The sequence below is a fragment of the Oncorhynchus kisutch genome, linkage group LG9 (genome assembly GCF_002021735.2).
Source record: "Oncorhynchus kisutch isolate 150728-3 linkage group LG9, Okis_V2, whole genome shotgun sequence".
In the NCBI taxonomy this organism is placed as follows: Eukaryota; Metazoa; Chordata; class Actinopteri; order Salmoniformes; family Salmonidae; genus Oncorhynchus; species Oncorhynchus kisutch.
Window position 1 is genome coordinate 7,145,464 of NC_034182.2, and position 67,381 is coordinate 7,212,844.

The window sequence follows — 67,381 nt, forward strand, 5'->3', positions numbered from 1 at the left end:
GAGAAGTTGTGAATGACAAGCCATAGCAACAGTGGTAGCCAAGGTGACCGTATGGGCTTCCAGATCAGCCTATCATAAATTGTTACACTGTAAATGTACAAAACAATGTTTCAACAGTGCTGACGAATGTATCTATTTTCAATGACGTGTTGCAATGTATCCGACATGAGTTTATCGCTTTTTATGATAACAAAATCATTGTTTAACGTGTAATTCGGCCAATGGAAACTAGCCACGCTTTGAACATGTACAATCGGACATGTAATACTACGATTGGAAGATTGAAGCGGCGAAAGCTTCCGCCATTGGTTATTGTTGTGCGTGGGGAGCAGGTATAGGTCCACTTCATCAACCCACCGCCTCTAAAAGGTGCATCAGATAAAGGAGTCTACAACCACGGACGCACACCGTTTCAAACCTATGCCGGGGTGTAGGAATAAAGTACAAGATAGTGAAATACGGGACTAGGACTATAGTGATATTTTTTTTCTATTAAAATGAACCGAATGTGGACAATAGGCCTCTTTTGTGCTCTTCTAGCTTTCAGTAAGTATGAGTTATAAATTGCATAATATAATTTCAACTTCTTTGCTGTTACTTGACATTTCATGACGTTTTCTTATGATTGCAGTATGATCAGCAGTAAATGTGTTAAAATGCCATTTTGATTGCAGTGCATTGTTTGTTGACAGATGAGTGTGTCAAATGGGGTAACAGTGTATAAGACGGCACTGATTTGCAGCTTCTGGTACTTTCCCCTCATCTGAATCCCGAGGAGCCAGACTGTAACATTGATATGTCTAATGCTTCTCTTTTTTTATTCATCATATCTGGACGTTATGGATGTTTTGCTTTATGAGCACGTTATTCAGATGTTTACTTTACATGTTTGTCCATCTTGACACTGTCATACCTAACACCTCTGCTTCCACAACCACACTGACCAAACAGAAGCAGGATTCTAAACACCCTGATCCCACACAGTTATACTGCAATTGTACCAGTTATCAACAATTAACTACAAGTGGGGGAAAAAGTACAAAATTGTCAACTTGAGTTTAAGTAAAGGTACCTTAATAGAAAATGACTCAGGAAAAAGTGAACGTCACCCAGTAAAATCCTACTTTGAGGATGAGTTTTAAAGTATTTGGGTTTTAAATAAACTTAAGTATCAAAAGTGTCAAATTCCTTATATTAAGCAAACCAGACGGCACCATTTAAAAATATTTTTTTATTTATTTACTGCTTTCCAGGTGAACAATCCAACCCATAATTTACAAACTAAGCATGTGTTTAGTGAGTCCGCCAGATCAGAGGCAGAAGGGATGATCAGGGATGTTTTTAAATTGTGTGAATTAGACCATTTTCCTCTCCTGCTAAAATGTAACGAGTACTTTTGGGTGAAGGGGGAAAATGTATGGAGTAAAAAGTACAATTTCTTTAGGGAAGTATGAAGTTACCCCAAAAACTACTTAAGAACTATTTTTACTTAAGTACTTTACATCACTGCCAACTACCCATACAATAGTTTGTTTGCTTTGGGTATAGAGATGGAAACAGCAAAGGTATCAAATCTTAATCAGCCGTGAAGGTGAACTTTTTCTGGGAGCTTATCAGTTTTATTACAGTACTGTTCTGAGACGGAGAAGTGACCTCTATGGAAGGAGTCAATGAGATGTAGTATTGTGACTGTTATGCTTCCAGATAGAGGGGAAGACTAGCTACCAGATGAACTTAGACCCTCCGTAGTGAATTTATGGGCCCAGTGGTTTCTCTGTCACATGACATGGGTCAATTTAAGTTAATATTAAGGAGTTGTATTTTTACTGGGTACAAGTTCTTGTATAAACTCTCAGCTCTGTTTAATTTTATCTACAGGTTCTGTCAGAGCGGAGGATGAGGTTGACATTGATGGGACAGTGGAGGAGGACTTGGGCAAAAGCAGAGACGGCTCCCGGACAGATGATGAGGTCGTCCAGAGGTAAGTGTGTTTAAATATTTCAGTAAAGAAGAGTGTTCTGTCATGCAGTAAGTCTTGAGACTAACTAGTGACAAGAGAATCCCATTATAGGCTTCTACTTCCTCCCTCTTCTCCAAAACACAACCCTTTATACTGACATGAACCATGGAAACCACTTTTACCCCCTCTCCTTTCGGCCTGTTTTTTTCAGTTAAAGATAAAAACCCCTATTAAGATTTGTTGATATACTATTTCATTTGTCTTGACACCCGTTCCTATTAAGCCTGTAGAAGTACACCTGATCATTCTTCAGTTCATTAGAGAGCAACACACAACATTTATAAGGGTTTTTCCCTATTACCAGTCACACGGATGAGGCCTCTATAAATATTCCCTTTGGGGAAATCTTGAGTCGATCTACCTTGTTTGTGCTGATCTCTGACTACTCTTCTGTTTTTCAAGGGAAGAGGAGGCTATCCAGCTTGATGGCCTGAACGCAGCGCAGATAAAGGAAATTCGGGAAAAATCAGAAAAGCATGTCTTCAAGGCCGAGGTGAACAGAATGATGAAGCTCATCATCAACTCCCTGTACAAGAACAAAGAGGTTAGTCTACACAGAGCACTAGAGCAGACAATGGAGCTTTGAACTTTTATACTTACAGAAATAATAGGACAATACATTTTGTTTTTTTAGCAATATTTAGTCATTTGTTTAATTAGAAATTAGTTCACAATGAGTCCTTCTGGCTATCTATCATTTTATAAACCTGATAGAGGTTCAGTGAGGTAACTTAAAATAATTGAATAAGGGTCGAGACAGTTAGGAATGTAATTTGGGGATGGGGCTTCGCCCTGCCTGTGTCTGGGTGGGTGGGGGCGAGCACACCCGCTGACTAGAGCACCCGCTGACTAGAGCACCTGCTGATGGGAGCGGCCATTCGTGTATTGTTGTTTTAATAAAAATAAATACAATCTTATCATTTGTTTTCTTTTTGTCTGTGTCCAGATCTTCCTGAGGGAACTGATCTCCAACGCTTCCGATGCTCTGGATAAGATCCGGTTGCTGTCCCTGACCAATGACGAGGCACTTACTGGTAACGAGGAGCTGACAGTGAAAATCAAGGTAGGTTAAGTTACCTTAAAAAAAAAAAAAAGCGTTAGCTTTCTGTGTGACTTTCCCTTTCATGTCCTCTGACTGTAGGCTAATTAGCAACCCTTCACTGGGCTATCTAGAGTGAAACCTGAGACCGAGAGAGTTAAGATAACAGCTCTAAATTTACATCTCAGTTTTTGCATGGCAAAACGGGACATCAAGACTTTCAACACCTGCTGCAGGACATTGTGTGCTTTCCCTTTGACTACATGCAAATGAATAAACACTGTACACACTTGGTTTGCTTTTCTTTTATTCTAAATGTGCATAGATAGTTTGAGAGTTTAATAGTAAATCCAAAACCCAATATAACATTTCACGGTTTGTTTCTCACCTCCAGTCTGACAAGGAGAAGAACATGCTTCACATTACCGACACCGGCATCGGCATGACCAAAGAAGACCTGGTCAGGAACCTCGGCACCATCGCCAAATCCGGCACCAGCGAGTTCCTCAACAAGATGACAGAGATGCAGACCGAGGGCCAGTCAACCTCTGAGCTGATTGGTCAGTTTGGTGTGGGCTTCTACTCTGCGTTCTTGGTGGCTGACAAGGTGATCGTAACCACGAAGCACAACAACGGCACGCAGCACATATGGGAGTCTGACTCCAATGAGTTCTCCATCATAGAGGACCCCCGCGGGGACACCCTCGGCAGGGGCACCACCATCACGTGAGTCAGCAAGGCAACTGTCAGCAAGTAGCAACCATTCAGAGTCAATCTAGCATTAGTGTAGGTGGATGATTTGTACTAACTATGGCAATTTTAGGGTGGATATGGACCGCTCTGTTAGTCTATGATGAAGTAGAATATGGTTAGTTGTTTAGTAACGTAAACCCTCGTAACAATAATACATTATGATGTAGTTATTGCCTCATTTGTTCACACTTTTTTGGCATTACTTGCTGTGGAAAATTCAGTCAAAATACTGTCTAAATTAAGCAGAGTCACAAATGTCAAACCAAAGCTGAACTAATAAGTGCTTCAACTTGGATTTCACTGTACTGCAAATGTGTTTAATTACTGTGCCTTTTTTAAGGCCAAGAAGCCCGTAGTCTTGCTCAGGCAGTGCAGCCAGAGGAATCTAGTTTGAAAGGTTCACAACTGTAATGACTAACATTAAGCTCTGACTGGCTCTTCACTGTAGTGCATTATTTTTCTCCCCTAGTTTGGTGATGAAGGAGGAGGCAACAGACTACTTGGAGCTGGAGACCATCAAGAACCTTGTGAGGAAATACTCCCAGTTCATCAACTTCCCCATCTACGTATGGAGTAGCAAGACTGAGACTGTAGAGGAGCCTATTGATGAGACAGACGCAGATAAGGATGAAGACCACGATGAGGTTGAGGTGGAGGAAGAGGAGGACAAGCCAAAGACGAAGAAGGTAAAACATTGTTTCAAAGACTAACTACTGTCTATAGCAGCAACAGATCCCATCGAAGCAAATCTCAATGGAAGTGCATCTTTCAGTTTTAAAGACTGTCCTTTGTCCTTTAATTTCCCCCCACCTCAGGTGGAGAAGACTGTGTGGGACTGGGAGCTGATGAATGACATCAAGCCCATCTGGCAGAGGCCTGCCAAGGAGGTGGAGGAGGACGAGTACAAGGCCTTCTACAAGACCTTCTCCAGGGTGGGTGTCTGTCTACAGTTTATTCAGACTCGCTCTCCTAGCAGACACTAATCCATTTAGTGGTTACACGGTCTATATTTCCACTTAGATTTAGCTGACACCGGTTCTCAATGGGTGATCTTAGGTCAGATATGACTCATCTGACTGGACATGAACTGCAGTTGTCTTGTCAGGCAAAGGTTCAGTTGCGTAACTGGTTTAATGACCGATGGAGGTTGTCTATGTAAATAACCTCCCACTCTATTCTGTTCTTGCAGGACACAGACGAGCCCATCTCCCACATCCACTTCACAGCAGAGGGGGAGGTCACCTTCAAGTCCATCCTCTTTGTGCCTGCCGCAGCTCCCCGGGGACTCTTCGACGAGTACGGTTCTAAGAAGAACGACTTCATTAAGGTACCACAGCAGTGATTGGTTACAAAGCAACTATGGATTGGCATACAAGCGGTTCTCAGTGCAGTATTGATGTGTCGTAAGTTTTCTGTCAGTAACAAATCTTCCATCTCTCTCAGCTCTTTGTGCGTAGAGTTTACATCACTGATGACTTCCATGACATGATGCCTAAGTACTTGAACTTTGTGAAAGGAATGGTAAGTATTATTCCTTAGGGTTAAGTCTGGATACCAGTATGTTTAGCTATCATTCCACTCCTGTCATGCTAAACATTGGCATATGACTGGGGGTACAAGGAGGAAAATGTTAGCTAATCAGACTGGTACCTAGGCTATTTAAGTGCACCCACTGAGGATTGATTGAATGCTGAAGCTGCAATTTGTACAAATTCACCTAGAAAAGTGAGTTATAGATCTATAATTCTCATTGAAAGCAAGTGTAAGAAGCAGTAGATCTGGTTTGTGTGCTATTTCTATGCTTCCCGTTAAGTTTTGTTTTTAAGTCTTTCGGTTTTGTATGCCAGCTTCAAACAGCTGAAATTACAATATTTTTGGTTATGGAAAATATATTTCAAATAAGTTTGCATGGTACTTTAATTCTCTACACAATATTTAGAATTTTAGCAACCAGGAAATGGCAAAGCGATTTTTGCATATTGCATCTTTAAATTTCTTCTGTTCCATCAGGTTGACTCCGATGACCTTCCTCTGAACGTCTCAAGAGAAACTCTCCAGCAACACAAACTTCTCAAGGTGAGGCTTGCTTTCAATTCACTCTATAAAACAAGGAAACCCACCTGGGCCAACACTCTTCACGCAACCACTCTGCTAACAGCCTACTTAAACATACCTCTTCGGCCAGGTCATTCGCAAGAAGCTGGTACGCAAGACCCTGGACATGATCAAGAAGATTGCAGAGGAGCAGTACAACGAGAAGTTCTGGAAGGCGTTTGGCACTAACATCAAGCTGGGTGTGATCGAGGACCACTCCAACCGGACCCGTCTGGCCAAGCTGCTGCGTTTCCAGACCTCCAACAGCGACACGGTGCTGGCCAGCCTGGAACAGTACGTAGAGAGGATGAAGGAGAAGCAGGACAAGATCTACTTCATGGCCGGGACCAGCAGACAAGAGGTGAGGGTCTGGATGAGAGCACTGTTTTGTGATCGAAAATTGTGACCTTTGAGTAGAATGAGCATGTTTGTAAATGTAGAGCATAATAGCAGAGTTTCTATTTTTAATTGAACCTTTTATTTAACTAGGCAAGTCAGTTAAGAACAAGATCTTATTTACAATGACGGCCTACCTCGTCAGCTCGGGGATTCGATCCAGCAACCTTTCTGTTACTGGCCCAACGTTCTAACCACTAGGCTATCTGCCGCCCCAAAAGTTATAAACCTTGTAATGAAGAGTCAGGATCTGTAAAATATTATAATAGCCTCCTTCCTACATCGAATGTTTGCTGCATCGTGCCCTGAGCTTAATTTCCCCTCCATCTTTTCCGTCAGGCCGAGTCGTCTCCCTTCGTGGAGAAGCTGTTGAAAAGGGGTTATGAAGTCATCTACCTGACAGAGCCCGTGGATGAGTACTGTATCCAGGCCCTACCAGAGTTTGACGGCAAGCGCTTCCAGAACGTGGCCAAGGAGGGCGTCAAGTTTGACGAGAGTGACAAGGCCAAGGAGAAGAGGGAGGGACTGGAGAAGGAGTATGAACCTCTCACCACCTGGATGAAGGACAGCGCCCTGAAGGACAAGGTTAGGGGTCTCCTCAATGGGAATGTGCATTGTTATTAGATAGACAATAGTCAGATGGCATCTCCTCTGTTTGAAAATGTTTGCTCATGTGTCAAAAAAGCTTTGAAAAGCTGAATCTTTCATCTGTCTGTAGATCGAGAAGGCTGTGCTGTCCCAGAGGCTGACCAACTCTCCCTGTGCCCTGGTAGCCAGCCAGTACGGCTGGTCCGGTAACATGGAAAGGATCATGAAGGCACAGGCCTACCAGACCGGAAAAGACATATCCACAAAGTGAGCCATGTGAAACCATTTTGACCTAATGTACAGTATATGTTCTGTGGGATAAGACATCACTCACAAGAACTCGTAGTGGCTAAAGTCCTAGAGGGTGTTGACATAGTTTCTGCTTATTACCATGTTTTGACCCCTTTTATTTCTGTTGTCCAGTTATTATGCAAGCCAGAAGAAAACACTCGAGATCAACCCCAAACACCCTCTGATTAAAGAAATGTTGAAGAGAATAAATGTGAGTACCATTTAGAATTCAACACAAATTACTTTCCCGGGCTTACGCCCGACCATTTCAAATTTATGCAAATGAATCATAGGTTCCGAACCGTATCAAATTCTCCTCCTGACCTCAGGATAATGCAGAGGACCAGACTGCCTCGGACCTGGCTGTAGTGCTGTTTGAGACGGCCACACTACGGTCAGGCTACCAGCTGGCTGACACCAAAGCCTATGGAGACAGAATAGAACGCATGCTCCGACTCAGCATGAACGTGGACCTCAATGAAGAGGTACGCTCAATATAACTACCACGTGCAAAAATGATCTGAATACATACTGCTACTTTACCAATATAATAAACACTGACAATGCAAAGTGTGTTATAATGCAGTACATTATGGCTGGATTCTGTATATAAGAATTTACTAGTTAACATAGCAGAGCAGATTTTGGGATGAGGCGAATGGGCACAGATGCTAAGGTATATCTGCGTCTTTTTCCGGTATATCTTTGCTTATCTTAACTTCCTTACCTGTCACAGCCAGAGGAGGAGCCAGAGGAGGAGCCAGAGGAGGAGCCAGAGGAGGAGGTTAAAGCGGATGAGGAAGATGAAGATTCGGTAAGATGGGAGTCGAGCACAGAACTGGGGAAAGTAGTGTTAGTAAGACAATGGATAGTGATGGTCCTTTTTGCATCATGTACGGATGTGTTTTTCACTTTGCTCTTTCCAGGGAGCCACAGGAAGAGATGAGCTGTGAGACTGCCTGAGCGAGGGGGTGGGAGGGAAGGGTGAGGGAGTGAACTGGGGGGGGCAGAGCTTTGACTGGGTCCATCTTCTCTGCTGAAAAGGAGCGGGTGGGTGTTTGCATTTTAGAATCTTCTGATTTTGTTTTTGTTTATTTTCTACATTCCTACATGATTGTAAATGTGTTAATATTTAACCGAGCTGGTTATGGAGTGCTGTCTTCCTGTCACGAGAACATTAAATGTTGCCGGAAAGGGCATCTCTCAACTGTGGTGTCTTCTTTAAACCTGTCATTTCTGTTCTTTATTAGCCAGTAGTCAGCCAATTCAGACTTTCCACAGTCAAATCTCCAGCTTTTTATTCAGGAACAAGCTTTAAAGAGATCACTTTGTTGCGTTTCAATACAATTTGCCCACTCGTCTCACAACAACCACATTTTTTTTTTATACAGCTTGGAGTTCTTGAAGCTGTTTTGATAGGAACCTTCAAAGAAACACCATCTCAAAAGCTGTGAAAACAGCAATAAGACTTATTATCAGAAAGAGGCCTCCACAATATTTACTGTTCACAGCTTCCATTCAGTCTGAAATGCCAGACATCCCCGACACAACCATCTGTTAAACACCCCTCAGATTTTGCCCTCGGGCCGTACCAACAAGAATTTCCCGGTGGGATCTGGGATGAACCACTTCTCCCACAGGTCCAGGTGGACACAAGGGTAGTCCCAGGGCTTGAAGCGCCCGTTCCAGTGCAGCAGGTGTGCCCCCTGGAGGAAGGTCTCAGGGTAGCGGGCGTCTGGGCTCCAGCCTGTAGGAAAGGAAAGGAAAACAGAATACACAGTAAATCAGCCTCCAGAAGTGGCTGTATCCTACATTACTTGTCACTCTACATTAAACCTAGGCCTGTGTACCAGAGCCATACAGCTCAATACATGGTTCTGCTGTGCTATATGAGGTGTGGTGATGTCATCAAGATGAGGTGATCTCACCCAGGTGTCGGACGTGCCACAGAGGATCGATGATTGTGTATTTGTCATGGAACACGATCAGCATAGGAGGAGTCGCCACGCCCCCTGCCATGGCACTGCTGTATATATTGTTCCTAGTGGAAGAGAGGAGAGAATCTCAAAGTAGAACATTTTTATTTAATTTCTCTAATCATGATATTCAAATGAAATAATAAGCTTTCATAGGCATATTTATTATTATAATAGACAGCAGGGTTAATTTCTTCTGGGTTTAGGGGTTATGTGGAAAGATCTGATCACAGGTCAAACATTCTTCTCTACTCACTTTAAGTTCTCCTGCATCCAGTTCTCCAGCTGTTTGGTGATCTTCTGTTTCTTCCACTCTCCAATGTCGGCCACAAACACCCCAGGGTTGAAGGAGCAGTCGCTGGGGTTGATCCCCAGGTCTCTCACTTCCTGTTTCCTGTAGTCCAGGAAGCCCATGTACGTTGTCTGGGAGACAGGGTCAATGGGGAAGGATTTGGATTCAGAATCGGAGACAAACTGAAAGTTTACTCAGCATTGAGATCTATGAGACCGCTTGTCAAGTTATTTCACAAGAGCATTAGAGCGTATCTTCTAGGCTAGGTGTAGGGTAAAATAGATTGTCCTTTACCAGGATTGACTGTAACAGAGGTGCCTCTGCTCTTATTTTGGCAAACCATACCCTCTCATGGCAAGAAAATGACACTGACCTGCATGCCCACGCTGCGCACCATCTCGTGGGTGGAGGGCAGGTCACAGTCTGTGGCGAAGGCGGCAGCATGGCCTTTCTCCAGCTTGGTATGGTACAGGTCCTTGATGTCACCTGTCATTAGTGAATGTAAATACTGAAGGCAGGTACCCATTTTATCTCAACTCCAGCTCAAAACTGGACTGAATGGCAAAGGACACATTTCTGTACCTTGTACAATGACATCGTCGTCTAAGTAGATCACCCTCTGGTGGCTGATATCAAGGAGCGGCAAGTAAAAGCGTACAAAGTTCAGCTGCAAAACAATCAAAACAGGGACTTTAGGGACAGTGACTGTGGCTAGGTTCTAATTAGTTCCTATGTGGGTGCTTGTGTGAGTATGTTACTCACTGGATGCAGCAGGTCTGGTCGGGAGGAGTCTGGTTTCACCTTCCCTTTCAGGACCATGGGGTTGAACTCTAGAATCTTATACTTGATTCCCTTCAGCTTGGTCTTCTCTATGTACTGTCTATGAAGACAAAGGAATATAATGACCGTTCAACTGAAAGATATTTCTCAGTTATCCTTTTCTAAGCCTTTTATTGAAACAATTCAGATAATCAATTAAAACATCCTGGGTTGGAACTAGGAACTGAAATTGCTACATATCAAGCAGTGACACAGTGGAAGGGGAGGGATTAGTGTGAAACACCTTGTCAGCTTGATGGCATCACGAAGAGTGACAATATAGAAGAACACGCTGGCATCTGTGTTGCTATAGATGCTGTTGATGGTTGCCATGGCACCGCCCATTCGTTCCTCCGCAGCACAGATGACCACTGGGATGTCATCCCCTCCCTCCGCTGCCTTCTCTACAGGAACTTTGGGCGCACGCTCTGGGTCCTTCCTGCTTTCTGTGAGGGAAGTTCAACCAGTTTGAGCTTGGTCAAGTTTGACCTAGATAGTTTGTGTATTGCATTGATATGTAGGCTATGTGTGCCTTAAATTTGTTTTATGTAGTTCTGTTCTTGTCTAATGATGTTCTGAGACTTGTGTTGTGTTGAGTATTGTGTTTCATGTTTTGTGTGGACCCAAGGAAGACTAGCTGCTGCTTTTGTAACAGCTAATGGGGATCCTAATAAAATACCAAAATTAGTCATCTATTTTTTATATCTATTCAACTATTTCAATTTCAAAGTAATTTGCCCCCTACAAGCTATACCTTAAGTGGCAAAGGAAATGCTTATTTTTCAATCAACAGGCCTTCATAGCCTCGTGCCAACTGTTATTCTTGGCAGTCCTGCCAAGTCCTAGTTTCCTTCTCTTGCCGTGGCATGCACCTGGCTCTCAGGTCAGCGTGTCTTTAGAGTGGGACCTGTTAAAGAAGCTGGGGGGAATTACCTGTGCGTTTGAGTTTGGGCCGAGGCGGGCCTCTGAACAGCTTACTGTGCAGGAGTAGACACACTATGAGAACCAGCATCATGAGCAGGATATGGTTTACTGTGACACAGCAGAGAGAGAAAGGGACCATTCAATAAAGTCAGATGCAGGGGAACTGAAGCAGAAGTCCTTCCAAACTGGATCAGTTCAACTTAAGCACAGTTTCCACTATAATGCTGTCACCTCGTATCCAATCATGGCAGATCACATAGTACTGAAATACTCAAACATGGCTCTCATCTGTACCCTATCAAAACCTCTAATTTTTTACGACTTATCCTATAGGTGGTACAACTAATTCTAACGAATAAAATAGTTGCACTTATCCTTCTCTTCCTATCCACACACCTCAACCATGTGTCAGCTGTAGTCAACCTGAGTGGCATCAATATTGTGCTGACACATTCACCCCTGGATGACCTAAACTGTCTGCCTCAACAATAACAACTAAATAGTCATTAAAATATTGCTTCACTTCTGGAAAATGTAAAGAACCAGGCTGCCAGCTGAACTCTGTGCCAAATATCAACTGTTTGTGTTGTTTGAGTAAAGGCATCTGTTAACTTTATAAGTAAAGTTTAGACTGTAGAAAATAAGGGTGTAGAACAAGGCACAACTGTTGTGCACACTAATTAAACATCCTTTAATGGTTGCATCATGCATTGAATGTGAACAACAGAGGACTGAGATGATGAAATGGGACTCTTTTACAGGCTCACTTTCCTGGTTACCTCATCAGTGTTGAGGAACAGTTTGGGATTGGCAACACACACACACACACACACAGAGAGAGAGTCTCAAACATCATTTATGGAGGTGTTGGAAGCGTTCCATCTCAGCTGAGGCAAAGTATTCTCCAGAGAAATCTGGGGGGGGTTGTGCTTTACCATGGCTACACTGATCCCTGCTTACAGCCACCACGATTACAAGTGTGGAGCAAAACCCCTTATTTACATGCAACAATGTTTTATTACTCATTTAATATATATGAAAAAAGGAATGATGTCAAAACGTGTATTACAACATCCTGTTGTCACTCACTTTTCCTCAAAAGAGCCATTGTTCATGTTTCTTCCAGCCACATCTGAAAAGACAGAGAGAAGCAGAAAGCAGTGAGATTCAAAGGCAGACAGACACGAAGACAAATAGACTAAGAGTAAGCGAGGGGGAGGGACTGCCGTATTCCTTGGCATTGGTGCACAGTTGAGGATCCAGAAGGGTGTCTTCACAGACATAAATCCTTCCCAGAGGTGCTCCCGAACAAGATCTGGCAGTCCTCTCAGATAGACACAGTCCTCAATACAGCTGTTAAAAACAGGAAAACCCCTCTGACAAACATACCTCCAAATCAAGATTAATAGTTTAATATTGGGCTTCACATGAGCCTGAGTTGTTTACCATTACCCCTCAGGGTACCTGGCCTATCCACAGGAGGTACTTAGGAAGAGTCATAAGAACATAGGCCTAATGATTGGTTGCAGATGAGGAGGCAAAAGACGGAGTACTTCGGGCAGAGTGAAATGTGATTGGGGGTACCGTTAAGAAAAAGAAATGTTGAGACCAACTGATTTATAATATAAAATGTCCTATTTCACACATGTAAAAGTGTGTTTTATACACGTGTGAATGGGAGAAGTGTTTCTTTGGCATATCCCAACTCCCCCTGAGACACCCTTGAAGAGTGAGGTCACAGCCAGGGTCACCATTGTTCAGCGCCCCTGGAGCAATTAGGGTTAAGTGCCTTGCTCAACGGCACATGGACCAATTTTTCACCTTGTCGGCTCAGGGATTTGAACTAGCAACCTTTCATTTACTGGCTCAGGCTCAGGCTCAATGCTCTAATCGCTAGCCTACCTACCTGCACCCTAGCCTGTTTCCACTGAAACATTTGCTGATGCAAATAAAGATCCTGCAACGTTATCATGTTTATGTCATGATGATCACATACGCTACACGGTATGATAGTCCACACACTGCAACTGCAGAACAGTACAGACATGATAATTGTATGTCGTGACTTTTGTAACTGGTCACTCTCTATATCACTTTATCAGTATGGTAAATGTATACCATACTGTAGCCCAAGGTGTTGGCTAATACAGTTATATCTAATGTAGTATACAGTTCATACTGTACTGTTTCTCTCTGTGACATACATGGCTCAGCACGCATGTGGATCTGGTTTTGAAAAGACTCTTGGTGCTTCCTTCCTAGTGGCATTTTTCAGTAAGCTTTTGCCTGTCTCTCCCTAGAGGCTATCTTTCTATCCCTCTATTTCTTTTGCTTAAATTCTAACTCTCTCGACACTGATGTCTCTCCCTCATCCTCTGTCTCTTTTAGATGTAATGTGTAAGTAAACAGTAGAGAGTTGAGATGTAAACTACTCTATAAACAATCAATAAAAGTGACATCACAAGCTGTGTTCTGTTTGGCGCTGGATAATCAACCAAAAACTAGTTCAGCTAGTTTCGTACTGTACTCTTCTGCCCATTTTCAGAGAAGATACTGCCACTCCATTGATGTCAGATGGCAATACTAGTATCTGTATTAGTTCAGACTTTTCACATATGGTGCAGACAGATTTTCTGGGCAAGTTATCCTCTGTAGAAAGCATCACTATCCAAGCCTGAGCCAGTATAAATGACTTGGTAATGTTTTTTAGTGGTTGTAAAATACCCATTAGGTGAAGTGTTTTGTGTCCTTGTCCAATTTCCTCTCTTATACAACATTAACATAAAAATGGTGACAGAGTTTGGATTGTGTTCATTTTTTTAGGGGTTCCAGACTCTTTTCAGTGTTATACACACACATTTTAATGCTCTTTGAGACAACTTTCTCTAAATGAATCCAAACTAATCTAAAAAAGAATGAAATGTACACAGACGGATAGTCAGATATGGCTTAATCAGGAGTTTACAAGATTACTTTGTTCTTAGTAGCCTACTGTATGTGAGATTTAAAACATATAGAAGAACTAGGGAATCCTCATTAGACAAAAGTTCTTCACAAAAGTGAACCGTCAATCAAGGTGTCAAAGAAGTCCGTGCCAACTGTTATTTTTACACTCAGCCTCTGCTACCGCCACATGAAGAAAACCATACAACCATAGTCTGGCTTCATAACCACACAGGCTACCTGAACTATGATAATGGAACACCAAGTAGGCTCCTAAGTAGTCTAGTTGCTGCCATGTGGCACACCTTCTACATGGAAATCATATGTTTTTTTTTTTTCATTATGGGCAACTACATTTGGGATATCCAACCTAGGAAATACAGTAGCCTTACATTGGTTTATGTAAAAATTGCACAAATTAAATGAATAAACATTTCAGATGAACCTATAGCAATCTACTCAATGCATCACACATAGATTATGATAATGATTTTTAAAACATTTATGAATATTACGTTCTTAAAAAGGTGTGTGTCTCCTATTCTAGCTTTAGAGCAATGCAAGCTATGCACAACAACGCACACTGTCAAAGCAAAACTCTTCATTCAACAATGTGTCATAAAATAAATTAACTTACCAGGAAAAAGTGCCACAATTATTCTCACCGGTTAAGTATCCACCGGTCTCTGCACATGGTCTTGAATAACTGCTACAAAGAGAAGCTCCTTCACCCACTCAATTTTACAAAAAAAAAAAAATTCAGGAAGTTCTTTCCAGATGTGCCTCATCTTGTTCACCCATGGAAAGCTCCGCGGGGTCCACATGCCTTCTTGTAGATAATTACAGAGATTGCATTACACTCCACAATAACAACTGTGTTTCCTAAATTATTTCTCATAGGATGCATGTTTTAAAAATATATATTTTTACCTTTACATGTTTTAGCCTATTGTAAAAAGAAAAGTAGATCTATAAGCCTACAACTGAATAACTTTACTATATAGGCCTATATAATTTGAAGAAGAAGTTATTATTTACAAAGTCTAAATCAATAAAATGTAATAAACCCAATCTATGCATTATCATTCAATAGAAGTTATTTTGAGAGTAATGACTATCAAAAACTACAAGCCCCAGTGCACAATTCTGCTACAGCCTACTGGACGATCAGAGTATTACCTAATTTCTTGCTGAACATGCTACAAGCTGTTTTAGCCCATAGCCTATGGTAGAACCGTGTTGTGCATTTCTTTTACGTATTAATGTCAGGTATTAAGTTCAGATTTTCTATCTTTGGCGTTTTTAACGTAAAAAGTAGCGTAGAACTCAATTGAAATATGTAGACTTTTGGTCGACCAACAATTTAACCAACTTGTCACCACGCAATCCCTAGCTTCTGATCAGATACAGCATCAAGCTATTTTAGCAGTTTAAACGGTGTCAAATACTGAACTTTATATGTTCAATGGATGATGAGAAGACATTGACATATTTAATCAAGCTTGCCCAGAATGGCGAATTGTGCACGCTTAAAAATATAACTTGGTGGCAACATTGTTGCACAATTTGTCAACAAAAAACATTTCGGGAAATCAGGTGATAAATTGTTGCATTATGCTGCCCGTCATGGCCACTTGGACTGCAATTTTAGTAAAAGAGATTGGGATGGACATAGAGCTGTACAATACCCGACAACAAAAGAGCTCTGCATATGAAGCTGCGTCCATGGGACAGGGGTGTTTGAGGTATCTGCTCACTGAAATAGACAAAGTAGACTGCTTAAAAAAGGCTGATTGGTGAGACATACATCAAAACGCATGCCATGTGCAAACATTAAGACAACATTATTCCTTATATATATTTTTTTTAATCAAATAGCAAAAAAGTTGTAGATTTTCAAGTCTATTATGAAAAGATGTATTGAAAAACACGTTTTTTCCGAAGTGATTTAACCCCCTTCGATAGCTCAGTTGGTAGAGCGGAGGACTGTAGAGGCTAAATGCTGAAATCCTTAGGTCGCTGGTTCAAATCCGGCTCGAAGGAAATCTTTTTCGTCGGCCCATGTCATATGCATAAACGCTGAATCGCAAACTCGCCTTAACAATGCAGTACAGTATCAATTAAGAATCAAATGCCATGTCCAAAAATAACAAAAAGTAGGAGACAAAAGTGAGAAGTAACTTGGTTTAGCAGCTTAAGTATATAGTAATAATAAATAGTAACAGCAGTGGTGACCGTGTGTGTGTGTGTGTGTTTGTCATAAATAACAAATACGTTGTTCTAAGATTCAATTAAAGTTCTGGTTTCAATTTATCATATTTATGAATTGAATGACCAGAGTCATATTCATTAGAGAGCAAATGGACGCAAACGGCCGAAACGGGGAAGGACCACCATAATTTGTCAAATGAGAGAGGTTTATTTTTTTTGTTACTAAACGTTTTGCTACCTTGTTTCCGAACGAATTACCGGCCTGCTTTTTCTTAAAGCCTTCGTGTCCCTTCGATAGCTCAGTTGGTAGAGCGGAGGACTGTAGAGGCTAACTGCTGAGATCCTTAGGTCGCTGGTTCAAATCCGGCTCGAAGGAATTATTTTAATAGTTTAATATCACCGTGCCTGCATTGTATACCATTATCACACACTACTATGAACATAACTAATCATTAAATACTGCACAAAATTGGCGTGGGAGGGTTAGTCAAAAATATATATATAGATATTTATTGTATTGCACAATAAAAACAATTATGTGCAACTGATCCACCATTGTGGCCCACCTCTACTTTCAGGACCCCTCTGATGATGGCCTGCACCCGGAGGAACCTGGGTATGATCCAGGAACTACTGTCCCACGAGGCTGACCCCATGCTGAAGAACAAGGACGGCTGGAACTCCTTCCACATCGCCTGCAGGAAGGGAGACCCAGCGGTCATACAGCACCTCCTACTGGCCAACCCGGAAGTCTGGAGGACAGAGAGCAAGACGCTGAGGACTCCTCTGCACACTGCAGGTAATCTCTGTGCTAACAAATCAGACATGTAATCTCTGTGCTAACAAATCAGACATGTCACAGGTCTAAACATATTCCCAGGTATTTTGAACAATATGCATAAAATAACACTTTTTTCTGGTTCATTAACCCTTCTCTGTCTATTCTCTGTTCCTACAGCAATGCACGGCTGTGAAGAAGTGGTCAGCATCTTGGCACAGAGGTGTGTTTGTTTATGTTTGTGTGTGTGTGTGAGAGGAGGTATGAATTAGGATATGTCTCAGAGGATTTGCATAATTGTGAGAAGTCATGTTCGAGTGTCAGTGTTGAGGCTCTGTGTGTTAATGTGATCATGTGTAAGTGTGTGTGGGTGTAGTGCTAACTGACCCTCACTTCTCTGTTTGCAGGTGTGGTTATGTTCCGGATGGCAGGGACAGCTGTGGGGTCACTCCCTTTATGGACGCAGTGAGGAACGGACACATATCTGTGGCCAAACTACTGCTGGAGAAGCATCAGGTATACTGGAGACTCTGGGGGAAAATACAAATTTCCATCTATCAAAACATTTCTGAGATAAATCAACTAGTCTGTATCTCACTTTATTCCACCATAGTCCCCTTGGGAAAATTAATCCACCTCAACCACTCCAGTACCCCTGGACATTGAATAAGATACTGACTGGTATATACTTGCATTCTCGTGTGTCACACAGGCCACTCCGACTGCAGCAGACATCCCGGGGGCCCAGTCGGTGCACCATGTTGCTGTCACAGCCCAGGAGGAGGCGCTAGAGTTCCTAGTGAGGGACCTCGGAGTGGACGTGAACCAGACAGCCACTGACATGCAGCTCACTTCCCTGCACTACGCTGCCAAGGTTAGCTCAATTCTGTAAACATCTGTTATCAGGCCTATCCTGTACATAAAGGCAAATTTTGTGCATAATATTATATCATGCCTGATATTTTATATTTTCAGGAGGGTCACACAGGCACAATCAAAGCACTCCTCACATTAGGAGCAGGTACTGAACAGGTACTGTAGAGAAGTGGTTCCCAAACTGTGGGGCGAAGGGTTGGCAGGGGGGCACCCCCCCAAAAAAAGTATATTATTATTATTATTTTTAAACATTTTTAAAGGAGCTCAATCTGGCTTTAAACTTGAAAGTTGTAATAGTAGAATGAACAAGATGTAATTACGAAATTGTGTAGTGCATCATCAGTTCCTCTTGTCATGTTAGTCTTCGCATACCTTAGAGAGCTATTTATAACTTGTCAGAAATGTTCAGATCAACTAGCCCATGTCAGCTCACATTTTTTTATTTAGGTTTTTTAGCCCATAGATATGTTTGCATTTTTTATTCACTGAAATGTCACATGAATACACATTAGACATGGGAAAATGTATAGAATTACAAGAAAATTAGCTTTAAGACTGCTAAGTTTTCTTTGCGCCCCTTGACAACATGTGTAGAATTGCACGAAATAAGCTTTAAACCTGCCAAATTCTCTATACCAACAAGAGGGGTGTGAACAGTTTGTATCATAAACAGTGCTTGTGTCCACAGAAATAGACATGGCGTGTGCACACAGGGGAGGCGCGGGATGTTTCCCAATGCTGGAAGAGTGAAAAAGTTAGGGAACCCCAGCTGTAGAGGCTAAATGCTATATAATCATACATTATGATAATTGCACTTTGCTTGTAGCAATACACTTTAATCAAAACAACTGCTTGGAGGCCAAATCTGAATTTGTGCAACAAGAAAAACAGGAAATGTAAGTTGACATAATACAGAGAACAGGATGTGTTCTAATTACATAACTTCTGTCTAGCGTATGCAAGTAGTTCTGGCACTAGATCCAATTCTCAAACCACAAACCAATCAAACACTCTGTAGTCACAGGTACAGTTGATCTTGAATGCAGGTAATTGAATCCTGTCCTCAGGCACCCTGTGTTAGGGGTAATCACAGGTCCAGAAAGTTGGCCCCGTTCCAAAATGCATCTGGGGCTTTCCCACCCGATCCGATATGCATGAAGTAATTTTCAAAAAACCTGTTCAGATCAGAGAGTAGAAAGAGAGAGAGAGAAAGAAACTTCAGACTGGGCGCTGCCAGCTCCATCAATACAAGAGTGATATTGGCGAAATGATCCACAGTTAGACCCTACGTGTCCTTAAAAAGTGCCCATAACAAATTACAAAAAAACGATGTGTTGTGTTTCGATGGGTAGCATATTCAAAACTTAATAGCCTATTTTTTAAACTTGGTTTTTACCGTCCTCAAATATTAACTGTCCACCTCACCGTTTAGCTGTTGGAGATTTGAGCGCTAAATGTGTCAGGGCATTGCATGCATACAGGCCTAGATGTCCACTGTAGTCCACTGTATGATATTATGAAAATCTATATAAAGGAAGAAAAGCTTGGGCCTAGCCCAAGAGAGAAAGATAGAGGTATGCTGTCGCCATGTTCCCAACACTGACATGCATTTCTTTATACTCGTCAGGTGGAACTTAATTTGGCAAAAAGCAACACTTGTGTCATATTTAAAGAACTGGTTTAAACCTTTACAAACGTTTTGAACAGACTAGGCCTATATTGTAGCAACTACCCATCAAATGACAGCAATAGGCTAAAGCTATTTATTTTACAAACAGGCCTACTTTTAACCTATATTAAACTAAATACGGAGTACAAAGTTTAAAAAGACAGTTAACTTAATTTAGCCAACAAAAATGTCTCAACATAATGAAACAAAACACTTTTTGCATATTTAAAGAACTGGTTTAGATTATTTTACAGGCCTACAGAAATAATGATATACAATAATATTAATAATTCTAAAACAAATGATAATTAATACGAAATAAATCAATACAAGTTCAAAAAATTGCATCAAACCCGAATGGCGAATTGCACTCAGTCCATTTAGCCAAGCCAACTTTCTTCTCATCTTTGTCCACTACAATATTAAAACTTGTCCCTGAGGACAATCCTGTTGTCGCCTTCTTTTCACTATACTATTTCTCCTCTAACTTTCATTTTACTTTAATGAAAAAGGCCTCCATCTTAGCAATCAACAGTAGCCTAGGCCAAGGCTCCTTTCACTCCTTTCGCGCATGTGAGGGGAGCAGCCGTAATCAGTTTCAGCTGGACCTAAGCTACAAGCTCGTTCAGTTTTCATCACCTCACACACATTAAATTAACAGAGGACGGATCTAGTCAGGAAATCAATTTAAATTGCACATATCTGAGACCTGTGGAAATTATATCAGATCCGACCCAGATCTGAGACAAAAATGTGGGTCCTGACAGGCCCAAAATTCCGAGATCCAACCCAGGACCCAAATGTTTGTCTCAGATCTTGGTCGGATCTCGGAATTTTGGGTATGTTGGACCCGTGAAGACCTCTACCCTGTGTGTGCACTGTGCAGATCTCTGCGCCAGCAAGTATCTGACATTGATTAATGAATCTACTGCCTGTATCTCTCTGTGTGTCCCCAGCTCTTCATATGGCGTGTACAGGACAGCATGCAGATGCGGTCAGGACAATCCTACATCCTACAGCTGGGGCTAGTAGGCGTGGTGGATGCCTCGGGCACTACTGCTCAACAGCTTGCCAAAAAAACAGACGTGCTCAGAGTGTTTGAATGTGATTTGACATCAACTACTGTCTGAATGGAGAATCAATAAATGATAGACATTAATGGTATTCTGGATGGCAGAATAATAACTTCATATAATTTCTTTATGTGTGGATTTTGTTGATGGGGATGAAACCAATACACTGCCTTCAGAAAGTATTCACACTCTTTTACTTTTTCCACATTTTGTAGTGTTAAAACGTGAGATAAAAATTATTGATCATTGCTAGACAGCCATTTTCAAGTCTTGCCATAGATTTCCATGCTGATTTCTGTCAAAACTGTAACAAGGCCACTCAGGAACATTAAATGTTGTCTTGGTAAGCAACTCCAGTGTATATTTGGCCTTGTGTTTTAGGTTATTGTCCAGCTGAAAGGTGAATTTGTCTCCTAGTGTCTGTTGGAAAGCAGACTGAACCAGGTTTTTTCCTGTGCTTAGCTCTATTCCGTTTATTTTAACATGATGCAACCACCACCATGCTTGAAAATATGAAGAGTGGTAGTAAGTGATGTGTTGTGTTGGATTTGCCCCAAACATAACACTTTGTTATTCAGGACAAAAAGTGAATTACTTTTGTTGTGGAAATTCTTTACAGGGACAATCAAAGTCAAGTTATATTTGCATAATTTAGCTTATTCATCATTCATAATTCATGTATCATTAATGTTTGCTTCATTCATATGACCGACCAATAATGGGTCATGTATGTGACAGACCAGTACACCGTGAGCATCTTTTCTCAAAGCTGAGACCTTGAAACTGAGATATCCCTTTCTCAAAACAAGGATCAGGGCGTGCTGCTAAATTGCAGATACTGATAGTGAGGATTCGTTCAATCAGTCACTTGCATGAACACAGAAATTGGTTATTAGAAAAGCACAAACATAAAATGTTCCATCACAAACTTTTACTTTAGTGCCTCCTGCCTACACCTCCAACACCACTTCTACAGCATCTGGTCTCCCATCCAGGAACTGACCAGGACTAAGCCTGGTTAACTTCAGAGGCAAGCCAGCAGTGGGATGCAGGGTGGTATGCTGCTGGCTCTTTGTAATGACTGGGTGTACTGATACACCATCCACAGTTTAATTTATAACTTTACCATGCTCAAAGGGAAATTCTATGTCTATTTTATTTTATTGTTCTCCTACCAATAGGTGTCATTTGCGAGACATTGGAAAACATCCCTGGTCTTTGTGGTTGAATCTGTGTTTGAAATTCACTGCTTGACTGAGGGACAGAGATGAAGTAGTCTTTCAAAAATCTTGTTAAACAATATTATTGCACACAGAGTGAGTCCTTTTGCAACTCATTATGTGACTTGTTCAGGGCATTTTTACTCTTGAAATAATTTTGACTTGCCATAACAAAGGGGTTGAATACTTATTGACTCAAGACATTTAATTGTTTTATTTTTTATTAATTAGTAAAATGTTCGGTAGTGTAGGCCAGTGACAAAAAAATATACATTTAATCCACTTTAAATTCAGGCTGCAACACAACAAAATGTGGAAAAGGTTAAGGAGTGTGAATATTTTCTGAAGGCACTGCATATGTTGTTATACATAATACCACGTGGCAGCATGGAATATGAAGGATTAAATAAAGGATTAGGGGAGTATATGTTGTTATGATTGTGTGGGTTTGTCACCTGACCTACTGACTCACCAAAGCAAACTGAGGATGCAACGTGGACTGGATCCAGTCCATCCAGGAAAGACTAACTTAGTGAACTAAGGTGAACTATGCATAGCACACATACACACACGGGAGAGAACATACATACTCCGTATAATGTGGCTAAGGACAATGTCACAAAGAGGACACTTCCGACAAAAAAATAAATGCTCAGCATAGGCAGGTGGTGGAGTACGGTAGCTACAGTAGACTTTTACAAATGACAAGATTAATAAAATCACGATTCTTATGAAAAATATATGAAGGGAAATGTCCATTGATAAATACATAATCGATTCATTATCAATACCCAGCAATTGGAGAAATGTTCCCGTTTCTGACAGAAGACTATAGGCTCCTCCCCTAAAGTGAAGCAGAATCGCTTGACGTTGAACCGCAGCCCCTTTCGTCTCCAGTTTTGCAGATCTCCATTTTCTTCGGGCCACTATTCAGGAAAAGAGGAGAACATTATTGGGAAAATGAATGAAGAATACGACGTTATCGTGCTGGGTACCGGACTGACGGTGAGAATAATTGTACCATGCCAGTTCGTTCCTTGAATAATCTTAGCGATGCTCAGAGGGTTTATGTTCCTTCAATTCCACTTAGTCGAGTTTTGCTACCTCTCTATGGCGCTAGCTAGCGTAGTTCAACTATCGGCTGGGCCTAATAAGCTAGCTAGCTAACTACTGTCAGTGGTCACGTCTGTCAATGTTTGCATTCACAAGTATTTTTTCTCAATGAACTTAACGTTCGGTAGTTAGCTAGGTAACTACTAATACGTTTGTCATTTTAAGGTGGTGCCTCAGTCTCATATTCATGCATGCTGTTTATCAATCAAATTGAAAAATCTAGCTGGCATTGGTAGCTAATGGCTAGCATGATAGCTGGCTCGCTACTGTAGCTGATGACAGCTTTGTTTAGGCTAACGTGTCCCAGTTTGTTAGTGTATTGTCCTTTTTAGTTTGAAAAAGTGTGCCTGTGCTCTCATGTTGAGTGTGATACAAGGCTAGTGTAATTTTCGAGTTGGATACCAATTTATGTAACGTTACCATCACCATGGGATGAAGCTTTATTCATGAGTGCTTGGATTTCTCTTTAACAGGCAATGGTTTTGTTTTGTTTTGGGGAGGAGATTCTCCCCGCAAGTATCAGTTTAGCTCGCTAACGTGTAACTAGTTAGCTAATCTAACTGGTGTACCTATGATGGGTTGGTTAGTACACTGAACAGAAATATAAACGCAACATTTTCAAAGATTTTACTGAGTTATAGTTCATATAGGAAATCCGTCAATTGAAATAAATAAATTAGGCCTTAATCTATTGATTTCACATGACCGGGAGCACAGATATGCATCTGTTAGTTTGACCACCATTTGCCTCATGCAGCGTGACACATCTCCTTCACATAGAGTTGATCAGGCTGTTAATTGTGGCCTGTGGAAAGTTGTCCCACTCTTCAATGGCTGCGTGAAGTTTTTGGATCTTGGCGGCAACTGGAACATGTCCTACACATCGACCTAGAGCATCCCAAACATGCTCAATGGGTGAGATGTCTGGCGAGTATGCAGGCCATGAAAAAACTGGGACATTTTCAGCTTCCAGGAATTGTGTACAGATCCTTGCGAAATGCGACTGTGCATTGTGCTGAAACATGAGGTGATGGCGGTGGATGAAGGACACAAAAATGCGCCTCAGGATCTCGTCACAGTATCGTTGTGCACTCAAATTGCCATTGATAAAATTAAATAGTGTTCATAGGCCGTAGCTTATGCCTGCCTACCATAACCCCACCGCCATCATGGGACACTCGGTTCACAATGTTGCCATCAGCAAACCGTGCACCCACACGACGTCATACACGCTGTCTGACGTCTGCCCGGTACAGTTGACACCGGGATTCATCCGTGAAGAGCACACTTCTCCAGCGTGCCAGTAGCCATTCCAAGGTGAGTATTTGCCCGCCGAAGCCAAACTGCAGTCAGGTCAAGACAACGAGCATGCAGATGAGCTTCCCTGAGATGGATTCTGACAGTTAGTGCTGAAATGCTTTGGTTGTGCAAAACCCTAGTTTTATCAGTTGTATGAGTGGCTGGTCTTGGACAACCCCGCAGGTGAAGAAGCCGGTTGTGGAAGATCTGTGGTGGCCGGTTGGACGTACTGCCAAATTCTCTAAAATGGCATTGGAGGTGGCTTAGGATAGAGAAATGATCTTGCAACAGTTCTGGTGGACATACCTGCAGCCAGCATGCCAATAGTACGCTCCCTCAACACAATGCCACAGATGTCTCAAGTTTTATGTGACAACTGCACATTTTAATGGCCTTTTATTGTCCCCAACACAAGGTGCACCTGTGTAATGATCATGCTGTTTAATCAGCTTCTTGATATGCCACACCTGTCAGGTGAATGGATTATCTTGGGAAAGGAGAAATGCTCACTAAAAGGGATGTGCTCAAAATATGACAAGTTTTTTATGGATCATTTCTAGGATCTTTTATTTCAGCTCATGAAATATGGGACTAACACTCATGTTGCATTTTATATTTTTGTTCAGTATAAATAGCTAGCTAATTCAGTGTTTGTAAAATGAATGGGTAGTGAACAACAACCACACCTGCAATTTCTGAACCATAATCCACCAGACCCGAATGAGCTAGCTAATGTTACTTAGCTCAGCGTTTCCCAAACTCTGGCCTGCCCTAGCACTACACAGCTGACTCAAGTAATCGTAGCAAAAACCAAATGTACACCAAGGGGGAGCCCAAGGACCGATTTTGGGAAACCCTGATTTGTGTCAGCTATTTTCTCAAGTTGATTCAGCATTACTAGCTAATTACTTTGTGTCCACTAGCCAGCTAAGTAGCCAACATTGAGAGAACCAAAATGACCGATATGTTGTTGCCACTGCTTTACTCAGCCGTAAAACACTCGGTTGATGCGTGACAGGAAAGACTTGTGATAGAATTTTCTGTACTCTGAGGCCTCACTCAGATTATCTATTGACAGTTTCCTGTCTGTCTTGCATGTCTGACTCACGTGGGGGAGTGTTTTGTTAAAAATAACAGTTCAGCAATAGAACACACACAAGAAGACAAAATCATACCGTTTCATGTGAAACAATCCATTGCCAAGGTTTGAAAGCAATACTTTCAATGATAAAGGTCCAGCTAGTTCCTTTGCTGTCAGTCACACTGACATGTTTACATAACATATTCCACCCAGGAATCTTGTGAAATCGTTCAGAATCCTGTGTAGTCCACTCCAACAGGATATGGCAGTCAGGATTGCATTTGGTTTGTCAGTGGTAGGCAGTCTGGCTAAGAGTGTTTGCTTTTGGGTTGGTGACTCCTGTGTTGTTTTAGACTGCAGATGCTTGTGGTTCAGTCACAAAGGAACTGAGCGTACAGGGTAAGTTTAAGTTCTGCAAAATCCAGACAGACCGTTGTACGAGAGCTCTGAGGCATCACGTAGACCTAACTGGCGTCATATACTATGATAGAGTGGTAGGCATTGGTCCAGCTGATGCTGGTCAAGCAAGTGTTGGGTTCTAATTATCAGAGTAAGAACTCGACTGACACTATGAAGGCTTAAACCAAGTTTATTCTTCCCAAAAGATCGAACCTCTGAACAGACAAAAACATGTTCACACAAGCACTGATATTTAACCCTTTCTCCTATGCTAAGTCTCCCCCTACACATCTGAACAGCCAATGCATCTGTTGCTAGCCAGAACCTTAGTGATATCTGTTCTTCCTCACTTCATCTGATCTAACCTCTGGCCCAAAGTGCTCACTCCTCCCCAACTCACAGCTTTCATGGTGACTGGTACCAGACTGTGTCTCTTCTCCTCCCAGAGGATCCCTCCCATAGGATCCCTGATGGCTAACAATAACATATTCTAACATAATGTAAACATTATACATTACCCTCTCTCCCTCAGTGACATGAATAAGTATGTTTCATATTCTCATAACCCAACACAAGTATCCAGTTCTGTTTGGCATTTATTTAAGCATCTCACATTGATTGTGGTCTATGTGGTTCCTCTTTGTGGTAGAGAAAGACATGGTGGGGAAAGGAGAACTGGCTGTTCTGGGATATGCTTTTATTGTATGTATTCTTCTTCCTCTGCAGCTTGCAGTCCATCTGTCCCCTTACTAAAATGATGAGGGTCAGGAGGGCATGGTCATCAATATTTTAGCCCCTCTTTTACACCACCACTTGATACTTTTGGTTGTCATGTGATGTCATACATGTGATGTAATTTGAGTCCTGTCCAAGCTAACCCTTTTCCTGATAAAAGGATAGAGGGCCGTAGTAGTAGATGAAACATGGGGGCATTAGATTTAGTTAACAACCTTTAGCGTCATTCAATTAGAGCTAGGGAAGATGATGTGATTGTTCTAGTAATGTGTGTGGATCCTGAGAGTGTGCAATGACAATACAGATGCACTCTTCTTGCAGTCCAGATATTGGATCCCAACCTTTTGGAGCCACACATGAAGAAGTTGTGGGGAAATGTCAGCCAGGGTGGCACTGGCACACAGTCACTCTTGTTCCCAGCGTGACACACACTGTGGCCTTTTGAACTTCAGAGAGCCGCCCAACACTGTACCGTCTTCAGAGTGGGCCTCAGTCAGTCTCTCATCATAAAAATCCACCTGCTTTTTATAGGGCCGCTGTGTTAAAAATTAACTGTGACGTTTCCCCCCTCACTTCAATGTGTTTTGTTGCTTGTTTGACTCTTCCTTCCTGAATTGAGGGTTGGTCTCTTCGATCTCTCTTTCAGCCTGAGGTTGTGATGACTAGGCTACCCTCAGCAGAATGTCAGAGCCTACAGACAGCAGGGCTGCCTGAATCCCATGCCACTCAAAATTGTGTCTGGGAGGCATCCATTTCCTGCCATATATTATTCAGGAAGTTACAGCACCTTAAAAATGTTTTGTCACACCCCGGATAGTGAAATGTGTCGTTTAACAGTGTCAACCATAATAGAACGGCACCCCTGGAGGAAATTGGGCTTAACTGCCTTGACAGGTTTTTCACCTTGGGGGCTCGGGTAATCAAAACGGCAACCTTTCCCCTTACTGGCCCAACACTCTAACCACTTGGCTACCTGCCACCCTCCATATATATTTAATGGATTTACAGAACTGTGATGAGAAACAAGGACAATTTACACCACGCAACCAAATTGATTGTCTTCCTAAATGAATAGGGAAATATGAACTGCTTAGACATTTGCTGAGGTATTTTTCTCTCATCAGAAATCCTCAAGGCATGTTCCCTTTTCCCACAAAATAAATACATCTGTAAATACTTGGTAATAATTGGTACTAAAATGCTAATTTGGTCATTATGGATGGAACATCAAAGGCATTACCTGCACCTTTTCCTAAGATTCCTTTTATGAAACAGACATTCCTCATGTGCTTGTGGTAGACTACCAGTCAGTGAGATGAGCACATGCTTCCGCTGCGGATGTTTAGCACAGGCAGTCCTGCGTCACTTTTTATTCTCACGTTGAGTGACATCAAGGCTTCTCTCTGAGAGTGGACATTGATTTTTCTTTCCCTGAGAGACCTGGTCAGTGCTTTAAAAAAAAATGCAGTGGTGAGGAAATGGTACTGTCCTTACTTTAAACTTTCCCAGCCCCAGATGAGGGGTTGGTTAGGGCTAGCATGGGGCAGGGACACTGTATCCCCACGATGATGGTAACAGCAGGGCGGGGTGCTGTTTTTGTACACCGGAGCCCTGTCCTAAGTTGCCCTGATCTGAGTGGGGCTGACTCTAGGGAGATGGAAACTAAAGCAATAGCAACACCAGTGCAGTGTCACTTCCTGTGACACAAGGCATTCTGTCGGACCTGGCAGCAGTGTACACCAGGAGTGTGGAATCATGACACTGCTGTGGTGTCCTGTGTTTGTCGTGTCAATAGTCATTGTCAACACAATGTAGCCTACAAAATATGCCTCTCCTTCAAACACAACCTGTCATCTTTTTTACCCCCATTAAATTCAATCTGAGTCATTCCACGGTCTTATCAAGGGTGATTTGTTACAGTAAGATCAAATATTGCGGATTCAATATGTAGGCAGAAGCTATCCCTCTATCAGCAGTGTTCTGAATCAGGAGGCATTTCAGTTGAACTTTTTTTGGAATAAAGTCCACGGAGTCACATGATGCGGAGTGGTTTGCTGCCGTAATCTTAAAGCCTGTGGGAATTCCAGAGTCAGTCACCCACGTACGTTTTCCTCTGGCCGGCCGGGAATGCCGTACCAGGCAGCCCGTGATTCTTGCCTCAATTTGGAAAACTATTGCCTTGACCGAGGAACTCGAATTGCAGCCTAGTACTGCAAAGGGAGAAACAGAAAGCTGCTGATCGGCAGCTTGGTTGTCTGATCTAGCCTAAATTCCGTCTTTCAAACGGAGCGTGAGTTGAATTGGACACTCAAACCTACTCCCCCCTCTGCATAGCTCCCTGTTTTAGTGGTCATTGCTGAAACCCTTTATTTTGTGGTCACACTGCCACTACAGACTGCCTCTACTCCAGAATGACAGAGAATGTTAAATAGAGTTCTGTGTTCTAGATTCTGGAATCCTTCCCTACTGTTAACCAGGCTGGAGATCTTACTGAATTGGTCCCACCCACGCCCCTCTCTCCTCCACTGCCCTCTTATCAAAAGTGGCAAACGCGCACACACACCAGAGGCCATCTTCAGTCACAACCTTAAGTCTACTCTCCCAGAAGATTCATGAGTGGATTTTAATGTTTGTCTGTTGTGTCATATCAATCTTTTTATGGAATTCCTGCTTATTAGGCTAAATGATTGCTTACACTATATAATCAGTGTTAATAAATTAAGTACACACACAGCTATCAGAGGGGAAGCATGGGTAGACCACTAGCATAAGCTATCATTATAGAGACCCTGCAGCTGGTCTGGTCCACTGTTGCCGGCCACGCAGTCAGTTATCAGATCAGAGCTTGAAAAGACAAGGCCAAACCAGACAGGGACCACGTTCATTACTTTGACTACATTCTGTGACAAAGCCTCAAGTGTTTCCTTGTCTAGTTGAATCTTGGCTGTTTGAAATCTGAGGCTTTTAGTGCATTTTCTGCCATTATGAAACAATCGTATCTGGAAATACTGATACGAGCAATATTCATACAACAATACAATCTCAAACATGAAAATCAATATCTAGGATTCAATTATCATTCCAAATGTTTGACCTGTGAGATTGTTGGCCACTGTCCAGGTGTAAGTGATTTCTGATGCTCAAACCCCTCTCCTTCCTGTTTCTCGTCCAATAGGAATGCATACTGTCAGGGATCATGTCGGTGAAGGGGAAGAAGGTCCTGCACATGGACCGGAACTCCTACTACGGGGCAGAGAGTGCCTCCATCACTCCCCTGGAGGATGTAAGTCAACCGCTGACCTCTACTGCTTGACCTCTGAGGCGCTGACCCCTAAGACCAACCTTAACAGGCCACACATGACGTAAACAAAGACTGCACCATTATCTTACACAAGATAACAGGCAGGATGCCTACTCACCCATTTCCCAGCAATGTTTGTAACCGTATGAATCCGAATAATGAGGCATGAGGAAGAGAACAAGGAACTAGTCATACTAATCTTAATATCCTTAAAAATGGGTGACACATATGCACTCTGTTGTATTCCTCTAGGCTTAATTGCTGCTTCAACAAAATGGCAAAATATTTTCTCTCTTTTAGCTGTATAAACGCTTCAGTCTCCCAGGCGCCCCACCGGAGTCCATGGGAAAAGGCCGGGACTGGAATGTGGACCTCATCCCGAAGTTCCTCATGGCCAACGGTAAACACTAATCACCACTTTTTATTATGTATTTTATTAACTAGGGCCAGGAGTTTTCCTGACCATGTCACAAGACCAGGAAAAACTCAGGGCCTTAGATATAACAATTCATCCTTGGTCTCAGCGGCAAAGAAGGGATGACTACCTAAAATGTGATTCTGGAATATTCAGTAGTTGTATCGTGGCCGTATTTGACTGTGCGACTGATCCTGTTGCCTAGCAATGATTGGATGTGATTGACAGGATGAGGCAACAGAGAGCACTTTCAATTTGAAGATGAATGAAACTGTATATGTAAAAGTGATTTGAATTGGATTGAACTGTATTCTCCTAACCTGCCTGGGAAAGGTAACACTGATTTGTCTGTCTCACCTGTGCAGGTCAGTTGGTCCGCATGCTGCTGATCACGCAGGTGACGCGCTACCTGGACTTCAAGGTGATTGAAGGCAGCTTCGTCTACAAGAAGGGCAGCATCTACAAAGTGCCCTCCACCGAGACCGAGGCCCTGGCATCGAGTGAGTGGTACAGGGGGACTATGGGAAATAGAGGAGGTTGGGTTTCGTAGTTTTGATGTCCGATAAGCTCAGGTTTACTGTATGCAGAGTTAACTTTTAATCAAGTCTAATACCCATCCGGCTTACAGCCATTTAAATCAGTGAATTGATGACATGTCAAAATGTCTTACAGTCATCCCAGCTGACCTCTTCCTGGTTCTACATTGTCTTGCTTTTCAGCTCTCAATCATGTAGATAATTAGCTACCCCTGAATAGCACAACTCTCTCCCTATCAGGTCTGATGGGGCTGTTTGAAAAACGGCGCTTCAGAAAGTTCCTGGTTTTCGTGGCCAACTTTGACGAAAAAGACCCCAAGACCATGGAGGGCGTGGACCCCAACAAGACGACGATGAGGGACGTGTTCAAGAAGTTTGACCTGGGCCAGGACGTCATCGACTTCACAGGACACTCCCTCGCCCTCTACCGGACAGACGAGTGAGTCACCTGCATCTTCTTATTGGCTGAGCCAGAGATGGAAGGTGTTCAGCCATTTTTGGGTTAACTAAAAAGCATGAAGAGTTCCAGGTCATCCTATTTGCAGTTGCACTACGTTGATTATCAGATTTCAGGATCTAGCAATATTCTGAGACTGTGTAAAAGCTGACCTGGAATGTCACCGTTATGATATACCGTTTAGATGACATGGTAGCCTCACAAGCACAGGGTGTCAAGGATGGTCATTCTATTTTCCAGTCTTTCAAGAAACTTGGTTATATATTCAAAGAAAGCACTGTATTCATACTTGTCTCTCCCCTCTCTCTCAGGTACCTGGACCTGCCTTGCATGGACTCGCTAAACAGGATCAAGCTGTACAGTGAGTCTCTGGCCAGATATGGCAAGAGTCCGTACCTCTACCCCCTCTACGGCCTGGGGGAGCTGCCCCAAGGGTTCGCCAGGTAAGGCTCACCTCAACTCTGACCTCTATCATTTTCAGGCTTGCTGCCTTTGTTTTATGTGTTTTGGCTTGTTGAATTTCACTATGCAAATTAAGGTTTGACTCGTTTGAATCCAAATACAATGTTCAGCAGAATGCCCAATGGTTATTCTTGTTTTTCTATTGGACTGTTCGAATTTAGATGGGTCTTTTCAAAGTGTGCTATTTCTTGAAAGTATACAATAGAATTCTGAACCGTGTGCTTCTAGTTAAAATCTCTCCCTCTCGTTCCCTATCTCCTTCCTGTAGACTAAGTGCTATCTATGGAGGAACCTACATGCTGAACAAGCCCATTGAGGAGATCGTCATGGAGGATGGAAAAGTAGTGGGAGTCAAGTCTGAGGGAGAGGTAAGAATCATGTTATTTCTCCCTGGCTTATATAGAGGCCGTACTCTGAGGACTAGAGGAAGGCATGTGTAATCTTAGCGCTAATATTTAACCCCCCCCCCCCTCAGATCGCCCGCTGTAAGCAGCTGATCTGCGATCCCAGCTATCTAATGGACCGCAGCACCAAGGTCGGTCAGGTGATCCGGGTCATCTGCATCATGAGCCACCCCATCAAGAACACCAGCGACGCAAACTCCTGCCAGATCATCATCCCCCAGAACCAGGTCAACAGGAAGCACGGTGAGCCCTGCTGCAGGAAGTGGTCACCATGCAAGGCTCCTATGGAAACAATGCATGAGATTTATAAATTGAACATGAGAACATCTTCACACTCCACTACCCAAAAGTCTTGAAGTACTCTACTTAAGACTAAGATGATTCTAACATCACGTAGCAGGCGTAAAAGAAAGAAAAGGAAGCTAGGTTGACGATACTGTATCCCTGAACTATTTTCCCTGACCTCGCTGAGGGTGAGATGGTGAATCAAATTAATATTTGAAGGGTGGTATGGACGTAACCATATCACTGCCCCAAATCGTACCCAACTCTGACAAAGAGTGAAATATTGAATTTGCTGATCTCTTTTTCATTTATTTTTTGCAGATATCTACGTGTGCATGATCTCCTATACTCATAATGTGGCAGCACAGGGGAAGTATGTGGCCATCGTCAGCACCACAGTGGAGACGGAAAACCCTGAGATGGAGGTCAAACCAGCCATGGACCTGCTGGAGCCTGTCGAGCAGAAGTACGAGCCTCATCACTAAACTGTTGTTGGATGTCTCCCACTAGTCTTTGCTACGGTCATGTTGACTTTGTCATTTCTCTCTGCAGGTTTGTGAGCATCAGTGACCAGTACGCACCAACTGACATGGGTGCTGAAAGCCAGGTGGGTCCATTACTTCTGTTTGTTTCTTCTGAACCCAGTCAAATCCAGTGACCTTGTGTTAACAAAAATACAATTATTGTTTGCCTGTGTTTAACCATCTATTGTTTTCTTATTGTTGGCGTAGATCTTCATGTCCCGTACCTACGATGCTACCACCCACTTCGAGACCACTTGCGACGACATCAAGGACATCTACAAGAGGATGACGGGTACAGAATTTGACTTTGCAGAGATGGAGCGCAAGAAGAACGACATCTTCGGTGACGCAGCTGACCAGTAGAGAAACAAGAGAGTCTGCAACACTCGTGAATATCAGATGTTTGCTGCCGACCACTGAAATCTTTCAAAAATAAGGAAAACCATACAAATATAGATAAATGGGCTGGCTGATGATCCAAGTGTATGTTTTGCCCGTTATGGAAGTTCACACTATATATAAAGTTATAATATAGCATCGCTGGAAAAGGGGGCCAGGCGGGAGTTATGCTTTTTATAATCACTTTCAGAGAGCTGTTGCACTGAACATTGGTATACATACGCCCTACATTATTTTTCAGAATGTAACTGATCATTTTCTCTCCTGGATGAGGGCGTTTAGTCCACAGATGCCAAATTAATTGATCAATCAGAAGAAAACAGTACCACAGTGTGGGAGGGTCAAATTTATTTTGTCCAAAAACTAAAAAATAAATAATGCAAACATGTAAAAACATAAGTGTATTGGGGAAATGAATCATGAAATGTGATCAGATCAGTTGTATTTTTCTTGTCAGGTGTTTTTGTTGTGAGGGAGGTAAGTGAGTGGCTTGGCTTGTTCCAGTTATAATGAAGCACTATTCCTAACAGGCCATAACCAAAAAAGGGTTTGGCCAGCAAAGCTTCATTTGACCACCGATAACCATGTGTGAGAGAGGAAGCTTTTAATTGTTTCCGTGACCAGCTAATATAAATACTCCATCGATTGTGATTGGGGGGCGTAGTTTTTTTTTTTGTTATCATTTATCAGCCTCCTTGTCCTAGTGGCTCATCTCCAGCCTCTAGTAGCCAGCCCCGGGCAAGGCATCTTACTGTACCTAGGCCAAGCCACTGAACGAGCAAGTATAGTCCAGCAAGAAGGCAAACTACCTGGACCTGTTTGCAGCTTGAGAAACCATAATGTCTTAGGAAAGGAAAGAAAAGTATTCTATTAAAAATGAACAGACCCGAGCAGACTGAAGCAGGTTGGGCATTTGTGGTGAAGTTGACTAATTGCTTTAAAATGACCAAATGTCTACTATGGCAGTATTGATATGACAAGGGCCCTGTTTAAATGTCATCAATGTAAAAAAAATTATATATATATAATAATACAAAAAGATGGTGCTCAAATGATTTCTGTACTGCAAAGTAAAAATTTACTTGTGGAAAAAAAGTATTTGTTCTTATTCAGTAGTGAATCGGAGTATTGCTGTCTGATGGGCTTTTGTGGTCATTTCAATATTGGGAGCTTTTTTATTTCACCTTTATTTAACCAGGTAGGCTAGTTGAGAACAAGTTCTCATTTGCAACTGCGACCTGGCCAAGATAAAGCATAGCAGTGTGAGCAGACAACACAGAGTTACACATGGAGTAAACAATTAACTAAGTCAATAACACAGAAAACAAAGGGGGAGTCTATATACAATGTGTGCAAAAGGCATGAGGAGGTAGGTGAATAATTACAATTTTGCAGATTAACACGAGTGATAAATGATCAGATGGTCATGTACAGGTAGAGATCTTGGTGTGCAAAAGAGCAGAAAAGTAAATAAATAAAAACAGTATGGGGATGAGGTAGGTGAAAATGGGTGGGCTATTTACCAATAGACTATGTACAGCTGCAGCGATCGGTTAGCTGCTCTTTGCCTTTGAAACTTCCTCTTTAATACTATTTTATATCATCAACCTAAACTGTCTGCTGGAGCATTTATGAACTCTGCACTGAAGAGGACCTTTTGTGTTATTCATTGATGCAGGACTAAAAACAGACAGTCTGATTCGTTTGACAAAGACCATCCTTTAATGAAGTGCAAAAATTACTCTGGATTTGCTGAATTCCTGTATTGGCTGGTTGATATATGGCAACCTATTTGTAACCGTTAGTGTAATGGTAAAATGCACTGTCTACAAAATCAAAAAGCTCTTATAACATGGTGGGCAAATACGTACTTAAGTCATCCTCACGCTTAGAACTCCAACTCCCAGAAGTCTCTGCTGCTTCCCTGTCATAACAAATATAGTCACATGGACTGTTTCAACAAAAATAAACCTAGTGCACTCATGTTGATTTTGTTTATCTGTCACGCTAATATTTCCCAATGGAAAATCCTGCAATAATGGAAATGACAGCGGCACGGCGTTCGAACTTTGGAGATATTGGTGAGTGTTCGATTTGGGCAAACTGGCTATCAACTTTTCAATCTGAACTACATACATACCAATTATGGACGGAAAGGTGGTGAATGTAAATATGTTTGCTTTTATTCACTGCCCAACAATGTTTTTTGGATTAACGCATAATTGCGCGGCCAATGCGTAAATACGCAGCAGGTCGTGTTTGAGCCAGAGCCTCTCCCTTTCCTACTAGGGTTTTGGGCAGACCGAACCGCGTTGCATGAGGCGGCGTCCTTAGGCAGGGCCCTTCAAGTGAAACAGCTGATTGAGGGTGGAGCATCTGTAAACATGGTGACAGTAGACAATATCACCCCGCTCCATGATGCCTGCATCCAGGGACATCCAAACTGTGTTCGACTGCTACTAGATGCAGGGGCTCAGGTGAGGCAGCTACAGTAGGGCTAAATACACTGCTGAAAAAAATAAAGGGAACACTAAAATAACATCCTAGATCTGAATTAATGAAATATTCTTTACATAGTTGAATGTGCTGACAACAAAATCACACAAAAATGATCAATGGAAATGAAATGTATCAACCCATGAAGGTCTGGATTTCGAGTCACACTCAAAATTAAAGTGGAAAACCCCACTACAGGCTGATCCAACTTTGATGTAATGTCCTTAAAACAAGTCAAAATGAGGCTCAGTAGTGTGTTTGGCCTCCACGTGCCTGTATGACCTCCTGACAACGCTCCTGATGAGGTGGCGGATGGTCTCCTGAGGGATCTCCTCCCAGACCTGGACTAAATCATCCGCCAATTCCTGGACAGTCTGTGGTGCAACGTGGCGTTGGTGGAAGGAGCGAGACATGATGTCCCAGATGTGCTCAATTTTTTTATATATATATTTATTTTTTTACCTTTATTTAACCAGGCAAGTCAGTTAAGAACAAATTCTTATTTTCAATGACAGCTTAGGAACAGTGGGTTAACTGCCTGTTCAGGGGCAGAACGACAGATTTGTACCTTGTCAGCTCGGGGGTTTGAACTCGCAATCTTCCGGTTACTAGTCCAACGCTCTAACCACTAGGCTACCCTGCCGCCCCAATTGGATTCAGGTCTGGGGAACGGGCGGGCCAGTCCATAGCATCAATGCCTTCCTCTTGCAGGAACTGCTGACACACTCCAGCCACATGAGATCTAGCATTGTCTTGCATTAGGAGGAACCCAGGGCCAACCGCACCAGCATATGGTCTCACAAGGGGTCTGAGGATCTCATCTCGGTACCTAATGGCAGTCAGGCTACCTCTGGCGAGCACATGGATGGCTGTGCGGCCCCCCCAAAAATGCCACCCCACGACTGACCCACCGCCAAACCGGTCATGCTGGAGGATGTTGCAGGCAGCAGAACGTTCTCCACGGCGTCTCCAGACTCTGTCACGTCTGTCACATGTGCTCAGTGTGAACCTGCTTTCATCTGTGAAGAGCACAGGGCGCCAGTGGTGAATTTGCCAATCTTGGTGTTCTCTGGCAAATGCCAAACGTCCTGCGCGGTGTTGGGCTGTAAGCACAACCCCCACCTGTGGACATCGGGCCCTCATACCACCCTCATGGAGTCTGTTTCTGACCGTTTGAGCAGACACATGCACATTTGTGGTCTGCTGGAGGTCATTTTGCAGGGCTCTGGCAGTGCTCCTCCTGCTCCTCCTTGCACAAAGGCGGAGGTAGCGGTCCTGCTACTGGGTTGTTACCCTCCTACGGCCTCCTCCACGTCTCCTGATGTACAGGCCTGTCTCCTGGTAGCGCCTCCATGCTCTGGACACTACGCTGACAGACACAGCAAACCTTCTTGCCACAGCTCGCATTGATGTGCCATCCTGGATGAGCTGCACTACCTGAGCCACTTGTGTGGGTTGTAGACTCCGTCTCATGCTACAACTAGAGTGAAAGCACCGCCAGCATTCAAAAGTGACCAAAACATCAGCCAGGAAGCATAGGAACTGAGAAGTGGTCTGTGGTCACCACCTGCAGAACCACGCCTTTATTGGCGGTGTCTTGCTAATTGCCTATAATTTCCACATGTTGTCTATTCCATTTGCACAACAGCATGTGAAATTTATTGTCAATCAGTGTTGCTTCCTAAGTGGACAGTTTGATTTCACAGAAGTGTGATTGACTTGGAGTTACATTGTGTTGTTTAAATGATCCCTTTATTTTTTTGAGCAGTGTATATAGCGCTGTAGACAGATAATGACACATTTCATATTGGGTAGCAGGATGCACCAATACACCTACAGCATGTGTAGCAGCAGTGGTCCCTCTCACTCTATCTCTCCATCCCTTCCTCTTTACCCCCTCTCCCCCAGGTGGATGTGAGGACCATCCATGGCAGCACTCCTCTCTGTAACGCCTGTGCTGCAGGGAGCCTGGAGTGTGCAAAGATGCTGCTGGAATATGGAGCCAAAGTCAACCCCTCCCTCACAGCACTCACTGCCTCTCCTCTGCATGAGGCCTGCATAAAGGGTAAGATTGGGGAATGATGAGGGGGTATATGACTGGGGAAATGGTGATAAGGCAGGGTCAGGTAGACTGGAGGAGGGAAAAAACAGGACAAGTGAGGAAAGACTGACCAGGATAGGAGGGAAGAGACTGGTGGAATAGGTGTTAAGCAGGACAAGGAGAGGTAAGAGACTGGTGGAATAGGTTTTAAGCAGAAGGAGAGGTAAGAGGACTGGAGGAAGAGGTAAGGAGATAAGGGGCAGCACTAGGGCGAGTGAGGTAGGAGTGCAAGAGAAGGGATGGGTGTGAGGAGGATGCACCGTAAGTGTATAGATATGTGTGAGTACTTCATATCTAATGAAACCGTTTCGTATCTGTCTATACTGTAGGTAATGCAGATATAGTGAGGCTAGTGATAGCACATGGAGCCTTGCTAGAGGCCTTTGATCTCCAGTTCGGTACCCCGCTACATGCTGCCTGTGCCAAGGAACATGTGGACTGTGCCAGGGTGCTGCTCAAAGCAGGTGAGGATGGGGACAAAGAGAAAAACATTGTCTCAGGCGACTGCTGTATTCATATCAATGGCTCTGTATGACTACAGTGTTTATGAATATGTTTTACATACAAGTATTTGCTATGCTGGATGGACACTGTGGAATTTCATTCACAAATCTGCCACAAAGCCACATTTTCCTGAGGAAATGTAAGCATCGACTGTAAACAGAATGTGTTTTCTGTTCAGGTGCCAAGGTGAATGCAGCTAAGTTCCATGAGACGGCTCTCCACCATGCTGCCAGAGTAGAGATGGTGGACATGATTGAGTTACTGGTGGACTTTGGAGGCAACGTATATGTCACAGACAATGACAACAAAAAGCCCATAGACTACACCAAGCCTGGCTCTCCCACTGAACAATGCTTACAGTATTATGAAAGTAAGTCTAGAGGCAATAATATTTTCCATTTGTGATTCTCCATCCCTTATGTGACTTTTGTTAGTCATTGTGGCTGTCTGATTATCTCTAGGTACACCTCTGAGTCTGCAGCAACTTAGCAGAGTGACTCTGAGGACGTTGCTGGGTACCAGAGCTCTGGAGGTCGTAGGTCAACTGGACATATCTCAACGTACCATCAGCTACATTCTCTGTGAGGGGTGTTGATGCTGCCTTATGAACTGACTCGTGGATGGATTCCCAAAGGAATATCAGAAAAGGGAGAAAGCTTGAATACTAAGCTGGGACACATCTCATCATCTTCATATGTTTTGTTTACTGTGGGACACACATACAAATTGTGGGACACACACACAAATACAAATTGTGGGACACACACACAAATTGATGTGTTATAAGCAGTAACACATTGTAAAATACATTTCAAGAAGGCCTGCTGCAATTGTTCTAATATTCTATAGAGATGAAAGCTTGTTTTAGCATGGTTAGGGAAAATAAAGCCAAACAATGTCAGTCCTCTACTTTTGCAGTAATATGAACATTTTGACAAAACATTTCTACTACAACTCCCAGCATGCTCTCAAATCCACCAAAGGTCATGTCAAAATCAGTCACGTGATGTGTCAGTGCCGCATGTAAACACAGCTCAAATGTGCTTGTTTACTTCTCGTGGGACGTAATTGACCGTTTTTCAACATAAAACGGGATTTGACCAAATGATGGAGGTTGAAACTGCCAGACCGTATTTCTTTGGAGACATAGGTGCGTATGAAAGTATTTCGGTTTTGTATGCTAGCATCCATTTGGTTACTGCATGTCATAGCTAGCAAGCATGTGTTCATGATATAACAGCAACGTAAATCAGCTACATATGTGCCATGTTGTGTTTTAGTCCATATAGATTGTCAAGTAAAGGTTTACGATGGCAAAATGTGATGTCAACCAGAGATGATCTAGCATGCACTCACCCCGCGCCGGTTGATTATGTAGCAATAGGTATTCTCTTGTTGTTTGCTCTCTGGCTGATGACTGTGGCTTTACCCCAGGCTGCTGGTCAGAGAGGACCGAGGTGCACGAGGCGGCCTCCGAGGGACATGCTGCCCAGCTGCAGCAACTCATCCAGAGCGGAGCCTCTGTCAACATAGTGGCTGTGGACTCCATCACCCCCCTCCATGAGGCATGTGAAAGGGGGCAGACCCAGTGTGTCAGGCTGCTACTGGATGCTGGAGCACAGGTGAGACTGTCACTAAGTTGAGGGAGAGAGATAAGAGAAATATCGGCAATAAATGAGGTCGCCATAGAATAATTAAAATAATAAAGGATATATCTAGTCATAGATATAGAAGGGTGGGACCCAGATTCAACGCAGGTTAAAGATCAAGAGAAAGTCATGTGTTCTTTATAGTTAATTAGGACATATGATGGCTGTGTTGTCTTGTAGGTGGATGCCCGTAACACGGACGGTAGCACCCCTCTGTGTGAGGCCTGCTCGGTTGGGAGCTTTGACTGTGTGAGGATGCTGCTGGAGCATGGGGCCAATGTGAACCCCACCCTCTCTTCCCGGACCACCTCACCCCTACACAAAGCTTGCATGGGGGGTAAGTGTGTAGGATGAGCGCGCATCAAGATGGTTTGAGAACTTGTGACAGTCTGTTCTTGTGTCCCAGGTAATGCTGACATTGTGAATGAAGATCATGATCGCTAAAGGTGCCAGTCTGGAGGCATATGACCTGTACTATGGGACCCCATTGCACATGGCGTGTGCCAACGACCACACGGCCTGTGTCAAGGCGCTACTCAACGCAGGTGAGCATTTTGAGAATAACACTCTCTAACAACTAATTATCTGATTGTGAAGAAGAACAACACAATGAATAAAGACCTGAATAGAGAATAAAACCCTGGGTTTGAGTTCTCAACTCTGTAGTGCACCTTTAGTAATAACCTCTTTTGCGTGTCATTTGCTTCCTCAGGTGCCAAAGTGAATTATGCTCGGCTGCACAAGACGGCCCTGCACCATGCTGCTAAAGTGAAGAGTGTTGACATGATCGACATGCTGGTGGAGTTTGGGGCGAACATCTACGCCAAAGACAAAAACGATAAGAAGCCTATTGACTACATCGATCCCGGTTCTCCCGCTGCACTCTGCTTAGAGTTTTATGAAAGTAAGTCACAGTGTGAGAGAGGTTTTTATACCACAGTTACCAGTTTTAAGCAATAGATGTGCTGTACCAGGATTTCTAAGCAATGTCACAGTGTCACCAGTAGGTGGTGCCCATTGCTAATATTTCAGGATCAGAAAGTTACAGGTGGTGGAAAAGTAAAAGAAATTGATAAAAAATAAGAACTTGATGATGTTGAACCCATCAAAAACAGCTGTTTGAACACTTCTTAATTGGTACACAATACTCAGGTCAAGGTAGATTTAATTTCTTCCTGTTTTTTTATGGGCCTAATTATAGAATGACATATAAAGTAGAATCCATATTCATTTAATAGGATCTCTGTGGTTCTAGTAATAACGATTTGTCATTTAACTTAATGTGGCATGAACACAACCAGTCATGATGTTTTCATCATGTAGGCTACACGTGCATGTTTGTCCACTCACAAATGAATTCCAACAGCCAAACAGTGCTCTGCCCCAACCATTTGATGAATGGAAAGAAGCACCTGTTAAAACACCAGAAAGTCTAATGACGTTCTGCGATTGTCATTCTGCCTACACTTGTAGCCTGAATTGATGTGTCTACTTGTAGCCTGAATTGATGTGTCTACTTGTAGCCTGAATTGATGTGTCTACTTGTAGCCTGAATTGATGTGTCTACTTGTAGCCTGAATTGATGTGTCTACTTGTAGCCTCAATTGATGTGTCTACTTGTAGCCTGAATTGATGTGTCTACTTGTAGCCTCAATTGATGTCCGCGCGCCAGTCTTGGCCAGTCATCATTGCCTTGGAAAAATATCAGTGTTCTCCTCGAGCTACGCTGCATTTTGGAGCATCTATAATATGCCACCCAATTTCAAGTCCATTTTTCATGCGGCTGACATGTGGTTATGATAAATATCTATTTACAGAAGCATATTTATTTTTTTAGGATGCAATACCAAACCACACCAGCTTACGTTAACCCCTGACAATACTCAGTCTTACGTCAGAAAGATATTTCTCCAGTATTTTGAACATAGACTAAGTCCATCTGTCCTGTCCCTCAAGTTAATGTCTATCCTACTCATGTTCCCTGAAGCTGATCAATTAGTACTATAACATTCAGTTTAGTTACGGGTCAGTAACTGATGATGAGACCCAGACAGATTCCTCTGCCACGGAGTCACTTGTGGAATGTGAGACCAGGTCTGTGCGAGAAGCCAGACAGCAACAGTATCCTAGGCATCAGACACAGACACCTCTTGTAAGGAAAATTAAAAACTTTATTTCATGAAGTGCAAGGACATTGTGACATACATTTTAAAACATTTGCTCAACTCATGTTTTATTGAGTCCTATTGTTGGGTTATGCAAGCAAACATCAACATAATATCCCTGCTCAAAAGCTCCAGTCTTTAAATATACTAAACGGGACATATATCGCTGACTGTGTATTGACTCTTGAATACTATCCCAGTGTTGTGGATAGACTAAATCTCCCATAAACCTTTGTGGTTGTCTGCCTGTAGGTACTCCATTGAGTCTGCAGCAGCTGAGCAGAGTGACCCTGAGGGCGATGCTGGGTAGCAGAGCTCTGGAGGTCGTAGTTCAACTGGACATACCAAAGCAAATCATTCGCTTCCTATGTTACCGCTGACCCTGATACCATTATCTTACTAAGGTGAAGGAAGGAAGCTCAGAGACTGAAACCTTTAAAAAAAAATAATAATAATAATCCAAATGCTACAGTCTGAACCTTAGATGCCACTAGATTAGATTCATCAAAATAATATGCATACAGCAATGCACAGGTTTCCAAACAAGCAGTATTTTTAAGCGGAGCACTTTTCTCTTTGATGTCTTCAGAATGTGTGCCATATCATCACATTAGATACATATTTAAAGAACAGGAGCATAAGGAGGTTTTAATGGGGACTTTTTACATACAGTTTATTCCTTGAACTCCCATATCTTGTAAACCTACATAAAAGACAAATGGAGGCCCTCAGGGAAAACAAGGGAGAGGGGGAGAGGAGAAAATAAATGGAGGAGAGGAAGTGGTTTTGGCAGCTGATCCTGTCCACTCTGCAACACCGTCTGTGGACACTACACCAGAATCTTAGATGCCATGACAACGCGGCAACAACACAACCGTTAGCAACACATCCCAGATCTCCGGCACATCCTCAGGGATGAGAAACGGTGTTGCAGCAGGAGGATGAGCGGCGTTCCCGTTGACACTCTCCAGATGTCACTGTGTATCCCAGATTCCTCCCTGACATCGGAACGGAAACCACACCTGACAACTGGATGTGTTTGAGGCAGACGTGGAATCCAGGCAGCAGAGAAACACCATGGGAAACGATCCTGTTTTTTTTACTGTTGGTGCCTCTGATCTGTTGCATCCGCTATAGCTGAGACGGCCCAGGCCTGAATACGGTGTCTGTTTTTGGGGTGTGTGATGAGTGTGTGTGGATTCCTCAGAGTTGCACGATATCTCTGGTCACTGTATTGATACTGTTATTATTTGACATAACCCGTCTTAATAATGGGAACAGAGGAATATGTCTGTTATCAACATGATGTCTATGTAAGGCAACGTGCATTAATCACAAAGTGTGTTTCTAAAATATTATGACCTATTTAATCTTTCCCCACTGGCCACACGACCTCATTTCAGTGTTGGTAATATTTGGTTGAGATGTTAATCAATGAGATTACAACCTATATTGACCCACTCAAATTCAATTCCAATAGAAAAAAGTTGTCACCCAAATGTTTATTGCTGCGCTTTCAACATTTTTAAAGCACAACAAAGCTCAAATGGGAATACAATGTCAGCTATTGATAAATCACTGTGCTTAATCTAATAGCAGGACCATATAACCTGGATTTCAGTTGAGATGACATCAAAACTACACGGGTGCAAGAGATCAATGCCATTTGAGATTCTGTGCAGATTATTACAGAAGTTGTGAAGATCTCCACAGACCTGTGATCTATGTACGCTATCTTGCACATACACGCTTTATATGATTACAGTAACCTCTAAATGTGGTCATGGATGTGTTACTCACTTCAAGTTTGAATGTTACATTAGTTTTTTTAAGATAGTCTAAAGTTAAGGTGTTTTACTGTGTTACAAAAGTAATATTGAATTGTGTTTTGTTGACAACACAACCAAATATCAACATTTTAAAGGAGATTTATCTTCAGCTTGGATAGTTCCATCTGGCCCACTGACTTAGTCTGGCTTTAATTCCAGTTTGTCTACAAATTAATTATTGCTATGTTGGATTCACATCTCCATCTCAACCAAAAATGAACGTGTTTTCCATATAGATTCCACGTCACAATATGTTGACAAATTATGTTGAAAAAACGCTTAAAGTCCAGCGGAAGTGACTATCCTCTCAGATAATGCATCTGTTTAACCCGTTTTGTGAACTGTCAAGTTTTTGAATGCACTCGAAAAGCAAAATATGCACTCGAAAAGTAATTAGGGATAGCCCCCTTTTTTTCAAATTTCGCCTAAATGACATACCCAAATCTAACTGCCTGTAGCTCAGGCCCTGAAGCAAGGATATGCATATTCTTGGTACCATTTGAAAGGAAACACTTTGAAGTTTGTGGAAATGTGAATTGAATGTAGGAGAATATAACACAATAGATCTGGTAGAAGAAAATATAAAGAAAAAAACGACCTCTCTTTTTCTACCACCATCTTTGAAATGCAAGAGAAAGGTCGTAGTTATAGCCATCACTCTGGTTGTAATTCCGATGGTGTCCACAAGATGGCAGCAGTGTATGTGGAAAGTTTCAGATGGATTACTTGAAAAATTTGTGAACAACAAGACTTTTAGTGTGAAGTCCCTAGGTACATTTTGGCAAATCGTGAAGGAGACATTCGCATTCATATTCAATTTTTCAGCAAGAATATCGTCAAATCTGTATATTTGGACTTTGATTTAGCTTTCCAAGTATTAGTAGCCATATTATAAGTTCAACATTTGCAAAACAACCAGTTTTCATAACTTCATTACTCTGAATATCCTTATAATTGTTGTCCAAAATGAAAAGGCATGCTGTCGTATTAGTTTAGTAGCTACATTTTACAACATATACATGGCTCCCATAAAGCCCAGCTCATTGGCTATCTAACTAGCTTTGTTTGACCCCTGATTGGTGCTTATTTGACAAAGATACAGTCGTTCAAGTGATGGCCGCCCGCGTCATCGGCGTGCCATGAAGGCGTTGCTCTCTGACCAAATATGGTGTCCTATAGGATATACTACACCCCTAATGAAATGGTGACGTCTCTTTACCTTCTAGGATCTCTGAGGAATAGATACAAATGTGATTTGACTCGTTGAAACAGCGTTTAGGGTGAGATTTTCACAGATTCCTTTCTTTGCAAGGTGAACGAGTGGAAATACAAAATCGATCGTGCATGCTATATGGATTTTTTTAGGATATGAAAAAGGATTTTATCTAACAGAACAACACTTCATGTTATCCCTGGGGCCCTTTGGATGATAAATCAGTGCAAGATTTCAGATTGTTAGTTCACAGTTCACCTTCAGAGGTGAATTTATCAAACCTATCGCGAAGAAAAAAGTGTTTTGTTGTTAGGAGCTCTCCTCAAACAATAGCATGGCATTTTATTCACAGTAGCTACTGTAAATTGGACAGTGCAGTTCTATTAACAAGAATTTAAGCTTTCAGCCAATACAAAACACTTATATGTACCGACATTTGTTGTTTCTCTAAAATCTGCGATCTTGACAACGCACTGCATGGTTTACAACTGTCCCGTTGACGGAACGCTGATCCGTTTAAGTCAGTATCATCAATAAGTTCTAACAGCCCCCCCCATTTAGCCTCCCTTCCAAATCTGTGCTGAGACAGCATGTCTGCTGGTCTATTGAGTAAACAACATGTGTGTCAAGTGTTAAGGTTGCTAGATCATCGCTTGCGGCATTCGAGAGCTTCTTTTTTTTCTACCACGACAGGAACCTATTTGGAACTGTTTTCCGTGGAAACAACGCGGCCTCATCCATTACCGTTTCAACCATCCAGAACACATCCATAAATAAGCTCAGGAGCAGAAATAGCTGGAGCCCTCCCTGTTCACATGAAGGAATGAGTATAAATACCCTCTTTTTAAAAAATAAATAAAAAGCTTGTTAAAATAACTGGACCCGGTCCAGAAGGGATCTGCTACTGCTAAGTCTTAAAATAGGCTGACCATGTAGATGATGGTTTGAAAGCATTTTTCTCCGTCTTAACATTAAGATGAAGCAGACGGAGGAGACGACAACAGGCATGAAAAGAATGTTCAGTTAAAACATATTTGAACAAATAAAAAGTGCAATTTGGGGATTTTGGATCAGCCTTTTATTAAAAGGAATGATACACCTGTTTCAAAGGCACTTTCTCTGGCTGTTCAGATAAGGCAAAACCAGTCAAAGGTATCTGCACAGGGATTTCAAACATCAGGTATTTGGTTCTGTGCAGCCAACAGAGGTTATTTTATCCATCAAGCAATGTAACATCAAAGTTGAATGGATCTAGCTGCCCACACTTGATAAAGTATATTCGTGAATCAGTATTGGGTATTAAGAATGCTACAAATATTTATTTATTATGATACATGTTTGTGTTACTGTTTAAATCTGTCAGTCAAATACTATTGTAATTAATATATCCTCCCTGGAAATGCATACATGACTCTGTATACTGTGAGACTGACATTGTGTGTTTAAGAATGACATTGTTGACATGCTCGCTGCCTTTTGGATTTTATTACGATAATCTTGATTCATTCATCTAAATTGGGTCAACTGTTAGAGTAGGCCAATATCATGATGAACAGAAATTGAAATGAGCAACAAGATGGATCTCCAGCCATAATTTTGTCCAGTGTCCACTAGGATGTGCCATAGGTTAGGAATTTGTTAAACAACAATCAATCTTCTCGCTCATTCGTCAAGTTAAAAAGCATCTGCACTGCCAGAGCATCAGGCCATGTTGCGTCTCTGAGAAAAGGGAAACATTTGCTCCAGCACTAGTAGACAAGAGGCTGTGAGTACATCTGTTTTCCTGAATTGTCTGAGCTGATATGGAGATATAGTGAACCTTGGAACTATCCATTTGAAGAAATGGATCAATAGACTAGCATAAATAAAAGGCTTAAAACGTGCTCATTCGTGAGTGAGGTGAGAATACGCTCATTCGTGAGTGAGGTGAGAATACGCTCATTCGTGAGTGAGGTGAGAATACACTCATTCACCCACCCTCTTTAGATTACAGAACAAAAGGCTAAAGATTGAGATGGATGGGACTACTGTATTTCCCTGTACTTCCTCTGTTGCTCACCTAACACAAAAACCACGTTGATGTGCTTTCCTAGATGACATCTGTCTGTACTATCGCGGAGATCTACCAAGGTTTATCAGTGGAATGGAGTTAGTCTAGTTAGCTTTCAACCTTTGAACTCCAACCTCTCAGTAGATATGCCAATGTGTATTACCCTCACATCTTTGTTAGCAATGAGAGACTTCACCTCTTTGTAGACAAGTTTGTAAACTTCCTTGGGGGGGGGGGGGGGGATTAAGGATGGATGTAGATAGATCAGGCGGGAATCTGAGAGGCTCAGTGTGTTTTAGAGGAGAGATAGACTTGATGCTGTGATGGTCTGCTAGGCTTCACTGGGCGAGCTCTTCACTTCCAGTTAGGAATCCTTCCTCCACTCAACGAGGAGCAGATGTGAGACAGTGTTTGTGTCAAGCTGGGACTCTGATAGTTACTTTCAGCTATGAGCAATGATTTAGGACCAGCCTGTCCTGTACTTAAGTCTTCACCTTAACCATAATGGGACTAACAACAAAACTGGCCCCGGACCAGTTATTAAATGCTTGGTGTAATTATTGCTTCTCCACTCCCATATAATTATAACAATGGGTTAAAAGTTCATATGAAGGAAAATCACTACCACACCATAACTCAGAACTGGTCAGGCACTACAACACACAGCACACATAGCCCAGACCGTCTACTCTGTCTGCTTGTTAGAGTAAGAGGCTGTGAGGCACCATTTTGGGTGTGTGTGTCTCCTAAATCTGCTTTAAGGGTGACTGGTGGGATTGAGTTATTCCGCTGCACTGGTGAATAAAGCACGGCGAATGGGAGGAGAATACTGGCTTGAAAGCAGCTCTTCTTTGAAGTGATTCTGCTCTGTATGGCTGAATGGACGTGTATTTGACTGAAAAGATCATCAAAGACCGAGGCACACCTGTTTATGGCCTTGTCTGAAACCACAGCTCAGATGTCACGTGGGACCTCTTCAGCAGTTCACTGCAGTATAGCTACAATCAGATTGGTACTCAACATGGTTAGAAGGATCAACTCTTTAGCTTTAATACCTTTTTAGCCTGAAGTACAAGCACCATCTAGCAAGTCCACCTAACACGTCAGAAATTAAAAGTCAATAAGTCAGTATTCCAGAGAATTTTATCTAAAAGGCCTACGGCTGGGCGTCTTCATCCAGACTTACTGTAAAACAGTCTCGTCTCCTCCAGCCGGAGAAAATATGCACATCTGTCTAGTCAGCCACACCGACGGACACACACACACACACACACGTCCCAGAAGCACAGCGAGTGGCCAGATGACCCAACCATCTGGTTATATTTTCTATAGGGAGTCCCCAGGCCAGTTCTACCCCACCCTGCTTCCTAACCATACACAGTACTACTCCAGTTCAGTCAGTGGGGGTGAAGTCAGCAGTTTCTCTTTCCCAGACAAAGTCTTTCTCCTTTTCTCTCCAATGACACATACACCAGGGAGCACAGAAAGGCCCAGATGGACAGACTGTCCTGGGCTAGCCCAGGGAGCACAGAAAGGCCCAGATGGACAGACTGTCCTGGGCTAGCCCAGGGAGCACAGGAGGGCCCAGACGGACAGACTGTCCTGGGCTAGCCCAGGGAGCACTGAAGGGCCCAGGCGGACAGACTGTCCTGGGCGAGCACAGGAGGGCCCAGGCGGACAGACTGTCCTGGGCGAGCACAGGAGGGCCCAGACGGACAGACTGTCCAGGGCTAGCCCAGGGAGCACAGGAGGTGCCAGATGGACAGACTGTCCTGGGCTAGCCCAGGGAGCACAGGAGGGCCCAGACTGGCACTATTGACTAGAAATGCAGGGGAAAAAAGCACACAATTACACTTTACTTTTCTCACAAACACTCATACACAGTTAGTCTTTCACAGACTGATTGTGTATGAGTCTGTCCCGTCTCTCCAATATCCAATTTTCCTTTGTAAACAAGTCTCAGCGTTTCGTGCTTCAAGCCTGCACTCGATTGAAAGATAAAGAAGAAAAGCTAAATGCTGATTGGATTGGTTTGAGACCTTGGGGTCCTTTGGCAACCACAGTACGTACAACAGACATTTAAGAAAGAGCTGTGGGCTTTTTCAAGAAGACAAAGCGGCAAATGTGGAACCGGTTATTTCCCTCCTTAGAGGCCTTCATCTACATCTGCAGTTGTGTTCAAATGGTGCCTTTTGTCAAAGCTATTGGTTATGGGTATTTGACACCTTAGTGGCAAAATTCACGTGCACACCCGACATATATGCAAACACACACACATACCCCACAACTACCCCTTTCTCACAAAAGCACATTAAATATCCACACATTCTCAGAAGTCAAGTATTTAAACTGGTCTGATTTCCTTTGTTCCTTTTCTTGTGGTGCACAATGGGTTTTTTGTGAGCGGCCGAACACATATTTGGGTGAAGGATAAAAATGCAGACTCACATTGTTGTATGTAACCCAAATTTCCCTGTATCAATCAATCAATCAATCAATCAATCAATTAAATGTATTTCTAAAGCCCTTTTTACATCAGCCTTTAGAAGGGAAACGATGGGTCTGGTTGTATGGCTGTAGAATAAGGTCCTGAAGCTACCTTCTCCGCCGATGGTTGGTGGAGCTGGCCAGAGAAACAATGTGATCCAGAACAGAATGTACTCCAGCTTGTTTCCCTGTTGCTAATAGGCCTCTTCTCTTTCTCACAACCATCAATTTGACATTTTATCGCCCACCATAATGACAACGTGTGACAGGCTGCCCAACCTGGATTTACTGTTTTAGCTGTTTTATTTCGACTAGGAAAGCAGTGTCAACTAGACAGGTTGTTCTCGGTACAGGTGTAATAAGTATGTTAGTGGGGGGAACGGGAGGAGGAGAAGGAGGGAGATGTGTCTTTTTTGGCTATAGAAGAGACTGCACAGTCAGACATTGTGTAGACCGTTATGTTATCTTGTAAGGTCTTGTTTATTACCTGCTGATTCATGCAGATGATAAAAAATAGTTTTCGGGGGGAAATGTATTGCTCAATGTATGTGCATCAGGACAGGTACTATATTACCCTGCTCTTCTTCACTGACCTAACTAAAGACCTTAGTGACCAAGGACAAGCATAAGAAAGTTGAGTTGAGTAAGTGATTACACGTCTGGTTTGTTTTCATGTGAGTGTTTTTGTCCATTGCGTGGCGACGATGTTAAAGACAAATTCAAGGTTTGATTCAACACAGCATTTTTTCAGTGGCCTTAATTCACGGCTGTTGCTTTTTAAGGCGTGTTTATATGGAGATAATATTAGCCACTAAGTAACAGCCTGAAAGGTGCTGAGGGGAAATATTTACACCTGCGACTGAGTTTTTGTCTCAGTATAGTGGTATCACATAGTTCTTCTATTTGGGGCTTAGTGCCGTGACTGGTGCTGCCACTTCATTCAGGGTCTGGCCTGTTTATTTTGAGGTGATTGTGTTGGTTAGTGCTCAGGGATTGGAATTCCTGACGTTCTTCAGGCACATATATCTCCTCTCAGCTCTCTTTCCCTAGCTGGTTCAGTGGCATGTGGCTTACATCAAGAGTGATAGGAGGTAAATGGCATATGTGCGTGTGTCCTTGTTAACTGTCTGATTTAACAGGATGCCTCCCACAGGCTAACTGCACCATACATCTTTCTAACTATGAGTTTTATGGCGTGGGTCTTGTGTTGTGTCCTCAGAGCCCTGACCTTTGACCTGGAGACCACAGAGACCAGCTCAGATCCTCTACCCTGGCACTGCTCAACCATGACCCCCAAGACAGGACAACCTTTACCTCATCTCTACTCCATCTGTGTGTGTGTGTCCTTTCTCTCTGACTCACACTTGTTACCCGTACTAGAGACAGTTGAAGATGTCCCGTTTTCCCGTTTTCCCATTTTCCATTTGGAAAGTTTACCTCATAACCTCTCTTACAACTGGAAAAGTGGTGCTGATGAGAATAGGTGAGGGGCTGATTCCTGGAACTGACTCTGCCCCACCCCACCCTCCCCCCCAGACCCTAACCCCATTTATGCCACAGGACCACCCTTATGACCCCCAGAAGAGCTGTGAGGGGTCAGTAGGCGGTGCCTGCCGTGTGAGGCGGACTGAGTGAGAGGGTCACCCAGCTGCTGTAGTCATCAGTTGGGTCCAGGACGGCCCAATGGGACATCTGCCGCATGCCTCACATTCCGATACACACACACACACACACACACACACACACAGTGGTGTAAAGTACTTAGGTAAAAAATACTAGCTAAGTAGTTTTTTGGGGGTATCTTTACTTAACTATTTATATTTCTTACTTTTACTTCACTACATTCCTGAAGAAAATAATGTACTTTTTACTCATTACATTTCCCTGACACCCAAAAGTACTTGTTACATTTTGAATGCTTAGCAGGACAGCAACATTGTAAAATTCACGCACTTCAAGAGAACCTCCCTGGTCACGCCTACTGCCTCTGATCTAGTGGACTCACTAAACACACATGTTTAGTTTGTAAATGATGTCTGAGTGTTAGAGTACGCCTGTGGCTATAAATACAAGAAAATGGTGCCATCTGGTTTGCTTAAAATAAGGAATTTAAAATGATTTATACTTTTACTCTTGATGTATAAGTATATTTAAAACCAAATACTTTTAGACTTTCACTTTTCTATTAAGGCATCTTTACTTTTACTCAAGTATGACAATTGGGTACTTTTTCCACTACTGTGTGTACACACACACACACACACACAAATTGCAATACATTGTGAGAATCTCAATAAATATCGTATCAGCGCCTAAGTATTGTGATCATATCGTATTGTAATGTCTCTAGCAATTCCCAGCTCTAGTTTATTGTGCTTCTTCATTCCTACACACTACAGGCAACCTTGGACCATGAGAAGCTGACATCACGTTTATACCACAACCCCACACGCACACAAGTATCAGAGCGAAACTATACCTTCCTCACACAAGTATTGACAAAAGTCTGTCTGCTACATCACACGTTTAGGATTGATAAGAACTCCCCCTACAACCTACACTCTAAGAGAAAAAATGTTTATCTAGAACCTAAAAGGGTTCTCCTATGGAGACAGTTGAATAACCCTTTTGGAACCCTTTTGTCTAAGAGTGTAGACCTGTCGGACTCACACAGAGTATCGACATGTCTGCTAGTCTACAACATGTAGTCCCCAGGAACCATACAGGGTATTGGGTAATGTCTGGATTCCTTACATGGTGGTTGACTAGAAAAAAATGCAACCACAGGTTGTCTCAGTCTGGTAAGGCAATAGTCTTGGCTATGAGAGATATTGGAATCCCAGCCACCAAAAACATGAAATAATAATAACTTAACCGTCCACAGTTTTCCGTTAAAGGCAACTTGCCTAATGTCTACTGTGGGTGTCTGAAAGCTCCAACACCAGGCAAGTGAAATAAGAGACTCTGCTGTAAGTGTGTTTGTGAGTGTGATCATTTTAACGTTTCAGCACGGCCAGCTGGCAGTCCTAAATGTTATTGTGATTTTATTGCTCAGTCTCAGTTTTCGGGAGGAAAACCCACTAGGAATATTTTAAAAGACAGTTAATTAAAATACTTCAGACATATCACAATGGTCATAGCAGAGTGAGTTTGACGCCGGACACATGCACACACACACACACACGACCACGCACACATTCACCAATTCACACAGACAGACACACACACAAACACAAACACACAAACTGTTGAGAGATGTTCTGGAGTGTGTATGTGTGTGCCATGTTGAGGTGTAGGGGCCAGGGCTCTTAGAAGGGCAGGTGTGGGTTTTCAGACTTTGAACCCAACAAACGAAAGGTCAAAGGTTAAATTCTTAAAAAGGGGGTCAGTGGCAGTTCGTTTCAACAGTTTGTCCAAGAACTACAAACATGGTACTTTTTCATTGATCATGCAAGTCGAGTGGTTTGTGCCAAAGGACTTAAAACAAGACTATCAATAACATGGATTGTTCAACACTACCTGCTTAAAACTCCCTCAGAAGGTAATGTGTCTGAAAATATAGTGCTGATTGAAAGTGCTTTTTGGTTCTCAACATTTCCTGAGTTTTTCAACTATCTTTAGGTAACATCACTTTATGAGACTATGAATTTGACATTAATGATGGAAAAACCTCTGGTAGTTATTGGACTGTTTTACATATGACGACAACCACAAAATGAAACGACCACAGATCAGATCCACAGTAAGAGGTCCCCTTCCCTGTAGTTAGTCCATCGTGTTTTTTAGAAGTGCTGCTATCAGTTTATGCCAGATCTTGGAATGACACACGTTGCTTTTTCCCTCCAACATCTCTTTTGTTACTGTGGTTATATAACCCTTTTCCAGGCAATCAGATGAAGCAACTCTCCAATGGTTTCAGAAAGAGAATACCTTGGAGAGAGAGAGCGAGTTTGTGGTGGGAGGAGCTAGGAGATCTGGCTCATTGTAATGGATGGAAAGGAATAAATGGAACAGTATCAAACCCATATGTCTGACTCCGTTCAATATATTCCATTCCAGCCATTACAATGAGCCAGTCCTCCAAGCTCCTCCCATCAGCCTCCTCTGACACACACACACTCTCCAAGGTCTTCTCTTGTCTGGAAAAGGGTTATACAAAAGAGATGTAGGGGACTAGTCTACCCCTATGTCTCTCTCTCGCTCTCTTTTCATCACCCTTTCCTTAGAATTCAAATGGAAAACATCTGCCCAACCCATGGGTCTTTCCAATCCAGGCCTCCTTTGGAAGACTCCCTTGTCTGTGGCTACACCTGCTGCTAGTTTATGGACCGTACTGTCTTGATCGAAACAGTGACACCAACACACACATACCCACTACTGTTCTCCTGGAGCCTTTGATCTGACGCCTGGACCAACGCTTTCCCAGGCCTCCCAGCACCCACCATACATTGACATTGTACGTTCCCAGTTTACTTCTTCCAGGCAGACGTCCACCTCCACCCTCTCCCTGCCCCTCCAACCTCTGTCTCACATCTGCTTTGCTGGCTAGACGTGTAATTTCCCCTGTTACGTCATACTCTTACACTCAGGCACTCCAGACACACATACAGACAAAGCCATTAGAACTGTATGCTCAACAGGGTCCAGCACTACCAGACAAAGAGCCTTTTCATACAAAACATCAGCCTCTCCTTCCCAATACCAGCCAGGTTATCTCTACTTCATTGCTGGTTAACGTGTAGGGTATATGGGGAGAGTATTGAAAACAGGGGAAAACGCACACACATAATTGAAGCACGAGATCAGGACAAAAGATGAAACACATGATCAAAATGTATTTTGTTTTTTTTACATGAGACATTTCTTATTATATTGGGACTAGTCCTCATTCACTCAAACAGCTGCACTGTTGCTGCCCTCTAAGAGGTGAGGCACCTACTTTAGACTACATTGGCTTTGAAAGGGGACCTGACACCTGCTTGGGAAGTAAATGAACACCAGAGCAGGATGACAGTAAACCCTCTCAGAGGAACTAATGAGAGCCCTTCCTTAGTTCCTGCTGGTTCAGGTTGCTGCTGAAGGAGTGGATCTGGAGAAGTTGTGACCATCTGTGACTCACCAGTGACAAGACCATATATTCATCACCTGTGCTGAACACAAGTACTACTGACTGCTACTATTCTGTTGTACTTCTACAATGGCCATAAAGACAAACATTCACTTTTATAAGGACTTTTGGATGCAAAACAATGAATTCTCTTATTAGATATTCTTATGAGAAATAGATTGAGAATTGAGAATGAGCGTTCCAGTTGAGTAAAACACATTTTCATTACAGATTGGCATCGCGTGAGGAAAATGCCCTGCACGGTTTAACTGATTTCATGGAGTGGACACACCTTGTTGCTGGGGCACGTGAGACCCAGCGGGCCAGAACATCTGTGGGGCTCAAAGGGACAGACAGGCTGGGGTCAGACGTCCTGGGCTAAATGCTTCTGGGAAAGGGCGAGAGATTTAGGGATTCTTCAAAGGGTTCTCCTATGGGGCAGCCGAAGAACCCTTTAAGGTTCTAGTTAGTACCTTTTTGTCTAAGAGTACCACCAAACCAAAGAGAGAGAAATGTAATAGGCGAGAGAAAAGGATGGAATAATGAAGAAAGGGAGGAGGGGAGAGAAAGAGGGCAGAAGGGACAGGGGGAGGAAGAAGAGAAGAGGGGAGAGAAAGAGGGCAGAACTGACAGGGGGAGGAAGAAGGGAGGAGGGGAGAGAAAGAGGGCAGAACTGACAGGGGGAGGAAGAAGGGAGGAGTGGAGAGAAAGAGGGCAGAACTGACAGGGGGAGGAAGAAGGGAGGAGGGGAGAGAAAGAGGGCAGAACTGACAGGGGGAGGAGGAAATGGAGGAGGGGCGAGTAAGAGGGCAGAAAGGACAGGGGAGGGAGAAATGGAGGAGGGGAGAGTAAGAGGGCAGAAAGGACAGGGGAGGAAGAAATGGAGGAGGGGAGAGTAAGAGGGCAGAAAGGACAGGGGAGGAAGAAATGGAGGAGGGGAGAGTAAGAGGGCAGAAAGGACAGGGGAGGAAGAAATGGAGGAGGGGAGAGTAAGAGGGCAGAAAGGACAGGGGAGGAAGAAATGGAGGAGGGGAGAGTAAGAGGGCAAAACTGACAGGGGGAGGAAGAAATGGAGGAGGGGAGAGTAAGAGGGCAGAAAGGACAGGGGAGGAAGAAATGGAGGAGGGGAGAGTAAGAGGGCAGAAAGGACAGGGGAGGAAGAAATGGAGGAGGGGAGAGTAAGAGGGCAAAACTGACAGGGGGAGGAAGAAATGGAGGAGGGGAGAGTAAGAGGGCAGAACTGACAGGGGGAGGAAGAAATGGAGGAGGGGAGAGTAAGAGGGCAGAAAGGACAGGGGGAGGAAGAAAGGAAGGAGGGGAGAGTAAGATGGCAGAACTGACAGGGGGAGGAAGAAATGGAGGAGGGGAGAGTAAGAGGGCAGAAAGGACAGGGGAGGAAGAAATGGTGGAGGGGAGAGTAAGAGAGCAGAAAGGACAGGGGAGGAAGAAATGGAGGAGGGGAGAGTAAGAGGGCAGAAAGGACAGGGGGAGGAAGAAGAGAAGAGGGGGGAGAAAGAGGGCAGAAAGGACAGGGGAGGAAGAAATGGAGGAGGGGAGAGTAAGAGGGCAGAAAAGGGCAGGGGGAGGAAGAAATGGAGGAGGGGAGAGTAAGAGGGCAGAAAGGACAGGGGGAGGAAGAAATGGAGGAGGGGAGAGTAAGAGGGCAGAAAGGACAGGGGGAGGAAGAAATGGAGGAGGGGAGAGTAAGAGGGCAGAAAGGACAGGGGAGGAAGAAATGGTGGAGGGGAGAGTAAGAGAGCAGAAAGGACAGGGGAGGAAGAAATGGAGGAGGGGAGAGTAAGAGGGCAGAAAGGATAGTGGAGGAAGAAATGGAGGAGGGGAGAGTAAGAGGGCAGAAAGGACAGGGGAGGAAGAAATGGTGAAGGGGAGAGTAAGAGGGCAGAAAGGACAGGGGAGAGTAAGAGGGCAGAAAGGACAGGGGAGGAAGAAATGGTGAAGGGGAGAGTAAGAGGGCAGAAAGGACAGGGGGAGGAAAGAAAGGGAAAGGAAAGTCATCACCAACTAGGACGGCAGGGAGTGAGCTGGCCGGTGTGTTTGAACTGCCAGAGCCCTGGGCCCATTAGCTGTACTAATGCAGCGTTTGGAGGGAGGGAAACCGAGCACCCAGAAAACCTTTTAATGTCTGCCGTAACTCCTTTACCATGTGGAACAGCCAGAGCTTTTTAACATGTCTGCTGTATGCATTTGGAACTGGGCCAGGTAACCCCTCTGCCACCCCACCCCTCTCCTGCTAGACCCGCTATTAGCGTGTGTGTGTGTGTGTGTGTGTGTGTGTGTGTGTGTGTGTGTGTGTGTGTGTGTGTGTGTGTGTGTGTGTGTGTGTGTGTGTGTGTGTGTGTGTGTGTGCACGCTTTAGGAAATGAGGCCCAATTAAACTGGGCAGTGTCTGCCTTATTAGAAAAACTGTGTTTGTATAGGGAGCACTGGAGAGAAAGAAAAATAGCCAGGTCTGTGAAAAAAGTGCACTGATCAGCAGCACACACACACACACACACACACACACAGAGTCAATAATTTAGGTAAACTCCAAGCCTACAGATATAGGAATCAGTTGTGTTGTGAGAAGGTAGGGGTGGTATACAGAAGATAGCCAAGACCAAGTCCATATTATGGCAAGAACAGCTTGAAATAAGCAAAGAGAAACGACAGTCCATCATTACTTAAAGACATGAATGTCAGTCAATGAAGGTCAGAACTTTGACATTTTCTAAAAGTGCCTTTTGTATGTCTCTGTTTTAGTTTGGTCAGGGCGTGAGTTGGGGTGGACATTCTATGTTGTGTATTCTAGGTTTTGCTTTCTGTGTCTGTGTTTTACCATACAGAATCACCCACCAAAAAAGGACCAAGCAGCGTGGTAACCTGGAGCAGAGGGTTCTGGACTCCTGGACTTGGGAGGAGATACTGGACGGCAAGGGACCCTGGGCACAGGCTGGGGAATATCGCCGCCCCAAGGAAGAACTGGAGGCAACTAAAGCTGAGCGGCGGAGATATGAGGTAAGGCAGCGCAACAGGTACGAGAGACAGCCCCCCAAAATGTTTCTTTGGGGGGGCCCACGGGGAGATTGGCGAGTCAAGCGATAGACCTGAGCCCACTCCTCGTGCTTACCGGAAGAAGCGCAGTACTGGTCAGGCACCATGTTATGTGGTCAAGCGCACGGTGTCACCAGTACGCGCTCATAGCCAGGTGCGCTATAGGCCAGCCCCCCGCAAGTGCCATGCGAGTGTGGGCATCCAGCCAGGGCGTATTGTGCCGGCTCAGCGTGTTTGGTCTCCGGTACGCCGGGAAAACGGTGCAAATCTGAATAAATATAAACACTCGGTTGTATCTATTTTCCCATGTTTCATGCTGTTGGTCTGTTTGTAACCAACCTGTTAGGCTAAATTATAGAGAAAATGAATCACATTTCAAAATACGTTTTATATAGAAGTTAAAATCCTCTTCAAATGTCAATCATTATGCTAGCTCAATCTCAATCACCCACAGAGCTATGGCTAATTAGGTTCCACCCTGTTAGGATTATGCTCTGCGTGCTGTGTCTCCAGGGCGCTAGGAGGGTGCAGTGCGCCCTATGCCTGCACTCCGCCCGTGCCGGGCGAATGTGGGCATTGAGCCTAAGGGAGAGGTGCGAATGGTATGCACCAGATCTCCAGTGCTCACCCACAGCCCGGTTCAACCTGTGCCTGCACTCTGGAGGGTCCGGGCTAAAGTGGTCATCCAGCCTGGAGGAGTGGTGCCAAGGCTGCGCACCAGATCTCCAGTGCTCACCCACAGCCCGGTTCAACCTGTGCCTGCACTCTGGAGGGTCCGGGCTAAAGTGGTCATCTAGCCTGGAGGAGTGGTGCCAAGGCTGCGCACCAGATCTCCAGTGCTCACCCACAGCCCGGTTCAACCTGTGCCTGCACTCTGGAGGGTCCGGGCTAAAGTGGTCATCCAGCCTGGAGGAGTGGTGCCAAGGCTGCGCACCAGATCTCCAGTGCTCACCCACAGCCCGGTTCAACCTGTGCCTGCACTCTGGAGGGTCCGGGCTAAAGTGGTCATCTAGCCTGGAGGAGTGGTGCCAAGGCTGCGCACCAGATCTCCAGTGCTCACCCACAGCCCGGTTCAACCTGTGCCTGCACTCTGGAGGGTCCGGGCTAAAGTGGTCATCCAGCCTGGAGGAGTGGTGCCAAGGCTGCGCACCAGAGCTCCAGTGCTCCCCCACAGCCCAGTCCATCCGGTGCCTCCTCCACGTATCAGGCCTCCTGTAGGTCTCCCCAGGTCCTGTGGCAGCCCCACGCACCAGGCTGTCTCCCTCCAGGTTCTCCTCCCTCCAGGTGCTCCCGTCTGTCCTGTGCTGTTTTGTTTTCTGTGTCTGTTTTTTACCATACAGAACTGTTTCGGTTTTCATTTATTTCTCTTGTTCTTTTGTATTCTGTGTTCGGTTATATTTCATTCAAATATGGACACTTACCACGCTACTCCTCCTCAGAAGAGGAGGAAAACCGTTATATGGGTGTTATTCATCAACTTCTCTGAGAAATGTAGATGCCATATTTCAAATGTTTCTTTATTATTTTATAGTCCTAGTTAAAATCTCTCATCAAAACGTTTTATTCATGATTATTGTATTATTAATGTGTTTATCATTTTCTGTGGTCCCTGATTTCGGTTTCCACCCTGTTACTTCTCCACCCTGTAATTCTCCTTTTAAAAAAAAAAGCCCCTTCCCACAATTACATCACATTCAGCAAGTGTCATAATGTTTTGGGTGGGAAAACGGTGCAAATCTGAATAAATATAAACACTCGGTTGTATCTATTTTCCCATGTTTCATGCTGTTGGTCTGTTTGTAACCAACCTGTTAGGCTAAATTATAGAGAAAATGAATCACATTTCAAAATACGTTTTATATAGAAGTTAAAATCCTCTTCAAATGTCAATCATTATGCTAGCTCAATCTCAATCACCCACAGAGCTATGGCTAATTAGGTTCCACCCTGTTAGGATTATGCTCCTAACAGTGGTGAATTGTATAGTTTTTTTTAGCTGCCTGAGCTTGACCAATATGTTGTTCTGAAAGTCAACGATGTCCGTGTTGTTGTTTTGTTATGAGGTCCAGAAGGCACCGGACCGTAGGAATGACCCATTTAGGAACTTCCTTCAAACTGCACGCAGAGAGATACAAATGGTATCCACAAGTTCATCTGACTCTGGGGAAGTAGATAAATAGCTTCATTTGGGGCGGCAGGTAGCTTAGTGGTTAGAGCGTTGGGCCAGTAACCAAAAAGGTTGCTAGATCAAATCCCCGAGCTGACAAGGTAAATATCTGTCCTTCTGCCCCTGAACGAGGCAGTTAACCCACTGTTCCCCGATAGGCTGTCATGAGGTATCCATTTAATATAAGTTTGTGTATGTTTTCAGTGAATTTACGTAAATCACGAAGGTCATCTGCAGGAAAATTCTCAGCAACAAAAGAATGATTTATGTGGATCCTTCATTTGTAAAGGCAGGATGAGCTGATAGATGAGGAATGGGCCGATGAGCTGAAAAAACAGGAAAGTTGTGAGAATGGGTGTGGGATTTTTTTGTGAGTTTGTGTGTGTGTGTGTCTGTATGTGTATGTGAGAGAGAGATAGAGAGAGAGTGAGAGTAAGAGAGGCAACAAAAAAGATGAAGGATGAGAGAGAGGGTGACGCAGAAGGAAAAGACAGAGAGATAAAAATTGGCTATCCAACAGGTACAAATTATTAATGTAATGAGGGTCGGCGTCTTCTTGTTTGAATGGCATGTTCAGCACGCTCAGCATCCACTCGTTTAATAACCAAACCCTGGGTTTTCTGTTTCCACTCTAACACTCTAGAGTGCACTTAAACAAACACCCAGACTCCAATCTCTTCTGCTGTTATTAACAAATACTGTTAGACAAGCTCGTGGACAGGGGAGACCATAAATTCCAGGCCAGCGAGGTCATTTGTACGGTTGTTCGCATTCACGACACACGTTGACCTCAAGCTGCCAGAGCAGCAGCAGTCAAACAGTAATGATCTCAAACACCCAAGCATTTTAACATGCCAACGCACACATAGCACACAACCATACACATGCACACAACCATACACATGCATACACACGTGTATAGTGAGTACACACACACAGACACACACACTCTGCGTAACCCTCTCTGGGGATCACTCCATCCAGTGATTACGGCTGATCAACGCGAGGCAGCAGCCAGGGAGTGGCGGACGGACGCCAGCCATTGTTCTTTCTTCCATGAGGTCTGTCTGTCTGTCTGAGTGCCAGGCCTCACTAACAGCGCAGCCCAGTGCAGTGTGGCAAGGACTGCAGGACTACTAAAGGCGTTGTAATGGATCAGGGAGGTTGGAGTGGACTACCTGCATTAAGTTGGATCGAAAAGATGTGGGACAGGGTTTAGATGAGGGGTTTGGGTGGGACACATGGCCAAGAAGAGGGATTTAGAGGGTACCTCTACCTACACTCCTCAGGTGGGCTGGGGGGTTTGGAATGAAACGGGAGGAAGGAGGGGAGATGGGGAGTTGGAGCTGTAGTAGGAACTAGGAACTCTGGTGTACTGTAGGGCAGGTACATGGGGTTTCTTTCTCCAATCCACCTGGCCTGCACCCCTCATACAGTACATGCCCCTGTAACTGAGACACCATGTCTAATCTATACGTTTCCCTCCAGTTCAGTCCCAGTCTGAAGGCCATTGTTGCAGAGAGGCACAGAGGTACTTTTGGCAGGTTCCTATCTCTCCAACCGAGGACAGACAAATTGTGTCTTTGGCTGCCCTGGTTCATATACACAAAGAGAGGATTTAAAGTTCAGTTGATTGCTTGGTTTACTGCCCACGATGAGAAGGAGAGAGAGAGAATAGGAGAGACTATGGGGAAATGAAGCTCTGTCTTATCTGGTAAGTCATCTAGCCTACACCTTGAGCAGGCCAAGCTATTATACAACAAGCAGGCAGAAACACACGCATGCAGGCACACACGTCTTACAGAACTTTTGCATCCTTTCGGTGAGAACAGAAGAGAGAACATATCTGTAGTAATTAACCATATTTAAACATCCAAAATCCCCTACGTCAACTAAAGGTCGGCCATAGAACTGGAATTACTAATTATAGTTCAATGAGGTCAACATTCTTGCTGCGTTGTGACTTTTTCACCTCAGCCACACCTTGTTTACTAACTCTAATCCACCAGAGCAGACAGACAGAGGTAGACAGAGAGATCCCCCGGCATCACAAGACAGATAATAATTACACTATTACACAACACAGAGTAGCCCAGCCAGGGTGCTACATTATTTCTACCTCAACTCTGCCCAGCTATTGCCTGCTCTGCAGTTCCTGTTAAGCAGGTATAACTAGGGCATGGTGAAGGGGCAGCTCAGCAGCGGGGTTACGTGCTAAGGGTAAATCGAACCTAATTGGCCGTCTTTCGACTATATCACACTTCATCACGCAGTCACCGAAGAGGTGAATCAGGGTGCCAGGATGCCTGAATCTGGGCCAACGACCTGTCACTCATACACCCCTGGAAGCTCATTGGATGACACGGGAGCCTGAAATACACACAATCAGAGGTCATGACCCCTGACAGGGGAACAAAGGACACACATGAGAGGTTGTGACCCTGTTGGGTAGAGTAAAGAAAAAACACGCATGGGGGTTTGTGTGACGCATAGGTAGCACAGACCTACTAGGCTACTGTAGTAATCGAGAGTGGAGGGAGGATACAAACATAGGCACCCCACTACCAACCCTCCATAGATTTAAAAGGGGAGTGAAAACACACTCTCTCCTCTCTCTCTCTCTCGTTGGGTATGGAAATCTCTGAATTTTTGGTGGCCTTCCTAAGCCAGGATTCAGACACGGCAAGGACATCAGTGTTGGCAGAGTGTGCTAAAGCAGTGAGTAAAACAAATTGAACCCTAAATCTGTAAACAAGGGCACCCTCACAGACGTTATCCTGACCAACTGGCCCTCTAAATACACCTCCACTGCTCTCTCTCTCTCTCTCTCTCTCTCTCACACACTCTCTCTCACTCTCTCACTCTCTCTCTCACTCTCTCTCTCTCACTCTCTCACACACTCTCTCTCACTCTCTCTCTCACTCTCTCTTTTTCCTTTTCTCTCTCCAGGTGACTATGAGGTGTCCATTAAGTTTAATGATGAGCACATCCCAGACAGTCCCTTCATAGTCCCCATCGCCACTCTGTCTGATAACGCACACGCCGCCTTACAGTCACCAGCCTACAGGTTAGAACACACACACATCAAACATAGAGCGAGGCAGATCTGGAGATCAAAACAAAGTGAGGATATATGAGCGTGAGATGAATTAGACAACAACAAAAGAACAGCGATCAAAGTGGGAGAGGAGAAGGGAGAGAGAGGAAGAGTGAGAGGATCTGGAGAACATCAATGTAGTGGACAGGGTACAACTCAGTAAGCACTGCAGAGCACTGCCAGAAGAACCCAGGAGCGCTGCGAGGGTGTCTGCCTATGTCAAAGTGTGTAAATATGTCTGTGTGTATGTGTGTTGAGCGTGTCTGTCAGCAACTTGTTCCTACAATGTGTTAAAGTTAGACATTCTGGCGCCTGGAGAAACATCAGACGTGGAGAAACAGAGCAATAACAAAAGCAATAACCACACAGAGAGATATATAGATAGAGGGGAGAGAGACTGATACAGAGAGGAAGAGAGATCGAGAAGGGAAGTTAGAGAGAGGGCGAGAAAGATGGGAGTGGTGGGGTCATTTCTGCCACGTGCATACTGTGCAGTCTGTAGCCTCAGACTCAGATAAACACATGAGCTATTTGGCTGCAGGGAGAGACAAAGGCTGAACTCCTGAGTCAGCCAAATACAGTCTTTGGAGGAGAGGAGAGCCAGAGTAATTAGAAAAAAGGAGAGCAAAATGCAACAGAAGAGGAGAGAGAAAGAGAGAGAGAGAGAAAAGGAGAGAAGTACAGCAGGTTGGCCAGTAGCAGTAGCCCCCGTCTGGAGCTGGGGAACCTGAGAAGGTTCTCTCAAGCTCTGCTGGCCAGATCTGGGTCAACAGTGTGCCAGACAGGAAAGGAGAAGAAAGACCCAAACCACTAGTCTGCACACTCTTCTCACTTCAGCATTTCCTCAGGAAACATCAGAGGGGAGGGGAAGGGAACTGGGAACTGGGACCTGGTCAACCAGCCAAGATGAGGTGCTAATTGAGTTCATGGTAGATGAGTTTCAAAAGTAGAGGTCCCTCGCTTTTGTTAAAAAGCGTATTTTCAAAGGCTTCCTGGTCCCATGTGTCAGCAGAGCGTGCACGTTGTCAACGCAGTGGCCGGTGGTACTGAGTTGAAAGGTTGTACAGCAGCTTTCGAGGTTCGGGGTGGGGACGGAGCCAGGGTGGTTTTACAAGGGCTAAGCGATGGAAACATGCTGAGGGAGAGCTTTTCCTAAAGCCATTGGGTTGAACTAAATCCAAATTCAGCAAGATAATTATTTATTTCACTTGTGTAAGCTGTTTTACCACCGAGCCAGCAATATCCGAGGTCTCTAATTACTGCATAAGGATAAGGTGAGGTACAAGACAAGCCATTGGATTTTAACGATACACTGCAATGTTTTTATAACGTTGCAATAGACTGCAAAAGCAACACAAATTTCCCTTAAGTTAGTGTTATTTTAGTGAACGATACAGCATACATTTTTTTCAAGACAGGATCTGTAAAATCAATTCATAGCCCTTTCTATAGTTTTTCTATTGGAAAAACTACTGCAGCACTCTTTTGCTCTGCCAACAGAGGTACACCAGAGGTATACAACTGAAAAATATAACCCCTTGTATTTCCCATTCCAACTAATTGAGGACATTTGTTAACCTGAAAGTGTGTGTTTAAAATCCGCCATGTTTCTGTGGGCCTTTTAGAAGACACCATATTAAAAGCTTTAAAGAGCCCATCTCTCTTCTCCCCTCTGTTTATATCTCTGTGATGTGTGTTTGCAGGCGGATAAAGAACGACCCCTGGAGCAAGTCTAAAAGCAGGGCTTACAGATCTGATTGCTGCCTGCCTGGGTGGCTCTATCTATGTTTGACTGGCTCACACGGGTGTTTGAACGGCCTTCACAACAACCCGGGTTTGATGAGTTTCAGAAGGGAACTCCTGGCCCGGGTTAAGAGCGCTGTGGCACGCAGGTCTGTTGTTTGGTGAGGATTAGATTTCAGCATCAAAATTTTAGCTAGCTACTCCTCTCTTCCCTTCTCTCTATCACCCCCACCTTCCTTACCCTACGTCACGCTCTTATAAAAAATGTGCTTTATGGAACCCTAAAGAATTCTAGCTGGAACCAAAAAGGATTCTACCTGGGACCAAAAAGGATTCTACCTGGAACCAAAAAGGATTCTACCTGGAACCAAAAAGGATTCTACCTGGGACCAAAAAGGATTCTACCTGGAACCAAAAAGGATTCTACCTGGGACCAAAAAGGATTCTACCTGGAACCAAAAAGGATTCTACCTGGGACCAAAAAGTGTACTCAGTATTCCCCGCAGTTTGTTTTCTACCACAATTGTGCAACCCCTGCTACCCCTCCCGCTCTCCCTTCATCTTGCCTTTTGACCCGTTTTGACTGGGGAATCAAAGGCAGGCTTTGCTGGGTAAACAACAGGAGCAGGGGAGGCTGGAGGATCATTTAAGAGGAGAGGGGACATGGAGAGAATGGGCGAGTGCGATAAAAGAAGGGATCCTGTATCACGGCCATCAGTTTAAAGAGAGACAGTCAGTCTGGTGATTAGAGCATCACGGATCACAGACCTTACTGGAGCTCCTCATTATACAAAGCCTGACTTACAGCTCATCACAGAATCTTGATTTGAAATGGGTTTGCATAGGACCGATTATGCGTCAGTAACGGTTCACATAGCTAACTGGTCGGGCTTATCACATTGCACCCCCATTATTTCTATCTCAACTTTGCACATTCTTCCACTGCAAATCTACCATTCAAGTGTTTTTTAAATTTTATTAAATATTTTTACTTGCTATATTGTATTTACTTTGCCACCATGGCCTTTTTTTGCCTTTGCCTCCCTTATCTCACCTCATTTGCTCACATTGTATATAGACTCATTTTTCTACTGTATTATTGACTGTATGTTTGTTTTACTCCATGTGGAACTCTGTGTTGTTGTTCGTGTCGAACTGCTTTGCTTTATCTTGGCCAGGTCGCAATTGTAAATGAGAACTTGTTCTCAACTGGCCTACCTGGTTAAATAAAGGTGTTCTCAACTAGCCTACCTGGTTAAGTAAAGGTGTTCTCAACTAGCCTACCTGGTTAAATAAAGGTGAAATAAAAAATATAACAAATAAATAGAGAAATGGCATAGGAGTTGACCCTTGATTTTGAAGCTGTTTGCATGTGAGCATGTGACTATGCTTTAATGCTTTTGACCTACTCACAAAATACAATGCATGCATTGTATGATATTCTATACACTGACTGCACCTCAAACTGCTGTACTGCCATGCGTTGTACAGAATAATCATGTTAATTCATAATAATTCATACATTTCTGCTACTGTACTGCAAAGGAAAACAAGGTTCATGAATGACTCTTTCACTCATGCCTTTCATTCTACCCTTCTCTGCCTCCCACTCTAGCTTTCTCTCTCCCTCCCTCTCTCTATCCCACTCTCCGTCGCTTTCTCTCTCTCCCAGTTCTCTCTCTCTCCCTCTCTCTCTATCCCACTCTCCATCTCTTTCTCTCTCTCCCAGTCCTCTCTTTCTCTCTCCCTCTCTCTCTATCCCACTCTCCGTCGCTTTCTCTCTCTCTCCCTCTCTCTCTCTCTATCCCACTCTCCGTTGCTTTCTCTCTCTCCCAGTCCTCTCTCTCTCTCCCCCTCTCTCTCTATCCCACTCTCCGTCGCTTTCTCTCTCCCAGTCCTCTCTCTCTCCCTCTCTCTCTATCCCACTCTCTGTCGCTTTCTCTCTCTCTCCCTCTCTCTCTATCCCACTCTCCGTCGCTTTCTCTCTCTCCTAGTCCTCTCTCTCTCTCTCACTCTCCGTCGCTTTCTCTCTCTCCCAGTCCTCTCTCTCCCTCTCTCTCTCTCTCACTCTCCGTCGCTTTCTCTCTCTCCAGTTCCTCTCTCTCCCTCTCTCTCTATCCCACTCTCTGTCGCTTTCTCTCTCTCTCCTCTCTCTCTCTCTATCCGCACTCTCTGTTCTCTGTCGCTTTCTCTCTCCTCCCAGTCCTCTCTCTCTCTCTCCCGTCCTCTCTCTCTCTCATCTCTACTCTCTCTCTCTCTCTCTCTCTCTCTCTCTCTCTCTCTCTCTCTCTCTCCTCTCTTCTCATCCTCTCTCTCTCTCTCTCTCTCTCTCTCTCCTCCTCTCTCTCTC

General features: G+C 43.7%; 5 protein-coding genes, 2 non-coding genes and 1 pseudogene across 10 annotated transcripts; 7 read left to right on the plus strand and 1 right to left on the minus strand.

Annotated features, from left to right (window-relative positions):
- Window positions 1-311: 311 nt before the first annotated feature.
- On the plus strand, window positions 312-8,388 carry LOC109896702 (endoplasmin). 3 transcript variants are annotated; one of them, XM_020491012.2, is made up of 17 exons: window positions 312-546; window positions 1,879-1,981; window positions 2,423-2,564; window positions 2,967-3,083; window positions 3,454-3,785; window positions 4,282-4,498; window positions 4,628-4,744; window positions 5,002-5,139; window positions 5,256-5,333; window positions 5,823-5,888; window positions 5,998-6,267; window positions 6,642-6,887; window positions 7,021-7,157; window positions 7,314-7,392; window positions 7,511-7,666; window positions 7,918-7,995; window positions 8,108-8,388. In XM_020491012.2, the coding sequence occupies exons 1-17, from the start codon at window positions 498-500 to the stop codon at window positions 8,132-8,134; spliced, it is 2,352 nt and encodes a 783-aa protein (XP_020346601.1). In that variant the 5' UTR covers window positions 312-497; the 3' UTR covers window positions 8,135-8,388. The 3 variants fall into 3 exon arrangements, with proteins under 3 accessions (XP_020346601.1, XP_020346603.1, XP_020346602.1); XM_020491014.2 differs by having other exon boundaries at window positions 393-546; window positions 7,942-7,995; XM_020491013.2 differs by having other exon boundaries at window positions 393-546; window positions 7,930-7,995; window positions 8,108-8,380.
- glt8d2 (glycosyltransferase 8 domain containing 2) lies at window positions 8,382-14,898 on the minus strand. The gene is made up of 10 exons (XM_020491015.2): window positions 14,773-14,898; window positions 12,282-12,324; window positions 11,202-11,300; window positions 10,513-10,714; window positions 10,212-10,329; window positions 10,032-10,116; window positions 9,823-9,935; window positions 9,414-9,580; window positions 9,110-9,222; window positions 8,382-8,928 (listed from the first exon to the last, which is right to left on the minus strand). The coding sequence occupies exons 2-10, from the start codon at window positions 12,298-12,300 to the stop codon at window positions 8,750-8,752; spliced, it is 1,095 nt and encodes a 364-aa protein (XP_020346604.1). The 5' UTR covers window positions 12,301-12,324; window positions 14,773-14,898; the 3' UTR covers window positions 8,382-8,749.
- Window positions 14,899-15,342: 444 nt separating this feature from the next.
- LOC109896386 (ankyrin repeat domain-containing protein 16-like) lies at window positions 15,343-20,848 on the plus strand. Of its 2 annotated transcripts, XM_031831708.1 has the most exons (7): window positions 15,343-15,880; window positions 16,925-17,145; window positions 17,305-17,347; window positions 17,532-17,640; window positions 17,837-17,998; window positions 18,100-18,156; window positions 20,626-20,848. In XM_031831708.1, exons 1-7 carry the CDS (start codon window positions 15,750-15,752, stop codon window positions 20,797-20,799), a joined length of 897 nt encoding a protein of 298 aa, XP_031687568.1. In that variant the 5' UTR covers window positions 15,343-15,749; the 3' UTR covers window positions 20,800-20,848. The 2 variants fall into 2 exon arrangements, with proteins under 2 accessions (XP_031687568.1, XP_031687569.1); XM_031831709.1 differs by lacking the exon at window positions 18,100-18,156.
- On the plus strand, window positions 16,091-16,178 carry trnay-gua (transfer RNA tyrosine (anticodon GUA)). Its single transcript is given in 2 exon segments — window positions 16,091-16,127; window positions 16,143-16,178. It is a non-coding gene; the product is annotated as a tRNA-Tyr (tRNA).
- On the plus strand, window positions 16,635-16,722 carry trnay-gua (transfer RNA tyrosine (anticodon GUA)). Its single transcript is given in 2 exon segments — window positions 16,635-16,671; window positions 16,687-16,722. It is a non-coding gene; the product is annotated as a tRNA-Tyr (tRNA).
- A 1,927-nt stretch (window positions 20,849-22,775) lies between the features above and the next one.
- On the plus strand, window positions 22,776-34,467 carry LOC109896704 (rab GDP dissociation inhibitor beta-like). Its single transcript, XM_020491017.2, has 11 exons — window positions 22,776-22,967; window positions 29,765-29,872; window positions 30,191-30,290; window positions 30,671-30,805; window positions 31,082-31,280; window positions 31,610-31,741; window positions 32,029-32,128; window positions 32,236-32,407; window positions 32,771-32,915; window positions 33,002-33,056; window positions 33,181-34,467. The coding sequence occupies exons 1-11, from the start codon at window positions 22,923-22,925 to the stop codon at window positions 33,334-33,336; spliced, it is 1,347 nt and encodes a 448-aa protein (XP_020346606.1). The 5' UTR covers window positions 22,776-22,922; the 3' UTR covers window positions 33,337-34,467.
- A 417-nt stretch (window positions 34,468-34,884) lies between these two features.
- Window positions 34,885-46,796, plus strand: LOC109896706 (ankyrin repeat and SOCS box protein 13-like; annotated as a pseudogene).
- On the plus strand, window positions 35,757-39,068 carry asb13a.1 (ankyrin repeat and SOCS box containing 13a, tandem duplicate 1). The gene is made up of 5 exons (XM_031832727.1): window positions 35,757-35,849; window positions 37,777-37,933; window positions 38,299-38,433; window positions 38,652-38,843; window positions 38,935-39,068. The coding sequence occupies exons 1-5, from the start codon at window positions 35,757-35,759 to the stop codon at window positions 39,066-39,068; spliced, it is 711 nt and encodes a 236-aa protein (XP_031688587.1).
- Window positions 46,797-67,381: the final 20,585 nt, after the last annotated feature.

Coding starts and splice junctions, on each gene's coding strand:
- LOC109896702 (XM_020491012.2), top strand. CDS start 498: ATGAACCGAATGTGGACAATAGGCCTCTTTTGTGCTCTTCTAGCTTTC. Junction 4,745..5,001: donor TCTACAAGACCTTCTCCAGG/GTGGGTGTCTGT, acceptor CTGTTCTTGCAG/GACACAGACGAGCCCATCTC. Junction 7,393..7,510: donor AAATGTTGAAGAGAATAAAT/GTGAGTACCATT, acceptor TCCTGACCTCAG/GATAATGCAGAGGACCAGAC.
- glt8d2 (XM_020491015.2), bottom strand. Junction 10,330..10,512: donor GATGCCATCAAGCTGACAAG/GTGTTTCACACT, acceptor TTGTCTTCATAG/ACAGTACATAGAGAAGACCA. Junction 10,117..10,211: donor GACCAGACCTGCTGCATCCA/GTGAGTAACATA, acceptor ATTGTTTTGCAG/CTGAACTTTGTACGCTTTTA.
- LOC109896386 (XM_031831708.1), top strand. CDS start 15,750: ATGCTGCCCGTCATGGCCACTTGGACTGCAATTTTAGTAAAAGAGATT. Junction 17,146..17,304: donor GACTCCTCTGCACACTGCAG/GTAATCTCTGTG, acceptor CTGTTCCTACAG/CAATGCACGGCTGTGAAGAA. Junction 18,157..20,625: donor TAGGAGCAGGTACTGAACAG/GTACTGTAGAGA, acceptor GTGTGTCCCCAG/CTCTTCATATGGCGTGTACA.
- LOC109896704 (XM_020491017.2), top strand. CDS start 22,923: ATGAATGAAGAATACGACGTTATCGTGCTGGGTACCGGACTGACG. Junction 32,408..32,770: donor CCAGGTCAACAGGAAGCACG/GTGAGCCCTGCT, acceptor TATTTTTTGCAG/ATATCTACGTGTGCATGATC. Junction 32,916..33,001: donor CTGGAGCCTGTCGAGCAGAA/GTACGAGCCTCA, acceptor TTCTCTCTGCAG/GTTTGTGAGCATCAGTGACC.
- asb13a.1 (XM_031832727.1), top strand. CDS start 35,757: ATGGTGACAGTAGACAATATCACCCCGCTCCATGATGCCTGCATCCAG. Junction 35,850..37,776: donor TACTAGATGCAGGGGCTCAG/GTGAGGCAGCTA, acceptor CCTCTCCCCCAG/GTGGATGTGAGGACCATCCA. Junction 37,934..38,298: donor GCATGAGGCCTGCATAAAGG/GTAAGATTGGGG, acceptor TCTATACTGTAG/GTAATGCAGATATAGTGAGG.